The sequence below is a fragment of the Sphaerodactylus townsendi genome, linkage group LG15 (genome assembly GCF_021028975.2).
Source record: "Sphaerodactylus townsendi isolate TG3544 linkage group LG15, MPM_Stown_v2.3, whole genome shotgun sequence".
Classification (NCBI taxonomy): Eukaryota; Metazoa; Chordata; class Lepidosauria; order Squamata; family Sphaerodactylidae; genus Sphaerodactylus; species Sphaerodactylus townsendi.
Genome location: NC_059439.1, coordinates 1,145,413 through 1,200,776, shown reverse-complemented (window position 1 = coordinate 1,200,776; position 55,364 = coordinate 1,145,413). Strand labels below are relative to the sequence as shown.

The window sequence follows — 55,364 nt, the reverse complement described above, 5'->3', positions numbered from 1 at the left end:
ATCGCTCCAGGGACTGCTGGCTGCCACATCTGGAGGGCACCAAGCCCAGCACGGTCTGGATTGCTCTGAGGAATCAGCAGCATCCCCTTCAGTGTGGCATAGTGGTTAAGAGCAGGTGTGCTCTAATCTGGAGAACCGGGTTTGATTCCCCGTTTTGCCACTTGAGCTGTGGTGAGCCAGATTAGCCTGTGCACTCCCGCACACGCCAGCTGGGTGACCTTGGGCTAGTCACAGTTCTTCGGAGCTCTCTCAGTCCCACCTACCTCACAGGGGGTTTGTTCTGGGCGGAAGGCAAAGGAGAGTGTCAGCCCCTTTGAGTCTCCTACAGGAGAGAAATGGGGGATATTAACCCAGAACTCTTCTCTTCTTCTTCCTCCAATCCCGGCTGAGCCTCAGTTGTTACTGCATGGATTTGGCCTGGGTTGAGCCCCGGTGGGGATGGGCATACCTTGGCTGGGCTAACGAAATACCTCGATGTATTGTCGAAGGTTTTCACGGCTTTCACTGGTTCTGGTGGGTTTTCCGGTCTGTGTGGCCGTGGTCTGGTGGATCTTGTTCCTAGCGTTTCGCCTGCATCTGTGGCTGGAATCTTCAGAGGTGTATCACAGAGGGAAGTCTGTTACACACTGTGTGCAGCACACCTCTGAAGATGCCAGCCACAGATGCAGGCGAAACGCTAGGAACAAGATCCACCAGACCACGGCCACACAGACCGGAAAACCCACCCCAACCAGAAATACCTCGAAACAGCCCTGCATGCAACAGTAGTGTAGTTTTCAGTGAGGAGAGCAGTAATACCTGGGCCTGTGAAACTCCGGGAGGGGCTGATCGCAGACCCAAAGAACCAACGAAGGGGGGGCTCTGCAGAGCTCTTTCTGGGCATTTGCAAAGATTTCTGCCTTGTGAAGAGATGGGCGGTGAGAGACTCCTCATAATATGCTGGAAATGATCGCAGGAAACATTTTAAAGCAAAATGGGGGGGGGGGATCAGAGGTGGGATCCAGCAGGTTCTCACCAGTTCCCGAGAGTGGGTTACTAATTATTTGTGTGTGCCGAGAGGGGGCTACTAATTGGGTCCGCTTTTCCATCTCCACGCCCTCGCCTCCCCGAGAGGCATCCTGCCTTTGAACGTGAAGGTTCCATATAGCAATTGCGACTAATGTAACTCCCTGAACTGGGTTAATCCCTTCCAGGTACTGCAATTCATTGATTTCACAGCCTTTCGTGCCTTTTATCTCACCAGTCTCTATCAAAGAACCTGTATGTTTCACCATTGCTGTGTTCAGATTTGTGAGTTGGGGCATCTTCTATAATGGGATGATTTAGAAATGACCTGGTGCAAAAAAATTTTTGGGGATCGTGGTGGGGTGGCTGTCCATGGGGGGGGGGGCAATCCAACTCAGGTTTTGCCCAGGGCTCAGGTTTGCCTAGGTACGCCTCTGCCCCCTTTGCTGAGGGGGGGCTGGCGAGGGAACCTGTTACTAAAATTTTTGGATCCCACCACTGGGGGAGATGTTCTGTGAAGAGCCCTGAGAAGGGAAAATGAGGGGCTGCTGGTCAGGTAAGGGCACCACTGAGACGCAGGTGGGTTCTCAGGAAGCAGCCCAGTCTTTGGCTGTGGGAGTCGACTCCAAGGGCTTATTGTCAAGTCCCTGAACGCAGCTGGTCGTCTCCCGTGCCCCCTCCGGAGCCCCAGTGAATACAAAGAGAAATCCGGTTTTAATTAAAGCTGATTTAAACCCTGTTGATTTTTCAAGCAGAAAGTTCCATCCTTTGCAGCCAGAGAGGCAAAGCTGGGAGTGGGTGGGGTGGGTTCAGATTCTTGAGCCGATCTGCCCTTTGCTTTTTCTTGTTTTGTTTCATAGGCCGCCCTTTCCTGGGTGGGCTCCAGACAGCTTGCACGGCACAGTAGTTAAAAGCAGCGGACTCTGGTCTGAATAGCCGGGTTTGATTCCCCACTCCTCCACGTGAGTGGCAGACTCTTATTTGGTGGACTGAATTTGTTTCCCCCTCCTCCACACGAAGCCTGCCGGGTGACCTTGGGCCAGTCACAGTTCTGTATACAAACAACAACACAAGCAAGAGTTCCGCGTACAAACGTGTGAAATGACAACGCGTCGCACCCAGGCTGAGGCAATGAAAGTAAAGTGCCAACTTAACCATAGGATCTGAATCCTTATATATATTTTAAGTAGTGTCATAAGCAGTAATTCATTGGAACTCACAGAGCCTACATGGGTGATATTGGAACTTTCATTAGTTCATAATACCCATCCCCCATTGTTACCAATGGGAGCTAATAGGAGATGGGGGCTACACCTTTGAGGGTCCATAACTTTGGACCCCCTGAACCAAACTGCACCAAACCTGGGTGGCATCATCAGGAGAGTCTCCTAAAGATACCCTGAAAGTTTGGTGCTTCTAACCTAAAAACTGCACCCCCTGCAGGCCAAAAACTGAAAAATATTTTAAAAAACGAACATTTGGGGGGCCCTGTAAAACTCAGATTTTGCACCGGGCTCCACTTTCCCTAGCTATGCCTCTGGACAAAGTATAGTGAAGGTAGCAAAATGCCAACCGGGCTACATTTGTGACTTGTGCCTCCATAGATCAGGAGGCATCCAGGATCTTGGTAACCAGGACAGGTGTTAATTGCACCCCCATGTCCCCTGGCCCACATCTCTCTGGCCCAGCCACGAGACCTCCATCTTCAGTGGATTCAGTTTCAGCCAGCTCTGCTTTAACCACTTCACTGCAGCTTCCAGACAGCTGGCCAGGACAATTGGGATGGTGTTTTGCCACCGAACATCAACAGGTACAGCTGGGTGCCCTCAGCCTACTGATGGCACCCCAGCCCTGAAACTCCCAGACAACTCGGTGGGGGGGGGGCACATAAAGAAGTCAAACAGCACTGGGGAGAGAATTGCCCCTTGTGGGACCCCACACAGAGAGTGCAGGGTTGTGGCCCCTCCCCCAAGTCTGTCCACAACTCTTTTGTGTGCTGTTGCCAGATAACTTTACAACCTCCTAAGGCAGTGGTGGCGAACCTATGGCATGGGTGCCAGAAGTGGCACTCAGAGCCCTCTCTGTGGGCACATGCAGAGTCACCCCCCTCCCACATCTAGGCTGGCCTGGGCCGCTGGGCTCTATTATTAGCATTAAACCTAAGACCTAGTTTTGGGGAAACAGTGTAGGCAACCCTGCTAAGCGCTATTAAACCCCACTGATTTTCATGCGAAGAGCTGAAGCGCGATCCTTTACCTGGGAGTAAGCTTGGTTGCTGGCAATGGGGCTTGCTTCTGAATAAACCCTCCTAGGGTTGTGATTCACCCGTTGGAAGAGTTGCATGGTTTCTTCAAAACAAAGCCACCAACTACCACCAAGCTTACTCCCGAGTAACACACGCCTCGGAGCCAACCGGTTTTTTTTAAACTAAAACCTCAGTATTCAGGTTAAATTGCAGTGTTGGCACTTTGTGATAAATAAGCGGGGTTTGGGTTGCAATTTGGGCACTCGGTCTCGAAAAGGTTTGCCATCACTGTCCTAAGGGAAGGGAACTTTCTTTTCCTTCCTAGTCCAGTTAAGGGTTGCCAGCCCGTGTGGGGGACACAGATTCATCAAAATGCATCCCAGCATGTAATTTCCAGATAAGTAACCGGACATGATGTCACACACATACTTAAAAATTTCCCTGGCTCCCCATAGTAAAAAACACAGAGTTCCATGGACTCCTGCCTGGCTGTTCGCTTGCGAGCAGCTACAACCTGGGATTTTTAAAGAAGACTTGCTAGTTTAGCAATTAAAAAAAACAGGGGGGGGGGATAACATGGGGCAGACTCGTTTTAGGGGCAGGATCTGTGCGAAGTCCCCTCACCAACCTGTTTCTTTTTTTGTGTCCTTACACCTGTGTTTATTGGCCCTGAGAAGCTTTTAACAATTTCCATACTTTAAATGACCGTGCATCTTTGAAAGTTTACTTACAGAAGGAAAAAAAGCGTCAACTATTAATCAGTGCCCCCCCCCCCAAATGTCCGTATTATATCAATCAATGGGCTTTACTCCAAGGAAGTTTTAAAAGCAAACAACAGCCGGCAATTTTGGTCACTTGGAACCGGTCCTGCTCAGACCACGTCTCCTATGAGCCTTTCGGAACGCCAGCGGATGGAATATTACTCTGCGCTCCTTTATGAACTTAATGGCCCCTTCCGCATTGTAGGAGTCGACCTTAGATTGACTTGAGTCCGACCCGAGTCCTCCGCACAGACGTAGCGTTGGACTCGTGTCTGACTCAACTCACCCCCCTCTCGCCGTTGAATTTCTGAGCTCGACTGGGGGGGGGGGGTCGAGTTGACTGGCGGACTCGGGTTGCGCTCGAGCCGAAGCCGGCGGAGTGCGGAATCTCCGTCGACTCGACTCTGCCATCTAGCCAATCACAGCTCAGTATTTCGCCCATGCGCAGAAGGGGAGACTCGTGGCGGTGGCAAAAAGCTTTGGGCATGCGCAGAACGAAGGACTCAGCAACCAATCGGAAAGCAGCGCAGGGAGGTGGTCCCGCCCTCTGAGCTCGGCTCCAGAGACACGAGTCAGCTGCTGTGCGGAGGAACGGGAGGACTCGAGCTGAGGTACGATTCTGCTGACATGAGTCAAATCTGAGTCGCCTCATGTGTCTGGAAGGGGCCTATGTCACCTCTGCCAACTGGGAGCTCTCCCTTCTGGATGATGCTCCTTCTTGGCCCACGGTAGAATTTGGCAAAATATTACAACTGATCCACCAACTTACATTGCTTTGTTCGACTTGCACGGCACTTTTGAGTCAGTTTTTACAAATATCCTCTGATCCAAGTTACTCCAACTGCAAACATGTCTGCCTATGTTAATTCAGATGCTGTGTGGTACAAGCTGTTATCAAGTAAAATATGACCGACTTGGTTCCTTAGCAAACAAGATACCAGTGTGGATGTGTCCCTTGAAAGATCAACGCTCACCACTCCTGGCTCTTAACTGTCTGCCTGCCTCTAGATTTGCATTGGCTTATTAGTACTTTCTCTTCAGTAAAGAGACTTGCTTATATAGCTCACTGTAATGTTACTTTTTTGGAAGGACTGGGCAGGAAGATGCCTCATGCAACTACTGCCCCTCGAGCATGCATCGTGGAGAGGATTAAAACTAACTCTGGAGGTTTCCAAACTGAGGTGTGGCGCAGGCCCAAAGCCTACCAGTGTGAACGCACCAATGAACCCACAAAGGATATCGATTAGACTCCGAGCACAGGTGTCAAACTCGCAGCCCTCCAGATGTTATGGACTACAGTTCCCATCACCCCCTGCCAGCATCAGGTAGTCCTTAACATCTGGAGGGCCTCAAGTTTGACACCTAGCGGTACTCTTGCCTGCTAGGCTAGCTGAAAGCCAAAAAGATATTAGAAACGATGTGGTGGGCAATACAGACAATGGTAGGCTAACCCTAATGGGAAAGTCTTGCTCTGCCTCTGTTCAGGGGAAGTTTCTCCTGCTAGCCCAGCACAGTTTCATCAGATAGAATCTGCCCCACTGAACTCTAGGGCAGTGATGGCGAACCTTTTCGAGACCGAGTGCCCAAAGTGCAACCCAAAACCCACTTATTTATCGCAAAGTGCCAACACGGCAATTTAACCTGAAAACTTAGGTTTCAGTTTAGAAAAAATGGTTGGCACCGAGGTGTGCGTTACTCGGGAGTAAGCTTGGTGGTAGTTGATGGCTTTGCTTTGAAGCAACCGAGCAAATCTTCCAACGGGTGAATCATGACCCTAGGAGGGCTTACTCAAAAGCAAGCCCCATTGCCAGCAACCGAGCTTACTCCCAGGTAAAGGATTGCGCTTTAGTTCTTCGCATGAAAATCAGTGGGGTTTAACAGTGCTTAACAGGGTTACCTACACTGCTTCCCCAAAACTAGGTCTTAGGTTTAATGCTAATAATTGAGCCCAGGAGCCCAGGTCAGCTTAGATGTGTGGGGGGGGGGGCACTCTGTTTGCATGTGCCCATAGAGAGGGCTCTGAGTGCCACCTCTGGCACCCGTGCCATAGGTTCGCCACCACTGCTCTAGGGCTTGCAGAACTCGGGCTGTCTCTTCCTACACCCTCTAGTGGGCCACAGCTGCATAGCCACCAGTATTCAAGATAAAACAAACATTGCCACCACTGAATAGCATTACTGTACTTAAAAGTTCATTATTTGGATGTATTTATTTATTTAAAACAGTGGTTCCCAATCTGCAGTATGCCTACTCCCAGGAGTGCACGGCAGAGCATTTGGGAGTATGTGTGTGTGTGGGGGTAATAATGTAATAGGTTTGCTAAATTGGGGGATGGGTTTGCTTCCTGCTGCTTTAAATAGCCCCCAGCAGCACAACCTTTTGGGGTGGAAAAGCCAAACCTCTGCTTTGGGGGAAGGGTTGAGTGATTGAACGCAAGGAATTGTCATTTAGAGCGCTGTGTTTTATTTATTATTATTATTATTATTTATTTGATTTAATATGCCACCCTATCCCCGAAGGGCTCAGGGCGGTGTACAGTATAAAACATCATACATAAAATCATAAATATAATTTAAAACAACAGTTATGTCCTAAAACAGCATCCCACGAAACCCTTACGTAACCCTCCCAAGAAAGAATAGGTTTTTTTTAGACAATATTTTTGTCTGTTTGCTAACAGGGGAGTGGTTGCCTCATCTCTCCTTTTGTTAGGACCATCATTTTCATTTTCAATTGATCTCCTTCTTTTGTCAACTCCCAGTTCAAAGTTTTCAGTTTTAGTTTACATATATACCCGATCAAAGCAGAGGTGGGATCCAGCAGGTTCTCACAGGTTCCCGAGAGTAGGTTACTCATTATTTATGTGAGCCGAGAGGGGGTTACTAATGAGTGATTTCGCCACATGATTTTTGCCTTCGTTACGCCCCTCCTCTCAGCAGTAGTGCGCAGAACTTGAAGCAGTCCAGCAGGAGGTGCACCAGCGTGCGTGGCACCCTGCACCTGCGTGCATTCGTTTCCCGCCCAAGGACCGGCGCAGCAGCTGCGTCCTTGCCACAGCCCCGCCCCCGGAATGCCACGCCCCCGGAATGCCCAGCCACGCCCCCGGAATGCCCCGCCCAGCCCCATTGGCGCTACGCCACTGTTTGAATCCCACCACCATGGGAACCTGTTACTAAAAATTTTGGATCCCACCACTGGATCAAAGTATGAAACAGTGCACTTATCCAGAGATAAGGGCGGGCAAAAAGATAGAAGTAAAATCCAGTAGTTGAGGTTATGTTGGGGGAAAAAATAGGCTGTCCATGCTAATCAGGAGAGCAGCTAGTCATTTCCTCTCCAAGACTTTATCTTCATCTTTCCCAACATTAAACTGCGCAATAGAAGATAATCAGTTCGAAGAGAGGAGCAATTCAACACTGCTAAACTTTCCTGTTGTTACCGCACTACCAGGGTAACTTTTAATGATTCAATGTGATTCTAGCTCTCGGTAGCGCGGAGGAACAAGAACGGGACCCAACACAGCGAGTATAATAAACCAGCAAGAATTCTTTATTGAGATGCCGACCTAAGTGTCAGCACCTCCATTCCACAGCAACTGCACTGCCTAGCAGCTTTACAAGGCATTTTGAACACTTTTCTCCCGCCGGGAAAACTGGGAGACCACCGTACAACCCATCACCATTCATTAACAAAAAGAAGAACCAATCCCATTCCAGAGGGCAGTCCCTTCTTGAATTTCGCGGCAGATCCAGAGCGAGGTGCTGACATAGGCGAAAAACACAAAGGATTAGCTGGGTGAAGTGATCAGGAAAACGAAACCTAAGGGTGCAGCACCCTTTATCTGCTGGGTGATGAGATTAAGCCAGGCTGATGTCCGTCTTCCGGGGTTTCCTTTGTTGCAGAACTGGTCTCAGTTTGTGAATGTAAAGGGCAGAGGTGGGATCCAACCAGTTCTCACCCCTTCTCTAGAAGCGGTTACTAATTTTTTCTGAGTGCGAGAAGGGGTTACTAAAGCAACCTCCCTGCCCGATAGGGACTGGACGTGCGTGTGTGCGGCGGCGCCACCGTTTGAACCCCACCACCATCGGAACCTGTTATTAAAATTTTTGGATCCCACCACTGGAAAAGGGGATTACTAAGGTGGGGAAGGCTGGGCTTTCGCCAGCATGTTTGCTTTGAGAAAGGGGAATGTACACAAATGCAGAACAAATCCTATCTTCTACATAATACAAACATTATTTCTATCTATAATTACAGAAAAATAAAATACAGTTTCATTTTATTTGTAAACAAAGATCAGAAATGGATTTCTTTATTTCTGACACCGCTATCACTGTTAGAAACAAGGTAAAGGAAAGTTCTTCAAAATTAAAAAGAAAAATAGAGGGAGTAAAAGACGCGGTCTTGCGCTCTTCACCGGAAGTCGCCTCAGCTGAGCAATTCCCTGGTTTGATGGTTATGTTGCATGTTGGTTCTGTTTGCATTGGGAGGCTTTTAGCCAGCAGTTGATTGGCTATTCTTTGCACTGGAGAACTCATGGATTTTTCCCCATAGAAAACAATGGGGGAACTTTGCTCAGCCACCCACAGAACTGGGCCCCGTTGGTTCTGCAGTCTGGCTGTATTCATTTACATATTTCTGTTGGCAACTCATCAGAAAGGTAGCTTCCTATTTCATGGATGGCAAAGTGCAGTCCTGAAAGATCTGCCGTGGAAAATACAGAAGAATTCTGCTTCTAGGTTGTGAGAAACATTCAAAGCTGCATTCTGGTTCTTTTGTGTTTTACCCTTTTATCCCTCTGTAATTTGACATGAGGTTAGTACTGAAACAAAAAGTTAATACTTTTACTAATTAAGAGGCTCGGTCTGTGTTTCTTGGAAACCACTATGTCTGTGCTCAGCTGGATGAAGGATTGCTTGCTTAATAAATTGCTTAATAAATTTTCAAAGCTTCTGTAATTGCAGAAATGAAAGCTGCCATAATTTTACAGTGCAGTCCTAAGCAGAGTTATACTCTAAACAACGCCAAGACTTTCAATGGTTTGTTAGACCCGAAACGATCTGAGACCCTCATATCTTCAGGACACCTTTGCTGGTATAACCACCCCCCCTGAAAGTTACATTTGTTTACAGATAACTTCCTGGAAATCCTTGGTCCAACACTCATCTGGTTAACCTTGACCAGGGTTAGGGCCTTTTTGGCTGTGACCCCAACCTGGAGGAACTCTTTGTCCAAACAGCCCTGAAGGATCTTGTCTGATGGCCGAGAATACCGATGCTCACAATGTGATACTGGCCCGTGCTCTGAAGCCTGCTCTCCCATCTTTTCCATCATTGTCTCAGTTTACATTGTGTTATTCCTAACTTACCCTGGACTGCTGATGGTGATGTTTTATTTATTGATATCCGAGGGATGAATAGATTTGGATTACGTGTGCCAATATTGTGTTGATTTATTATGCTTGTGTCTCCGTCACTGCTTCCTGAGTTAGCGTTATCTTGAAGTCATTATAGTGTATTGCCATGTGTTTTAAACCTCTCTGCTTCAGTGGGGAGAGGACAGGATAAAAATCAAATCAAGTGAATAAATAATTGACATCAGCCGCCGCCACCCCTTGTGTGGATGAGGTATACTCTCTTTTCCTTCAAAGAAATTCTCACCTCTCTCTCTCTCTGGCCGGGAAATTGCATAATAGCCCAGGGGTGTCTCAATAGGGATCATGCAGGGAACTATCTCATTGTATTAGTGTTGAGTTAGCAAGAGTCTGCAACCTGCGGCTCTGCAGATGTTCATGGACTACAATTCCCATCAGCCCCTGCCAGCACCCTGCATGGGTTTCTGTTGCCCGGAGATCAGCCGTGCTCCAGGAGCTCTCCAGCCCCCGCCTGCAAGTTGGCAAGCCCGGGTGGAAGCGAATGGCTGTGCCCTATTAGGTCCTAAGGGAGCGCCACAAAGGCACGTGGCCGGCGGGGGGGGGGGGGCAACGGAGGGAGGCCAGTCCAGGCGCGCCCCCTCCTCCTCGCAGGGCGCTGCCGGGCTCGAGCGCGCACGCGCGGACGGGGCCAAGCGGAGCCTCCCTGCGCGCTCCGTCACGCGGCTCCCCGCAGCGCGTCTGAAAAGGGGGGGGGGGGGCGGCAGCGCCGGAGCACGTGCCAGCTCGGGAGCCTGACTCACAGGGTCATATGACCGCGGTCACGTGACCAGACGCCGGGGAGGCGGTCCCTTCCCGCTCGGCGGCCGCTGGGCGCCCAGCCGGCCAATCGCCTGGGGGCAGGAAGCGGCGCCGGGCCAATCCTCGCCAGTGGGGCGTGGCCGGCACCTGGGGCTCCGCTACCTGGCGGCTGGGGCTGCGCTGGGATCCTGAGCGCCGCTGCCGAGGTGAGTGGGTGGGTGGGCTGCCCCGGGGGTCCCTCCTAGGGGAGGGGGAGCCGGGTGTGTAGCTGCTGCAGGTAGTCAGTAGGAACGGTCCCCCCCCCCCGGTGGCAGAATGGATCCTCCATGTGCATGAGCAGTCTATCTTAACGGGCAAGCAACAGGACGCAGCTGCTTGGCATAAGCCTCTGGGCATAAGTCCGCTGGGGAGCAAAGGCGAGGCGTTCCTCCCTCCCTCCTTGCGAGTTCAGGCAGGAGGAGGAGCTCGTGCTGGCTGCTGAATCCACTGCTGGGCTTGAGCCCCCTCCTGCCATGTGAAGGGGGGAGTCACGGTCCAGGCAGAAGTTGCCGCTGAGGTCGGTCCAGTGATCAGACCTGCAGAGCTGCCGGGTTCTGGATGAGTCCCCAGGTGGGCTTGGCTGTGTGGAAAGCCCCTGAAACCACCCGTGCTGGTGAGAGAGGGGGGGGGGGGCGAGAGGGCTCTGCTCTCTGCCTTTGGTGGGGGGCTGCCGGGAAGGTCTCTGCGTGCCCCCTTGCCAGCAACCTCAGTGGCCCCGCCTGCCTCTTGTGGCTGCCTGCCAGGGGCTCTCCCCACCCTCTTGGGCTCCTGGACTTCTTTTGCAGCTTCACTTCCTCATGTGCTGAGATTCTTTTGCAGCTTCACTTCCTCATGCGGTGAGACCCAAAGACGTCCTCTCTGCTGCAGCGGCTGGGCCAGCGGCCTCTCTCGTCTGCGTCCCGACTGCCGGTGAGTTCTGTTCTGTCTTTCACTTTCGCTGCTGTGTGCCAGTGCGCGCACTCTTGTGAGCCTCTGAAGCCAGTCTGCTGATGACATTGCTTTCAGTTTTCTGCATGAAAGGCCCTCCACCCCAGGCCCCTCTTCTGGGTGTTTGCACAAAACCTGCAGGCAACTCCCAGCTTCCCTGGAATTTATTTGAAAAGATATTTGGGGGGGGGGGGGGGGGGTGATGTGCCAAACAAGGGAGGGGCATGAAGTGTGCTGGAGGCCAGCAACAGCCAGAGCGGGGGGGTCCCCAATGTTTTTGGGGCCCGTTACATGTTAGGTATTCCAACACAGCATAGTGGGTGTGGCACCAAAATGGCTGCTGCAGTAGGCGGACCCAGCCTCAAAAGCAATTGCTGCCCCTTCAGTTCAGTAACACAATGTGCAGATCTTTGTGCAGCCAATCAAATCTCCAGTCCTCAGTCAGACCCCTGGCGGGAATGAAGCCCCCCTGGCCCCACCCACTTCCTAAAAACACTTGGCCGGCACAAACGCTGTACTGGGGACCTCTTTGCTAGACCCAGGTAGGTCAGCGTGTTCTGTAGGAGTTCCACCATCTTAGCTGCTGTTCTAGACCTCAGCATTGTAACGTGCAGCATATATATGTGGTGAGACTTTTTGGTGTGCAGGGTTATGATGCAGTGTGGGGTTGGCTAATAATTTTTGCTTGTTGGCCTTTTGTGTGAGGAAGAGGGACCCAATCCACAAACATCCTAGCAAAGCGATGGTGAACCTTTTCGAGACCGAGTGCCCAGATTGCAACCCAAAACTCACTTATTTATCGCGAAGTGCCAACACGGCAATTTAACCTGAATACTGAGGTTTTAGTATAGAAAAAACGGTTGGCTCAGAGGTGTGTGTTACTCGAGAGTAAGCTTGGTGGTAGTCGGTGGCTTTGCTTTGAAGCAACCATGCAACTCTTCCAATGGGTGAATCACGACCCTGGGAGGGTTTACTCAGAAGCAAGCCCCATTGCCAGCAACCGAGCTTACTCCCAGGTAAAGGATCTCACTTTAGTTCCTTGCATGAAAATCAGTGGGGTTTAACAGCCCTTAACACGGTTACCTACACTGCTTCCCCCAAACTAGGTCTTAGGTTTAATGCTAATAATTGAGCCCAGCGGCCCAGGCCAGCCTAGATGTGGGGGTGGGGAGGGACTCTGCAAGTGCCCACAGAGAGGGCTCTGGGTGCCATAGGTTCGCCACCACTGTCCTAGCAAGTCCGGCTTCTGTTTCTCCCCACTCTCTTCGCCACCACGTGCCTGCTGATGTGGGAAGAGAGATGCCTCTGTTCCCTGAGGTGGGGGGGGGGGCAGCTTGAGGACAGTGGGGTGAAGGTCAGGTGGCATTCCTTGGGCCCTGAGGGCATTAGCAGGTATTGCTTTCCTGGCCAAGCGCTCTTTGAGGCCTGTTTCCGGCAGCTTTCCTCCCCCTGCCTTGCCTGTTGGGCCTTGTGTGGATTGGATGTCCACTTGGATTTCTTCTTCTTTTTTTGCTCAGGGAAGTCCTGCAGATGTTGCCTTGAGCTTTGTAACTCTTTGCCAGCGGTTTTTTTCCCAGTTCTCCAGCCGCTGTCTGGCTGGGTTCCGGGGAGGGGAAACTGCCCTTCTGAAGCGTCCCTTCAGCAGTGGCGTAGAGGTTAAGAGCAGGTGCACTCTAATTTGGAGGAACCAGGTTTGATTCCCAGCTCTGCTGCTTGAGCTGTGGAGGCTTATCTGAGGAATTCAGATTAGCCTGTGCACTCCCACACACACCAGCTGGGTGACCTTGGGCCAGTCACAGTTCTTTGGAGCTCTCTCAGCCCCACCCACCTCACAGGGTGTTTGTTGTGAGGGGGGAAGGGCAAGGAGATTGTAAGACCCGAGTCTCCTGCAGGAGAGAAAGGGGGGATATAAATCCAAACTCCTCCCCCCCCCCCCCCCCCCCCCCCCCCCCCCCCCCCCCCCCCCCCCCCCCCCCCCCCCCCCCCCCCCCCCCCCCCCCCCCCCCCCCCCCCCCCCCCCCCCCCCCCCCCCCCACCCCCCCTCCCCCCCACCCCCCCCCCCACCCACCCACCCCCCCACCCACCCCCCCCCCCCCCCACCCACCCACCCCCCCCCCCCCCCCCCCCCCCACCCCCCCCCCCCCCCCCCCCCCCCCCCCCCCACCCCCCCCCCCCCCCACCCCCCCCCCCCCCCCCCCCCCCCCCCCCCCACCCCCCCCCCCCCCCACCCCCCCCCCCCCCCACCCCCCCCCCCCCCCACCCCCCCCCCCCCCCACCCCCCCCCCCCCCCACCCCCCCCCCCCCCCACCCCCCCCCCCCCCCACCCCCCCCCCCCCCCACCCCCCCCCCCCCCCACCCCCCCCCCCCCCCACCCCCCCCCCCCCCCACCCCCCCCCCCCCCCACCCCCCCCCCCCCCCACCCCCCCCCCCCCCCACCCCCCCCCCCCCCCACCCCCCCCCCCCCCCACCCCCCCCCCCCCCCACCCCCCCCCCCCCCCACCCCCCCCCCCCCCCACCCCCCCCCCCCCCCACCCCCCCCCCCCCCCACCCCCCCCCCCCCCCACCCCCCCCCCCCCCCACCCCCCCCCCCCCCCACCCCCCCCCCCCCCCACCCCCCCCCCCCCCCACCCCCCCCCCCCCCCACCCCCCCCCCCCCCCACCCCCCCCCCCCCCCACCCCCCCCCCCCCCCACCCCCCCCCCCCCCCACCCCCCCCCCCCCCCACCCCCCCCCCCCCCCACCCCCCCCCCCCCCCACCCCCCCCCCCCCCCACCCCCCCCCCCCCCCACCCCCCCCCCCCCCCACCCCCCCCCCCCCCCACCCCCCCCCCCCCCCACCCCCCCCCCCCCCCACCCCCCCCCCCCCCCACCCCCCCCCCCCCCCACCCCCCCCCCCCCCCACCCCCCCCCCCCCCCACCCCCCCCCCCCCCCACCCCCCCCCCCCCCCACCCCCCCCCCCCCCCACCCCCCCCCCCCCCCACCCCCCCCCCCCCCCACCCCCCCCCCCCCCCACCCCCCCCCCCCCCCACCCCCCCCCCCCCCCACCCCCCCCCCCCCCCACCCCCCCCCCCCCCCACCCCCCCCCCCCCCCACCCCCCCCCCCCCCCACCCCCCCCCCCCCCCACCCCCCCCCCCCCCCACCCCCCCCCCCCCCCACCCCCCCCCCCCCCCACCCCCCCCCCCCCCCACCCCCCCCCCCCCCCACCCCCCCCCCCCCCCACCCCCCCCCCCCCCCACCCCCCCCCCCCCCCACCCCCCCCCCCCCCCACCCCCCCCCCCCCCCACCCCCCCCCCCCCCCACCCCCCCCCCCCCCCACCCCCCCCCCCCCCCACCCCCCCCCCCCCCCACCCCCCCCCCCCCCCACCCCCCCCCCCCCCCACCCCCCCCCCCCCCCACCCCCCCCCCCCCCCACCCCCCCCCCCCCCCACCCCCCCCCCCCCCCACCCCCCCCCCCCCCCACCCCCCCCCCCCCCCACCCCCCCCCCCCCCCACCCCCCCCCCCCCCCACCCCCCCCCCCCCCCACCCCCCCCCCCCCCCACCCCCCCCCCCCCCCACCCCCCCCCCCCCCCACCCCCCCCCCCCCCCACCCCCCCCCCCCCCCACCCCCCCCCCCCCCCACCCCCCCCCCCCCCCACCCCCCCCCCCCCCCACCCCCCCCCCCCCCCACCCCCCCCCCCCCCCACCCCCCCCCCCCCCCACCCCCCCCCCCCCCCACCCCCCCCCCCCCCCACCCCCCCCCCCCCCCACCCCCCCCCCCCCCCACCCCCCCCCCCCCCCACCCCCCCCCCCCCCCACCCCCCCCCCCCCCCACCCCCCCCCCCCCCCACCCCCCCCCCCCCCCACCCCCCCCCCCCCCCACCCCCCCCCCCCCCCACCCCCCCCCCCCCCCACCCCCCCCCCCCCCCACCCCCCCCCCCCCCCACCCCCCCCCCCCCCCACCCCCCCCCCCCCCCACCCCCCCCCCCCCCCACCCCCCCCCCCCCCCACCCCCCCCCCCCCCCACCCCCCCCCCCCCCCACCCCCCCCCCCCCCCACCCCCCCCCCCCCCCACCCCCCCCCCCCCCCACCCCCCCCCCCCCCCACCCCCCCCCCCCCCCACCCCCCCCCCCCCCCACCCCCCCCCCCCCCCACCCCCCCCCCCCCCCACCCCCCCCCCCCCCCACCCCCCCCCCCCCCCACCCCCCCCCCCCCCCACCCCCCCCCCCCCCCACCCCCCCCCCCCCCCACCCCCCCCCCCCCCCACCCCCCCCCCCCCCCACCCCCCCCCCCCCCCACCCCCCCCCCCCCCCACCCCCCCCCCCCCCCACCCCCCCCCCCCCCCACCCCCCCCCCCCCCCACCCCCCCCCCCCCCCACCCCCCCCCCCCCCCACCCCCCCCCCCCCCCACCCCCCCCCCCCCCCACCCCCCCCCCCCCCCACCCCCCCCCCCCCCCACCCCCCCCCCCCCCCACCCCCCCCCCCCCCCACCCCCCCCCCCCCCCACCCCCCCCCCCCCCCACCCCCCCCCCCCCCCACCCCCCCCCCCCCCCACCCCCCCCCCCCCCCACCCCCCCCCCCCCCCACCCCCCCCCCCCCCCACCCCCCCCCCCCCCCACCCCCCCCCCCCCCCACCCCCCCCCCCCCCCACCCCCCCCCCCCCCCACCCCCCCCCCCCCCCACCCCCCCCCCCCCCCACCCCCCCCCCCCCCCACCCCCCCCCCCCCCCACCCCCCCCCCCCCCCACCCCCCCCCCCCCCCACCCCCCCCCCCCCCCACCCCCCCCCCCCCCCACCCCCCCCCCCCCCCACCCCCCCCCCCCCCCACCCCCCCCCCCCCCCACCCCCCCCCCCCCCCACCCCCCCCCCCCCCCACCCCCCCCCCCCCCCACCCCCCCCCCCCCCCACCCCCCCCCCCCCCCACCCCCCCCCCCCCCCACCCCCCCCCCCCCCCACCCCCCCCCCCCCCCACCCCCCCCCCCCCCCACCCCCCCCCCCCCCCACCCCCCCCCCCCCCCACCCCCCCCCCCCCCCACCCCCCCCCCCCCCCACCCCCCCCCCCCCCCACCCCCCCCCCCCCCCACCCCCCCCCCCCCCCACCCCCCCCCCCCCCCACCCCCCCCCCCCCCCACCCCCCCCCCCCCCCACCCCCCCCCCCCCCCACCCCCCCCCCCCCCCACCCCCCCCCCCCCCCACCCCCCCCCCCCCCCACCCCCCCCCCCCCCCACCCCCCCCCCCCCCCACCCCCCCCCCCCCCCACCCCCCCCCCCCCCCACCCCCCCCCCCCCCCACCCCCCCCCCCCCCCACCCCCCCCCCCCCCCACCCCCCCCCCCCCCCACCCCCCCCCCCCCCCACCCCCCCCCCCCCCCACCCCCCCCCCCCCCCACCCCCCCCCCCCCCCACCCCCCCCCCCCCCCACCCCCCCCCCCCCCCACCCCCCCCCCCCCCCACCCCCCCCCCCCCCCACCCCCCCCCCCCCCCACCCCCCCCCCCCCCCACCCCCCCCCCCCCCCACCCCCCCCCCCCCCCACCCCCCCCCCCCCCCACCCCCCCCCCCCCCCACCCCCCCCCCCCCCCACCCCCCCCCCCCCCCACCCCCCCCCCCCCCCACCCCCCCCCCCCCCCACCCCCCCCCCCCCCCACCCCCCCCCCCCCCCACCCCCCCCCCCCCCCACCCCCCCCCCCCCCCACCCCCCCCCCCCCCCACCCCCCCCCCCCCCCACCCCCCCCCCCCCCCACCCCCCCCCCCCCCCACCCCCCCCCCCCCCCACCCCCCCCCCCCCCCACCCCCCCCCCCCCCCACCCCCCCCCCCCCCCACCCCCCCCCCCCCCCACCCCCCCCCCCCCCCACCCCCCCCCCCCCCCACCCCCCCCCCCCCCCACCCCCCCCCCCCCCCACCCCCCCCCCCCCCCACCCCCCCCCCCCCCCACCCCCCCCCCCCCCCACCCCCCCCCCCCCCCACCCCCCCCCCCCCCCACCCCCCCCCCCCCCCACCCCCCCCCCCCCCCACCCCCCCCCCCCCCCACCCCCCCCCCCCCCCACCCCCCCCCCCCCCCACCCCCCCCCCCCCCCACCCCCCCCCCCCCCCACCCCCCCCCCCCCCCACCCCCCCCCCCCCCCACCCCCCCCCCCCCCCACCCCCCCCCCCCCCCACCCCCCCCCCCCCCCACCCCCCCCCCCCCCCACCCCCCCCCCCCCCCACCCCCCCCCCCCCCCACCCCCCCCCCCCCCCACCCCCCCCCCCCCCCACCCCCCCCCCCCCCCACCCCCCCCCCCCCCCACCCCCCCCCCCCCCCACCCCCCCCCCCCCCCACCCCCCCCCCCCCCCACCCCCCCCCCCCCCCACCCCCCCCCCCCCCCACCCCCCCCCCCCCCCACCCCCCCCCCCCCCCACCCCCCCCCCCCCCCACCCCCCCCCCCCCCCACCCCCCCCCCCCCCCACCCCCCCCCCCCCCCACCCCCCCCCCCCCCCACCCCCCCCCCCCCCCACCCCCCCCCCCCCCCACCCCCCCCCCCCCCCACCCCCCCCCCCCCCCACCCCCCCCCCCCCCCACCCCCCCCCCCCCCCACCCCCCCCCCCCCCCACCCCCCCCCCCCCCCACCCCCCCCCCCCCCCACCCCCCCCCCCCCCCACCCCCCCCCCCCCCCACCCCCCCCCCCCCCCACCCCCCCCCCCCCCCACCCCCCCCCCCCCCCACCCCCCCCCCCCCCCACCCCCCCCCCCCCCCACCCCCCCCCCCCCCCACCCCCCCCCCCCCCCACCCCCCCCCCCCCCCACCCCCCCCCCCCCCCACCCCCCCCCCCCCCCACCCCCCCCCCCCCCCACCCCCCCCCCCCCCCACCCCCCCCCCCCCCCACCCCCCCCCCCCCCCACCCCCCCCCCCCCCCACCCCCCCCCCCCCCCACCCCCCCCCCCCCCCACCCCCCCCCCCCCCCACCCCCCCCCCCCCCCACCCCCCCCCCCCCCCACCCCCCCCCCCCCCCACCCCCCCCCCCCCCCACCCCCCCCCCCCCCCACCCCCCCCCCCCCCCACCCCCCCCCCCCCCCACCCCCCCCCCCCCCCACCCCCCCCCCCCCCCACCCCCCCCCCCCCCCACCCCCCCCCCCCCCCACCCCCCCCCCCCCCCACCCCCCCCCCCCCCCACCCCCCCCCCCCCCCACCCCCCCCCCCCCCCACCCCCCCCCCCCCCCACCCCCCCCCCCCCCCACCCCCCCCCCCCCCCACCCCCCCCCCCCCCCACCCCCCCCCCCCCCCACCCCCCCCCCCCCCCACCCCCCCCCCCCCCCACCCCCCCCCCCCCCCACCCCCCCCCCCCCCCACCCCCCCCCCCCCCCACCCCCCCCCCCCCCCACCCCCCCCCCCCCCCACCCCCCCCCCCCCCCACCCCCCCCCCCCCCCACCCCCCCCCCCCCCCACCCCCCCCCCCCCCCACCCCCCCCCCCCCCCACCCCCCCCCCCCCCCACCCCCCCCCCCCCCCACCCCCCCCCCCCCCCACCCCCCCCCCCCCCCACCCCCCCCCCCCCCCACCCCCCCCCCCCCCCACCCCCCCCCCCCCCCACCCCCCCCCCCCCCCACCCCCCCCCCCCCCCACCCCCCCCCCCCCCCACCCCCCCCCCCCCCCACCCCCCCCCCCCCCCACCCCCCCCCCCCCCCACCCCCCCCCCCCCCCACCCCCCCCCCCCCCCACCCCCCCCCCCCCCCACCCCCCCCCCCCCCCACCCCCCCCCCCCCCCACCCCCCCCCCCCCCCACCCCCCCCCCCCCCCACCCCCCCCCCCCCCCACCCCCCCCCCCCCCCACCCCCCCCCCCCCCCACCCCCCCCCCCCCCCACCCCCCCCCCCCCCCACCCCCCCCCCCCCCCACCCCCCCCCCCCCCCACCCCCCCCCCCCCCCACCCCCCCCCCCCCCCACCCCCCCCCCCCCCCACCCCCCCCCCCCCCCACCCCCCCCCCCCCCCACCCCCCCCCCCCCCCACCCCCCCCCCCCCCCACCCCCCCCCCCCCCCACCCCCCCCCCCCCCCACCCCCCCCCCCCCCCACCCCCCCCCCCCCCCACCCCCCCCCCCCCCCACCCCCCCCCCCCCCCACCCCCCCCCCCCCCCACCCCCCCCCCCCCCCACCCCCCCCCCCCCCCACCCCCCCCCCCCCCCACCCCCCCCCCCCCCCACCCCCCCCCCCCCCCACCCCCCCCCCCCCCCACCCCCCCCCCCCCCCACCCCCCCCCCCCCCCACCCCCCCCCCCCCCCACCCCCCCCCCCCCCCACCCCCCCCCCCCCCCACCCCCCCCCCCCCCCACCCCCCCCCCCCCCCACCCCCCCCCCCCCCCACCCCCCCCCCCCCCCACCCCCCCCCCCCCCCACCCCCCCCCCCCCCCACCCCCCCCCCCCCCCACCCCCCCCCCCCCCCACCCCCCCCCCCCCCCACCCCCCCCCCCCCCCACCCCCCCCCCCCCCCACCCCCCCCCCCCCCCACCCCCCCCCCCCCCCACCCCCCCCCCCCCCCACCCCCCCCCCCCCCCACCCCCCCCCCCCCCCACCCCCCCCCCCCCCCACCCCCCCCCCCCCCCACCCCCCCCCCCCCCCACCCCCCCCCCCCCCCACCCCCCCCCCCCCCCACCCCCCCCCCCCCCCACCCCCCCCCCCCCCCACCCCCCCCCCCCCCCACCCCCCCCCCCCCCCACCCCCCCCCCCCCCCACCCCCCCCCCCCCCCACCCCCCCCCCCCCCCACCCCCCCCCCCCCCCACCCCCCCCCCCCCCCACCCCCCCCCCCCCCCACCCCCCCCCCCCCCCACCCCCCCCCCCCCCCACCCCCCCCCCCCCCCACCCCCCCCCCCCCCCACCCCCCCCCCCCCCCACCCCCCCCCCCCCCCACCCCCCCCCCCCCCCACCCCCCCCCCCCCCCACCCCCCCCCCCCCCCACCCCCCCCCCCCCCCACCCCCCCCCCCCCCCACCCCCCCCCCCCCCCACCCCCCCCCCCCCCCACCCCCCCCCCCCCCCACCCCCCCCCCCCCCCACCCCCCCCCCCCCCCACCCCCCCCCCCCCCCACCCCCCCCCCCCCCCACCCCCCCCCCCCCCCACCCCCCCCCCCCCCCACCCCCCCCCCCCCCCACCCCCCCCCCCCCCCACCCCCCCCCCCCCCCACCCCCCCCCCCCCCCACCCCCCCCCCCCCCCACCCCCCCCCCCCCCCACCCCCCCCCCCCCCCACCCCCCCCCCCCCCCACCCCCCCCCCCCCCCACCCCCCCCCCCCCCCACCCCCCCCCCCCCCCACCCCCCCCCCCCCCCACCCCCCCCCCCCCCCACCCCCCCCCCCCCCCACCCCCCCCCCCCCCCACCCCCCCCCCCCCCCACCCCCCCCCCCCCCCACCCCCCCCCCCCCCCACCCCCCCCCCCCCCCACCCCCCCCCCCCCCCACCCCCCCCCCCCCCCACCCCCCCCCCCCCCCACCCCCCCCCCCCCCCACCCCCCCCCCCCCCCACCCCCCCCCCCCCCCACCCCCCCCCCCCCCCACCCCCCCCCCCCCCCACCCCCCCCCCCCCCCACCCCCCCCCCCCCCCACCCCCCCCCCCCCCCACCCCCCCCCCCCCCCACCCCCCCCCCCCCCCACCCCCCCCCCCCCCCACCCCCCCCCCCCCCCACCCCCCCCCCCCCCCACCCCCCCCCCCCCCCACCCCCCCCCCCCCCCACCCCCCCCCCCCCCCACCCCCCCCCCCCCCCACCCCCCCCCCCCCCCACCCCCCCCCCCCCCCACCCCCCCCCCCCCCCACCCCCCCCCCCCCCCACCCCCCCCCCCCCCCACCCCCCCCCCCCCCCACCCCCCCCCCCCCCCACCCCCCCCCCCCCCCACCCCCCCCCCCCCCCACCCCCCCCCCCCCCCACCCCCCCCCCCCCCCACCCCCCCCCCCCCCCACCCCCCCCCCCCCCCACCCCCCCCCCCCCCCACCCCCCCCCCCCCCCACCCCCCCCCCCCCCCACCCCCCCCCCCCCCCACCCCCCCCCCCCCCCACCCCCCCCCCCCCCCACCCCCCCCCCCCCCCACCCCCCCCCCCCCCCACCCCCCCCCCCCCCCACCCCCCCCCCCCCCCACCCCCCCCCCCCCCCACCCCCCCCCCCCCCCACCCCCCCCCCCCCCCACCCCCCCCCCCCCCCACCCCCCCCCCCCCCCACCCCCCCCCCCCCCCACCCCCCCCCCCCCCCACCCCCCCCCCCCCCCACCCCCCCCCCCCCCCACCCCCCCCCCCCCCCACCCCCCCCCCCCCCCACCCCCCCCCCCCCCCACCCCCCCCCCCCCCCACCCCCCCCCCCCCCCACCCCCCCCCCCCCCCACCCCCCCCCCCCCCCACCCCCCCCCCCCCCCACCCCCCCCCCCCCCCACCCCCCCCCCCCCCCACCCCCCCCCCCCCCCACCCCCCCCCCCCCCCACCCCCCCCCCCCCCCACCCCCCCCCCCCCCCACCCCCCCCCCCCCCCACCCCCCCCCCCCCCCACCCCCCCCCCCCCCCACCCCCCCCCCCCCCCACCCCCCCCCCCCCCCACCCCCCCCCCCCCCCACCCCCCCCCCCCCCCACCCCCCCCCCCCCCCACCCCCCCCCCCCCCCACCCCCCCCCCCCCCCACCCCCCCCCCCCCCCACCCCCCCCCCCCCCCACCCCCCCCCCCCCCCACCCCCCCCCCCCCCCACCCCCCCCCCCCCCCACCCCCCCCCCCCCCCACCCCCCCCCCCCCCCACCCCCCCCCCCCCCCACCCCCCCCCCCCCCCACCCCCCCCCCCCCCCACCCCCCCCCCCCCCCACCCCCCCCCCCCCCCACCCCCCCCCCCCCCCACCCCCCCCCCCCCCCACCCCCCCCCCCCCCCACCCCCCCCCCCCCCCACCCCCCCCCCCCCCCACCCCCCCCCCCCCCCACCCCCCCCCCCCCCCACCCCCCCCCCCCCCCACCCCCCCCCCCCCCCACCCCCCCCCCCCCCCACCCCCCCCCCCCCCCACCCCCCCCCCCCCCCACCCCCCCCCCCCCCCACCCCCCCCCCCCCCCACCCCCCCCCCCCCCCACCCCCCCCCCCCCCCACCCCCCCCCCCCCCCACCCCCCCCCCCCCCCACCCCCCCCCCCCCCCACCCCCCCCCCCCCCCACCCCCCCCCCCCCCCACCCCCCCCCCCCCCCACCCCCCCCCCCCCCCACCCCCCCCCCCCCCCACCCCCCCCCCCCCCCACCCCCCCCCCCCCCCACCCCCCCCCCCCCCCACCCCCCCCCCCCCCCACCCCCCCCCCCCCCCACCCCCCCCCCCCCCCACCCCCCCCCCCCCCCACCCCCCCCCCCCCCCACCCCCCCCCCCCCCCACCCCCCCCCCCCCCCACCCCCCCCCCCCCCCACCCCCCCCCCCCCCCACCCCCCCCCCCCCCCACCCCCCCCCCCCCCCACCCCCCCCCCCCCCCACCCCCCCCCCCCCCCACCCCCCCCCCCCCCCACCCCCCCCCCCCCCCACCCCCCCCCCCCCCCACCCCCCCCCCCCCCCACCCCCCCCCCCCCCCACCCCCCCCCCCCCCCACCCCCCCCCCCCCCCACCCCCCCCCCCCCCCACCCCCCCCCCCCCCCACCCCCCCCCCCCCCCACCCCCCCCCCCCCCCACCCCCCCCCCCCCCCACCCCCCCCCCCCCCCACCCCCCCCCCCCCCCACCCCCCCCCCCCCCCACCCCCCCCCCCCCCCACCCCCCCCCCCCCCCACCCCCCCCCCCCCCCACCCCCCCCCCCCCCCACCCCCCCCCCCCCCCACCCCCCCCCCCCCCCACCCCCCCCCCCCCCCACCCCCCCCCCCCCCCACCCCCCCCCCCCCCCACCCCCCCCCCCCCCCACCCCCCCCCCCCCCCACCCCCCCCCCCCCCCACCCCCCCCCCCCCCCACCCCCCCCCCCCCCCACCCCCCCCCCCCCCCACCCCCCCCCCCCCCCACCAGGCTCTCCAGATGTTCAGGAACTACAATTCCCATCAGCCCCTACCAGCATGGCCAATTGGCCATGCTGACAGAGGCTGATGGGAATTGTAGTTCCTGAACATCTGGAGAGCCACAGGTTCCCTACCCCTGGCCTAGTTCTATTGGGACATGCAACTGTTGACTCAGATTCTCCGGCCTTTCCTAGGATCCTGACAGCGAGTTTCTCTTGTGCTGTGGCTGCTGAGTGTGGAAGAGGGGCTGGCAGAGCTCTTACTAAGGAGTAAGCACTTTAAAGAGTAAGCGCTTACTCATGAGTAAGCCCCGCTTACCTGTGAGTCGGGCTCTAACCCCTCTTCCTGGCCCAGCAGCTGCAGCGCGAGAGAAAATCGCACCGGCAACTGCTGGGTCGGGAAGAGGGGCTGGAGCCTGACTCGTGAGTAAGCAGGGCTCCAAGCAGGGGGGCGCCTGGAGGGGGTTTTGCCTCTGGGCACCACATGGCCCCCACATAACCCCATATATGGATCCCCTTGGGGATGGGGCGGTATAGAAATCGAAATAATAAATAAATAAATAAATAAATAAATAAATAAATAAATAAATAAATAAATAAATAAATAAATATAAGCTATGTAAGATAGAAATAGGTGGATAATATTGTAGGGTTTTTTTTTCTTTTTCTTTCCTTGTTTATTATGGAAGACTAAAACTGGTCATGTTTGTTACTTTCTATGTTACTCTTCTACTATAGGAAAATAACATTTATTAATTCAAAAAGAAAAAAAATAACCTCTGCCCACCCTTGGCCCTGCCTCGGATACCCCCCATTCCTGCTCTCTCCTCTTCCTCCTAGGCTGTGTGCTGCGTTGACCACCTCCACTGCTGTCCTCAGGGGACCACGTGCGACTTGGCCCACTCGAAGTGCACCCTGACCCCCCGGTGGTCGTGGCCGGTCACCCGCTTCCTTACAGACCTCCAAAAAGGTGTGGATGTCTTAATGCTCTGCAAAAGGGTGGGGGGAGTGGAATATTCTCGGAAGGAAGAGGGAAAAAAATCACAGCTGTACATTTGTGCATCAAGTGCAGTGGGAATAGTGGAAACGAGTCAGTTTGGAGAGTGGGGGGCTGACAGTCCCAGGGGTGCTGGGTCATGTTGCCCAGCGCCCAGTAGAGGAACGGGTGCTTTTGGCACCGCTGAGAGCTGACACTGGCGTTTTGTTTAGAGCAGGGGTCTTCAAACTATGGCCCTCCAGATGTTCATGGACTACAATTCCCACCAGCCCCTGCCAGCATGGCCAAGTGGCAGGGCTGATGGGAATTGTAGGTCATGAACATCTGGGGGGCCATAGTTTGAAGACTCTTGGTTTAGAGCTTCTGTGATTTAGGTTAAGTGCAGAGAAATGCCGAATGGGCATTGGATGCATGAGGACACAAGCGTTCTTTTTTTGTCTGGGAGCTTGGGGTAGTCCTGCGGCCCTCCTTGGTCCCCAGCTGGCAGGGGCTGCCCTTTTTCCTTGCCCTTGAGCGTGTCAGCTTCACAACAAATCTGGAAGGGTACCTCTTGCGAAATGGCTTTGCGCAATTTTGTACACCTATTTCAGTGTTTCCCAACCTTTTCGACATCGTGGTACCCTTGACCTCGCTCTTCATATCTCAGGGTACCCCTGAGGTTCATTTGATTTTTTTTTTGCATTTTTAGGGTTTTTTTTTCCGTTTTTGGCCTGTAGGTGGGGGGAGTGGCAAGCAGGGGGAGGGGAGGGAAAGCAGCGTTGACAGCTGCGGTGTTTGTTTGCCTAAATTCGACATGGATTGGGGGGATTTAAAGGGAGAGCTCCGTTTAAATCTACCCCCCCCCCCAATCCACACCGAATTGAGGCAAATAAAACAATGCTGTTTTTCAGTGTTGTTTAAAGGGAGCCCATGAAGCTTCCAACCCCCCCCCCTTCAAAATCCATTTGATTCCTGGGGGGGGGGGGGGGGCAGGCGGTAGCATTGTCATGGTACCCCTGGGACGTGCTCATGGTATCCCAGGGTACCACGGAACCCTGGTTGAGAATCACTGATCTATTTATTGCCTAGTGGCCACGCCTCCGATTTTGTGGATGCTTCTTAGCGCACAGGGGATCCACTGCATTTTTGAGCTTTTGCGCTCAAAGGATGGCAAGTTCGACTGCTGCCAATCCCCTTGACTGCTCCTCAGAAAGCAGGAACACAGAGGTGTGACGTGGATACAAAGATCGGACTTTGGACATTCAAAATGCAAGGAAGTTCAATAAAATAAGAGGACACTCAGTCTATACAAACATCATGTTGAGCATGAATGTAAAATAAAGGGGAAAATCCACAATCCTCTAACCCTTAAACTCTTTACTTATCCTAAATGGATTTAAAATTAGGACAGGCTGGTAGCGGCGTAGGAGGTTAAGAGCTCGTGTATCTAATCTGGAGGAACCGGGTTCGATTCCCAGCTCTGCCGCTTGAGTTGTGGAGGCTTATCTGGGGAATTCAGATTAGCTTGTACACTCCCACACACGCCAGCTGGGTGACCTTGGGCTAGTCACAGCTTCTCGGAGCTCTCTCAGCCCCACCTACTTCACAGGGTGTTTGTTGTGAGGGGGGAAGGGCAAGGAGATTGTCAGCCCCTTTGAGTCTCCTGCAGGAGAGAAAGGGGGGATATAAATCCAAACTCTTCTTCTAATTCCTGAAGCTGCAGCATTTTAAAACGCCTCCCGTTATTTTAGTTCTCTGCCCAGGAGCTCTCCCCGTTGTCCCTTAACACACGATTAATATGAAGCTCCTAAGTGAAAATTTAGTCCTTCGTGGCTTGTTCCCATTTGAGGAAGATGAACCAATAAGAGAGCATCTTTCTCATGTCCTCATAATGTACAGTCTTCTCTTGAGAGTTCGTGCCCCTCTGGGATCAGTTCTGATCTTTTTGGCCATAAGGAAAAGGTCTTTTAGCCCCTTGGCTTTCCCAATCATGTTCTTCAGGTGTGACCATCTAGCACACAGATGTCAAACTTGCGGCCCTCCAGATGTTATGGACTACAGTTCCCACCATCCCCTGCCAGCATCACGCTGGCAGGGGATGATGGGAACTGTAGTCCATAACATCTGGAGGGCCGCAAGTTTGACACCTATGAGCTAGCAGAAATGGCTGGATGGTTGAAATTGCTGGAAGCTGCCCAGTTCCATATCTGCCCACCAGAGTCGTTTGCATCTGTAATCAGGTGTTTTCTACTGGGGATTTGATGACTTATCTCCTCCTCCATCCCAATACCTGCCTTTCTTTGTCAGCGTCAAACTTGTAACCAAGCTCCAGTGCATAGACAGAGTGAATACTTTAATGACTGCGATATAAACAATGATCTCTAAAATGGAGTGCATTTTCTCCACAGGATGTAAAATGCATTTTCCTGCAACACCAAAAATTCTTCCAGAGTTTAAGGTTGTAAAAATGTGCTGGGAAACATTTCGAACGATGCCTCTGAGCCGTCCGTTTCCAGGGTTAGCAGCAGCAGAGGAGTTGGTTTTTATACCCGCTTTTTCTCTACCATAAGAAGTCTCAAAGCGGCTGACGCTCGCATCCCCTCCTCTCCCCTGCTCCCACCAATGGTGAGGTCGGTGGGGCTCAGAGAGTTTTAAGAGAACTGGGATCAGCCCAAGGTCACCAGCAGGCTTCAAGTGGGAAACTGGGGAAATAAACTCGGTTCTCCACTGCTCGTGTAATGGAGAGGGAAATTGAATCAAGTTCTCCTGATCAGAGGCCTGCTGGTCCACCGTGTTCCTTACCCCTCCTCCCTGCGGAAACAAGAAGAATTACGCACCAAATTCTGCAGTCCCTGTTATTATTAGGAAAGAAAATGCCGTTGTCAGTGTTGGCGAGCGTGTGTAGGAGAAGCGGGAAATGCTAAATACCTCCTGAAGCTCTTCGGAGGAATGAAGGGCAGGATAAATGTAATAATATTCTGGTGAAGTTTACAAAATGTATTCAGCCTGCGGGAGCAGCAGTGGCGTAGTGGTTAAGAGCAGGTGCATTCTAATCTGGAGGAGCCGGGTTTGATTCCCACTCTGCCGCCTGAGCTGTGGAGGCTTGTCTGGGGAATTCAGATTAGCCTGTACACTCCCGCACACGCCAGCTGGGTGACCTTGGGCTAGTCACAGCTTCTCGGAGCTCTCTCAGCCCCACCTACCTCACAGGGTGTTTGTTGTGAGGGGGGGAAGGGCAAGGAGATTGTCAGCCCCTTTGAGTCTCCTGCAGGAGAGAAAGGGGGGATATAAATCCAAACTCTTCTTCTTTAGTTGGGGCAGAATTTGGCCAGTGTTGAGATGCACAACAGCTCTGATTAAGATCACTTGTGCACTGGGGTCACTTGTAGCTTCCCAAGTTGCTCCCCCCCCCTCCCGAAATCTAGACCAATCCTGGATAGGCAGCGAGGCATTTATTTCCCCTTTTGACAGCCTCCTTACATGCCTCAGTGGTGCTGAACTGGGAGCCTGCTTCTGTGGATTGGGAGGGCGGGAATGAGGGGAGGGGGACGGCTCCTCCTGTCTTGATGTCGTCCCTTTCTCACTGCAGCTCCCGAGGTACAGTGTGATGCGCTTCACAAATGCCCCACCGGCCACACCTGCTGCCGGAAGTCGTCCAGCGACTGGGGGTGCTGCCCCCTGGAGGAGGTGAGAAGACTTTCCCCTCCCTTTCCTCCCCTTCCTTGCATGCCACCCCTGCCTCCCTTCCCCTCCCTCCCCTTGCATGCCACCCCTCCTGCCCCTCCCTCCGTTAGGGTGGGTGGGCCATGTCTAGACGCTGGGGCCCCTCCCCTCCCTTGCATGCCACCCCTCCTTCCCCTCCCCCACCCGCAGCTAGGGTGGGTGGGCCATGTCCAGATGGTGGGGCCCCTCCCCCTCCTCCCTTGCATGCCACTGGCTAGAATGGAAATGCCAGCGGCTGTCACGTGATCAGCGAGGGCTTTGCTTGCTCAGCGCGTACGAAGTCCAGAGCTCTGTCTGTGGCCCAGGGTGGGGAAGACTTTGGCCTGGGAGTTTGGGCAGCGGTTTAAAGGGTCTGCCCGGGCACGAGGCCTTTTCCTGTGGGCCGTCCAAGCCTGCAGTTCCAGGGGGTTTCTAACAGTTGTTTCCCTCCCCCTCTCTAGGCAGTGTGCTGCTCAGATCACATCCACTGCTGCCCAAAGGGTTTCACCTGTGATCTGGCAGAGGGGACCTGTCTGAAGGGCACGGACAGCATTCCCTGGCTGGCAAAATCCTCTGCGAGCATCACCGCTGTCGTAGCAGCCTCTGCGGGCTCGGTGGTGCCGTGCGATCCCCACACTGCCTGCCCAGATGGGCAGACCTGTTGTCGCCTGCCGACGGGGGCCTGGGGCTGCTGCCCACTGCCACAGGTGAGTGGGGAGGACCCCCCTCCCCCGCCAATTTGTGGTGGGTCTCTCTTTGGGAATTGAGGGTTTGGATCTGGGAGGGAGGTGGGCTCAAATCCAAGACGAGCTGCTCTGGAGACGCCCCGAGAGACTTTGCTGTTGGTCTCAGTTTCCCGTTGACAGAATGGGGTGATCGGCCGTCACTCCATCAATAGGTCCTCCGCTCTTGCCTTTCTGTGTAATTACGGCAGATCCCGTATCTGCTTCTGCCTTCTCCAGCATTGTCCTAAAGCCCCGTGTCAAGGGAAAGTGGGGGCCATGGGTTTTTTTGTCAAGGGTGGGTGGGGTGCCCCCCCCCCAAGGAGCTCTCCAGCTTCCACCCCACCCCCCCTCCTCTTTCTGCTTCCAACATCTCCAGAGCAGTCAAGGCCCTTCTCAGGTGCCACTACCCTAGTCGCGGGGTGGTGGTGGTGGTGGTGGTTCTCCTTCCACTTGGAGCACCCCCTCCAATACCACTGGGGGGTGCTGCCAGGTGTAAATCCAGGCTCTGCAAGTATTGATTGATTGATTGATTATATTTCTATACTGCCCTCCCCCGAAGGGCTCAGGGTGGTGAACAAAAACAGAAATAGAGCACATAGATCAAAGCTAAAATCCATTAATATTACTTAATATTTGGCTCTATATAAAATAACCCCATCCCATTAAAATGCAGCAGACTAAAATCAACATAATCAACATAAACATTAGTAGGACGCCATCGGTACATTTGATACTAGGATGCTGCATTTTAACGGGGTTGATTTTAACATATAGAGCCATATTTAAGGATTATTTAAACCTTGATATGGATTTTATTTGTGCTCTATCTGTTTCGTTCACCGCCCTGAGCCCTCCGGGGAGGGTGGTTTATTGTTGTTGTTGTTGTTGTTGATGATGATGATGATGATGATAATAATAATAATAGATGACACCTACTATCAAGTCCCTTAAACAAAAGAGGGAAGGGGGATGGCAGGATCCACTGTTGTTCTAAGGGGGGGGGCATCAGCAGCCAGCCTCCCCAAAGGCCCGGTGGAACAGCTCGGTCTTGCAGGCCCTGCGGAACCCAGGCCACATGATGCAAGCAAAACCAGGCAGTAATCAAACCAGTAGAGAAAAACAGGCAGGAGATTTCACAACAAGTTGCACAGAACCGGCAATCGAGGAATCAATGAAGGTCTCAACGTTTCCGTCAGAACTTGGCCTTCTGAGGGCAATCTCACCCTGCTTAAGCGTGACAAGCAGGTCAAGGTAAAACCAGAAGAGCTGAAGTGTGAATCCACACATCTCAGGGTATCACCAGGACCCTCCCTGCTCAGATACTAAGTCCATAGCCCTCACTGGTCTAAGATCAAGAAGTCAACCCTGCAAGGTAGGATGCTGAGAAGAGCTAGACAAAGTGCAGAGAAGGGCAACGAGGATGATTGAGGGACTGGAGCACCTTCCTTATGAGGAGAGGCTGCAGCGTTTGGGACTCTTTAGTTTGGAGAGGAGATGTCTGAGGGGGGATATGATTGAAGTCTATAAAATGATGCATGGGGTAGAAAATGTGGACAGAGAGAAATTTTTCTCTCTTTCTCACAATACTAGATTCAGGGGGCATTCATTGAAAATGCTGGGGGGAAGAATTAGGACTAATAAAAGGAAACACTTCTTCACGCAACGTGTGATTGGTGTTTGGAATATGCTGCCACAGGAGGTGGTGATGGCCACTCACCTGGATAGCTTTAAAAGGGGCTTGGACAGATTTATGGAGGAGAAGTCGATTTATGGCTACCAATCTTGATCCCCTTTGATTGCAAATGCCTTAACAGACCAGGTGATCGGGAGCAATAGCCGCAGAAGGCCACTGCTTTCACATCCTGCCTGTGAGCTCCCCAAGGCACCTGGTAGGCCACTGCGAGTAGCAGAATGCTGGACTAGATGGACTCTGGTCTGATCCAGCTGGCTTGTTCTTATGTTCTTATGATACTAAGCCCATAGCCCTCACTGGTCTAAGATCAAGAAGTCAACCCTGCAAGGTAGGATGCTTACAAGGGGAGTTCTAGAAAACCACTATTCTGTAGCTGCAGCCAATTTGGGCTACAGGACTGGATTCAGATTGAAGTCCCAAAACCCAAGAACTCCACAAAATATAGTTAAAGCTATTAAAAGATTGTGTGGGAATGTACAAAAAGAGAGCAGCGAACAGTAAGGATGAAATGATGAAAGCTAAACATATAAGCATTGGTTCTAAATCCAGAACTTACCTGGCTAGACTACATCTAATGCCGTTTCAAAGTTGACACCCAAACCAGTTCTCCAGACAACTTGGCCCATCCGGAATCAAGAGGTGTCCCGAAGTCAGATGCGGTCCGAAAAACGAAAATTAGACTGAAGGATCTACAAGTCGTGTTGGCCTGATTCTGGCTGAGCAATCAAACGTATGGCCCATCAGTTGTGTTGCTAATCAGATGACTCAACCAATCAGGTGGATGCCCCAGGGAAACGGAATATTCTGCCACTGTATAGGATCCAATTAAGCAAGCACCTTCCCCCAGCCCATAAGTCTTTGTACAAACAAGGTGGAAAGAGTTCTGGATTCCTGGGCCTTGAAATGGTTCGGCCTACTGGTCTGTCTGGCACCCGTGACAACCTGCCGCCTCTTGTCCTTTGGCGCTGCCGTTCCTTTAGTCCTCAGAGAGAGAATTGATTCCGTGGCTTTTACTTAGACCTCAGCATGAACCTTTTGTTTAAATTAACAGGAGGCTGCAAAAGGGGACCAGTCTTTTGACAGGACTCTCCCCTGCTGATAGCAGCCGCTGGGCCACGCAGCTCTGGGGAAAATTATTATTATTATTATTATTATTATTATTATTATTATTATTATTATTATTATTATTATTATTATTATTATTATTATTATTATTATTTGATAAACCGCCCTACCCTCGAAGGGCTCAGGGCGGTGTACAACAAGACAACAACAAACATAATAAAACAAATCGAATAACCCCAGTTAAAAATACAAAACCTTAAAACTATAGCAGCAGCATCCTACAATAAATAGTTAATAATTAATAATAAGGGGCGTCTGGCATCCCACCCCAGTGGTCAAAACCTGGGAGTGGTCAAATTCTGGAAGGGGGCTGGCAGATGGTCAGGTGCACAGCCAGTGAACAGGGCAATGAGAGGGGCGGAATCAGCGGCCGCCCCCCCCCCCAAAAAAGCCTGGTGGAACAGCTCAGTTTTGCTGGCCCTGCGGAACTCTCCAAGGTCCCGCAGGGCCCTAACTGCTGGAGGAAGAGCGTTCCACCAGGCAGGGGCCAGGGCAGTAAACGCCCTGGCCCGCCGCATCATAGAGGGGCAGGGGACCTCCTCCCTCCTTGGGAGAACCTTATGTTAACTGCCCCAAGGTCATTGCTCTTCTGCAGCTGTTGGTCTGCCTTTTCCCTACAATCCCACCAGGCCCTGTCTTGAGGCTTGGAGGGTGCCTGGGAAATGAGGGGGGGGGCATGGCACAACCTCAGGCCTGTCTATGCGATGAGTGCTGTCTTGAGGCCTGCAGGCTTTCCCACTCCTCAGCCTTTGGCTCATAACCCCCTGGCTTCAGATGTGCTTTTCAGTGTGGTATCTGGAATGATGCTCAGTTTGCGGCTAGTTCAGTAAAGCTGGTGGGGATCATGAACTTTTGCACCCCAGTAAAATGTTCTTAAGGAAATAACGTTGGTAGCTCAGTGCCGGCAACTCCAGAGATACTTGGGAAGGGCTGGAAAAACAGTACTGTATGATGCCGTAACATCACGTCCGTCTTGAGCAGCTGGAAGTGACATCACCTTGTTGTACGACACTGTAGAATTGCCCTGAAATTCTATGCTAAAAATCATACAGATGGGGGACATTCCTAGAGCGTTGTGTGACTTGGTGTCCTCGTTTGCAGATATCACCAACAGCACCAACAACACAAGCCTTTATTGGCATATAAAACAGGACAAAATTTTAAAACAAACCAAGATTAAGAAATGCCGTTAAAACTACTAATTTCCAGTATGAAATTTGCAACAGTTTCACAAAAGAGCACATCAGAGCTGTTCAGGAGATTGGGTATCTTATAACACTCATGCCACTGAGAACATTGCAAGAAAATGGAATTCATGTTTTTCATGCGTATCTTATTGTATTTAGGGCATAGAAACAGAGAATGGTCAAGTGTTTCAACCGTAGTCATATCACATGAACAAACTCTTTTAGAACGTTCCATATTCTTAAATCTTCCCTCCAGCAGAGCTGATGGCAGCACATTACATCTTGCAGTAGCCAAGGCTCTCCTCTGGGTGGGATTAATCAGCAGACGAAGATATGCTGCCATAATTGCACGCTCGCATGGGATTAATAACGTAGTCGGAGAACAGGTTGTCTTGGCAGCAAGAGTCAAATTATGAAAATCAAGATCCAAGAGCCTATTCTTGACTAGTCTGAAGGCTTCCACCTTTGTGAGCATAAGGAGTGATTCCAAGGGGAAACCAATAGCTTCAACCTTTCTAAAGATCAAAGTATACCATTGTGAAATATAGTGATCTGATAACAGAGAGGGAATGTAGCTATTGGATCCCACTAGAAAATGTATATGCAGCCAATATTTTATGCAGATATGTTGACGGATCCCTCTCCGTTTTTCCCCCTGGCACCCTGTCCAGAAGTAGCCCCCCACGGTGGGAGGCAGCCCCCCTTGTGAAGCAGTCTTAGTAGCTGGACCTTGGCTGAGATACATTTGGGGCCTGCCCAGCAGTCCAGTAGCTCCAGCAAGCCCGGTGACTTCCCCTGTCGCCCCCCAGGCGGTGTGCTGTCCGGATCATCTCCATTGCTGCCCCACCGGCTTCCGTTGTGGCCAAGCGGGCTCCTGCACGCAGGACGGCCGGAGCATCCCTTGGCTGGAGAAAAGGCCCGCCATTGTCCGCAGTGACTCTTCGAGCAGGGATGTCAGGTGTGACGACCAGGTCAGCTGTCCCGATGGACACACTTGCTGCCGGCTCGCCTCGGGTGCCTGGGGGTGCTGCCCTTTACCCCAGGTAAGTGAAAATGAAGAAAACTTGTACCAACAGGCTACAGTGAAGACTTCAAAAAATTAGTTATCCCACTGGAGTAGCAATTTACTTTTAAGTAACCAAAATAAATTTATAATTTTACAAACAGTAACCAAATGTTTTGGAAAAATTGTTTTCATTCTCCCATTGGAGTAATATATATAAACCTAAGTTAGAACGGCACGGCAATGTAATCTCAATGTAAATAGAACAGCTAGCCAGATTCTAGATAATTAACCAACTGGCCTCGTTAAACTTCACGGCTGTTCTGAAAAGAAACCAAATAAAGGCTTGTCACAAAGAATTACAATTTACATGTGAAACTGATTTCCAAAACATAAAAATACTTACAAAGGCAGGTCAGGGTTTTTCAAAATACAATAATGGTTACAATCTACCAAAAATAATAAGCAAACAGTTGTAATTATAGCTTTAACCAGTAACAATTTGATTATTTTATAAAGGAGAAAAAAATGCCAAAATACCAGTGAGGACAACGGTCTGCAATTGGTTTGTTCTTATGCCTCTCGAAATGTCCTTAACCCCAAGACAGAAGCAGCCTAATTTATACAGAAAGTCAAGGGAGACAGGTGCAGTTAATTAAGGAATCACAGGAAAGGTCTGAAGTCAGTGTTTGAATTAAGTCCAGCAGGCTGCATAGTATCCAATCTGAAAATAAAAAAGCTTTCAAGCCGACGTAAGCAATTCGGGGCGGGGGGAGTCTTGTGAAAATTTGCGATTGAAGCCGAGGCTGAAATACTCAAATGTGGCCCAAAATAATAGCCGGGGGGGGGGGGGGGGGCCCCGAGTTCAGTTTGAGGAGCCAAAGAGATTTAAGAGCAAGATTCAAGAGCAGTTGAGCCCCTTCCTGCAGATCCCAGGTGGGCATCTTTTACTTCCGGTGTCAGAGCAGTGGCTGGGACTGGTGATAAAGGGAGGGTGGTAAACAGCAAAGGGGGCGGGGGTGGTGATTGGAACAGCCCCCAGATGTGTTTCTGGCAAGTCCAGTTCGATCCTCAGTCCCATGACTGGAGGCATGGTTTTCCCATAGCACTGAACACATGAAGCTACTCCATCTTGGGTTACTCAGGTAAAATCTGATTTAGTCTAGACTGGCGGTGATTCTTCAGGGGTTTGGAGGTCCTTTCCTTCTCCCACTCCGTGATCTTTTTAATGGGAGTTTTGGGGAACTTTGGTCTCCCTTGCCTCTGACACACCTGCACTTCCTCTGAGCCAGCACGTAGTGGTTAAGAGCGGGTGCACTCTTATCTGGAGAACTGGGTTTGATTCCCCACTTTGTCACTTGAGCTGTGGAGGCTTATCTGGTGAACTAGATTAGCCTGGGCACTCCAACACATGCCAGCTGGGTGACCTTGGGCTAGTCACAGTTCTTCGGAGCTCTCAGCCCCGCCCACCTCACAGGGTGTTTGTTGTGAGAAGGGCAAGGAGATTGGAAGCCCCTTTGAGTCTCCTTCAGGAGAGAAGGGGGGGATATAAATCCAAACTCCTTCTCCATCTCTCCCTCCTCTCCATTCTGTTTATTTACATTCATTTGACCAGCAGATTTTTAAAAAGAGAGAAAAGTGAAAGGTAATCAATACATAATCAGCAGGATTACATGTTTGCTCCGTCAGCCAAAGATCTCCACACACCCCTGGCTGCATAACAGCACCCAGCCACTTGTAACAAATAATATCCTTATTCTCAAATACCATCAGTCAGCTTTATTGCGGTCAAAGACTAGAAATTGTTAAATACATAGTTAAGCCACAATATACAATTTCCAGATAAAATTTGGGAACGTTATTCAAACTACGAACATTTTACAAATGCAGGATGGCCTCAGATAAGGAACTGGCCTTTAGTTTATCCAAACGTCTAAAACAGTGGTGGCGAACCTATGGCACGGGTGCCAGAGGTGGCACTCAGAGCCCTTTCTGTGGGCACACACAAACAGATCCCCCCCCCCCCCGGCTGGCCTGGGCTGCTGGGCTCGATTGTTAGCATTAAACCTAAGACCTAGTTTTGGGGAAGCAGTGTAGGTAACCCTGTTAAGCGCTGTTAAACCCCACTGGTTTTCATGCAAAGAACTAAAGTGTGATTCTTTACCTGGGAGTAAGCTCGGTTGCTGGCAATGGGGCTTGCTTCTGAGTAAACCCTCTTACGGTCGTGATTCACGCATTTGAAGCTTTGCATGGTTGCTTCACCAAGCTTACTCCCAAGTAACGCATGCCTCAGAGCCAACCGTTTTTTCTAAACTAAAACCTCAGTATTCAGGTTAAATTGCCGTGTTGGCACTTTGCGATAAATAAGTGGGTTTGGGGTTGCAATTTGGGCACTCGGTCTCGAAAAGGTTTGCCATCACTGGTCTAAAAGCTCTGGTCAGCAAAGCAACAACCAAACATTTTCTAAGATCCAGATAAAATTCACAGCGCAATAAAACGGGAGTCATCGTTTCAGTTGCTCCTGAATTACAACGACAAAATTGAGTCTATAAACGCCAAAATCTCCCTCTAAGCAGAGCTGATGGGAAGCCATTAAAGCGTGCTCTTGAGAAGGCCCACTGGCGTTTAGAGAAGTTGCCGCAGACTTTACACGCTAGTAAAATGCCCTGTAGAAAGACTGACAAGCGGAGTTTAGCAGAGAGCCTTGGAGGTCCGCCCTCTTTGCTGTCAAGCGGCCTCTGCAAGCCCAGTGACTTCACCTGTTGCCCCCCAGGCGGTGTGCTGTCCGGATCATCTCCATTGCTGCCCCACCGGCTTCCGTTGTGGCCAAGGTGGCACCTGTACGAAGGACCACGAGAGCATCCCTTGGCTGGAGAAAAGACCTGCCATTGTCCGCAGTGACTCTTCCAGCAGGGATGTCCGGTGTGATGACCAGGTCAGCTGTCCTGATGGGGACACTTGCTGCCGGCTGGCCTCGGGTGATTGGGGCTGCTGCCCTTTCCCCCAGGTAAGCACTTCCAGAGGCGAAGCTACGAGGGGGCCAGGGGGTGCGCGTTGCACCGGACACGTGCCGGGGGTGGGGGTGGGCAAATTCAGGTTTGTGGTTTTTGTATTTTTAGTGTATTTTTACAGGAACTTTTCGGGAGACTCTCCTGATGATACCAACCAGGTTAGGTAAGGTTTGGTTCAGGGGGTCTAAAGTTATGGACCCCCAAAGGGGGTGTCCCCATTCCCCATTGTTTCCAATGGGAGCTAATAGGAGATGGGGGCTACACCTTTGAGGGTCTATAACTTTGGACCCCCTGAGCCAAACTTCACCAAACCTGGTAGGTATCATCAGGAGAGTCTCCCGAAAAGTTCCTGAAATTTTGGTGCTGCTAGCCTAAAAACTACGCCCCCTGCAGGCCAAAAACAAAAAACAGTAAAAAATACAAAGAACACAAACGAACACAGGGGGACGCAAAACTCAGATTTTGCACTGGGCTCCATTTTTCCCTAGCTATGCCTCTGAGCACTTCTGGAGGGGGGCGGGTGGGAAGTCTTGTGAGGTTTTGTGACTGAAGCCAAAACGAAAATACTCAGCACATTGCACAGGAGTTATACGCTGCTTATTTTCATTCTTTGTAACTTCAGTCCAAGGAGACAGACCCCTGCCGTTACAGGGGATTGAATGGGGTCTCTTCAGAAGTTCTGAGAGTTCCTGTTTTGTCCAGCTAGTTTGGGATGGCTGCTGTCTGTGACCTGGCCCTTCTGTGTGATCCCAGGTGTGTGGCACCTGGCCCAGATTCACTCACACCTGAAAATAGATTCTGTGTGTACTTTAGCCACCCACTAGCTTTATCTTTGCTTGACAAAAGTCCTGAAGATTCCCAGTTCAAAGGAAGCCTCGGAAACAAGCAGGTGCAAATCACCTTTGGGGGACTCACTGTAAGGAGGTGCCCCTTTCCTTTTTAAAATAACACAAATTCTGTGTTGGAGTTCACCGGACCTTGAGGAGACGAACAGCCCTGTAAAATGCTCTTGAGAAAGACTTGGCATCTGGAGCTTGGCGGAGAGCCCTGTAGGGCAGGGAAGGTGCCCCGTTCGCCAGTGACTGCCCCTTCCCTTGTTGTTGACCCCCCCCCCCCCTCCAGGCGGAGTGCTGTCCGGATCATGTCCACTGCTGCCCCACCGGCTTCCGTTGTGGCTCAGCTGGCACTTGCGAGATGAACCAAAACATCGTCATCCCGTGGCTGGAGAAAAGGCCTGCGGTTTTGAGCGTCGCCTCTTCGAGGAGGGATGTCCGGTGTGACGACAAAATGCAGTGCTCTGACGGGCAGACCTGCTGCCGGACCAAGGCAGGGGGGTGGGCGTGCTGCCCCCTCCCTCAGGTGGGTTGAGTTGGCATACTCCAGAACACTTTGCTCCCCCCCCCCCCCGCCCTCGCCACCTCAGTGGCCCAGAAGCGCTTCTTTCTCCTGCCTCGTTCCACCTGGCGCCTCCGGTCTGGAGGGCAAATCTGTACATCCCTGCTGGGAGGTTGGCCAGACTTGGGAACAGGCATCTTTGTTCTGCATTTGGGCCGGTCGTGTAAAGCGAGTTCAGTGGACGTCTTGATTGGCGCGTCAACTGGCAGGAGGGGATTTTTCCGAAATATTAATTTTGACGAGCGCATGAAATGCGACCGGGTTTTGGCGATGGGCACGTTTCATGGTATCGTGGCCGATTCATTGCCTGCCTTTAACCAAATGGTTCCACTTCGGTGTGATAGAAGGGTGGGATGGGAATCAAACCAGTCGAACAAAAATATTGTATTTGATCCATCAGGGACAGTGACTTGGCGTAAGTGGCCGGTGGGGAGAGCGCCCAGCTAGAATCTGGGACCACCTGGGTTCGATTCCCTGGCTTGTCACCGACGCTCACTGGGTGACCTTGGGATAACCTTACCTGTCTTATTGGAAGGTGGTTGTGAGGATAAAATGGTGGCACGAGTGATTTTGGATCCCCATTGAGCAGAAAAAAGGGTTGTACATAGGTAAGGAAGAAGAAAGTTGGATTTATATCCCCCCTTTCTCTCCTGCAGGAGACTCAAAGGGGCTGACAATCTCCTTGCCCTTCCTCCCACCCAGCAAACACCCTGTGAGGTGGGTGGGGCTGAGAGAGCTCCGAGAAGCTGAGACTAGCCCAAGGTCACCCAGCTGGCGTGTGTGGGAGTGCCCAGGCGAATCTGAATTCCCCAGAGAAGCCTCCACAGCTCAGGCGGCAGAGCGGGGAATCAAACCCGGTTCCTCCAGATTAGAAGGCACCCGCTCTTAACCACTATGCCCCTGCTGCTCCAGTGTCTTGTTTTGACAGGGATTTGGGATCTCTCCCCCCTTTTTATCTTTTTTATTCCATTGTCATGGGCCTTCCTGCCTTTTTTGTGTGCGCCCTCTTGGCCAATAACTCCCCAAAAGTGAGAAATACTCTCTAGGCATCCCCCAGAGATGCTGGCGCACTCCTCGCTAAACTCGCCAAGATGTACACTGAGCAGAGCGGCATCCTGCATCCTTGCATGGGCCTGGCGGGCCATAGCTGAGGAACTGGGGTGTTTGCGCATGTGGAGGGGTGTGCAACGTGGAGCAACGCTTTATTCTTCACCTGGTGGCGTAGGAGGTAAAGAGCCCGTGTATCTAATCTGGAGGAACCGGGTTTGATTCCCAGCTCTGCCGCCTGAGCTGTGGAGGCTTATCTGGGGAATTCAGACTAGCCTGTGCGCTCCCCCACACGCCAGCTGGGTGACCTTGGGCTAGTCACAGCTTCTCAGAGCTCTTTCAGCCCCACCCACCTCACAGGCAAGGAGATTGTCAGCCCCTTTGAGTCTCCTGCAGGAGAGAAAGGGGGGATATAAATCCAAACTCTTCTTCTGGTTTGCTGTCAGCGTTTATGACCTACCCCCCTTCTGTCAACGCAGGCGGGGCAGAGCACATGCGCAGTCCTCCTCAGGAGAGGCCGGGAAGGTTTCACGCTTGAGGAGAGCCACAGGGCTTCCTTGCTGAACTGGGCTCATACTCTGCACGCTTGGAGTTCTTGGGGGCTTTCCTGCTCCCATCCCGGTTGATCCACATAAGTTGGGAGGGGGCTGCGTCAGCGTGAGGCTCTGCCAGTGACCCGGCCTTGTCTTCTCTCCACAGGCCATCTGTTGCTCTGACCATTTGCACTGCTGCCCCAGTGGCCACACCTGTGATGTGCAGAATGGCACCTGCGTCCCAAGGAGCGCCCCGGCCTTACGGCTCCCGATGACTGCGGCCCGGGCTAACTTGGTGAAATGTTCTGAGCGAAAATACTGTCTCGACGGGCAGACCTGCTGCCCATCGATTTCAGTGCATTTTTTCTGCTGCAATTTCTCACAGGTGAGCCGGGGTGGGGGGTGGGGGTTTGGCTGAGGCCGTGGGGTGGAAGGCAAGGCTGGAATTCTGCCTGGGGTTCTGTGGGTGGGTGGGTGGGGGGCAGGTGGCCTAACTGGATAGCCCGGGCTTGGCTGGACTCTGGCCAGTGTTTGGATGGGAGACCTGCCGGGAATATCAGGGGCAGGCAAACCACCTCTGACCCTCTCTTGCCTTGAAAACGCCAGCAGGCGGCCCCATAAGTCAGCTGTGACTTTACGGAAAAAAGAGGGGCAGCTGGTGTGGGGGGGGGGGGAGCACGGGACAGAGAGCCAGTGAGCTGCTGTGGAGCCCAGTCTTGCCCAGTCCGTGCAGCTCCCATTCTCCCCCGTCATGCTGCGTCTCTCTTCTTTGCGTGGGGTCTGTTGCGCTGCCCACGCGCGCTGCCCCGGTGGCTACCCTTGGGACCTGGCCCATGGCGGTTGCTGGTGGTCCTGGCACTTCCTGCCTTGGGGACCCGCCGCAGAACCACGTCGTCCCTGGCAACGACACTGCCCGCTGGATAGAAGGGCAGACATTGGATAGAAGGGCAGACCCTGCCCACTGGATAGAAGGGCAGCCGGTTGCCAAACATGAGTGAAGGCTCTGGATCAGATGTGGCCCTGAGGGCGAAAGCCAGACGATGCCCGCCGGGGAAGAGGCTGGCAGGTGCCCCGAGTGTCTGTAGATTAGGCAGAATTAGGGGGCTGGGGTGGGCCAGTAGGAGGAGGAATGGGGGTGATAGAGGCTGGCTGTTGACAGGCTGATGCGGGGGCTGCCCATCAATTGAGCATCAGGGAAGTGGGGCACAAAATAATTAAAGCTTGGTGCACATTTAGCCCCTAGAAAAGCTGCCACTGCGTTTCTCTATTGCTCTTTTGGCTGGCCGTGGGCAAGAGCCCCGCTTCCTGACTGCTGCAGGCCTGCCCGGTCCTCTTTGGAGACTTCAGTGGGCATTGGGTTTGCACAGGTTCGAGCCCGCGGCTGTCACCCTCCTTGCCTTCAATGCTTCTCATAAGAATGCTCCAGCTCCAATCCCTGCTCCTGTTCTGGCCATTTGCTCCCGTGTCTGCCGAGCTCAGACCTGCCAATCCTGACTAGGAGCCGTGTTTTTGGGATCCCTCTTGCCAGAGAGGCCAGGGAACTATGCACAAATAAGGCCTTTCCCAAATGGCTGCCTCCTGAGGAAATGTAGATGCTGAATGGGGGTGATACTGAGACTACTTGAAGAAGAAGAGGAGGAGGAGGAGGAGGAGGAGGAGTTTGGATTTATATCCCCCCTTTCTCTGCTGCAGGAGATTCAAAGGGGCTTACAATCTCCTTGCCCTTCCCCCCTCACAACAAACACCCTGTGAGGTAGGTGGGGCTGAGAGAGCTCCCAGAAGCTGTGACTAGCCCAAGGTCACCCAGCTGGCGTGTATGGGAGTGCACAGGCTAATCTGAATTCCCCAGATAAGCCTCCACAGCTCAGGCGGCAGATCGGGGAATCAACCCCAGTTACTCCAGATAAGATACATGAGTTCTTAACCTCCTACGCCACTGCTGCTCCACTTCTTCACCCATTTCGATAGCCCTCTTTGGCACTGAGCCAGCCTGCCAGGGGCTTGGCCAACGTCGCTGTCTTTTTTTCTGGTGGCCCCTGCAGGGTGTTTGCTGTGAGGACCGCCAACACTGCTGCGCTCCGGGCTACACTTGCAACCTGAAAGCCCAGAGGTGTGATCCGCCCCCCTTGTTTGCTGCCGAGGGGGTGCAGCTCTCTGCCTCGCTGAATCCTTCGGGCGCGGTCACCTCCAGCCGCGACGTGCCCTGCGACGCTCAGCACTACTGCCACGATGGCCAGACTTGCTGCCTGACCAGCTCAGGCGGATGGGCGTGTTGCCCTTATGACAAGGTCAGTGTTTTGGCTGGGGTGGATCGTTGGTGGGAGATGATTGGGCAGGAGTTCAAGTTGGAATAAAGTGAGGCCATCCTGTTCGAAAAACAGGACATGTTTGGACGTGAGGCCACAAAGGGAGCTCTTAACAAAGGAGGGCTGGAAATCCAGAAGAAGGCTTTTAACAGGTTAAGGTGGACAGTCCTGTTGACAGCGTCCTAAGGCCAAAGAATTTCCCTCGTGGGTTCTAGCTCCGTGGTGTGCAGGTGGAAGTTCACGAGCCGGGAGATCTTGGGCCACAACCGAGGCGTTTTGCCCCTTTGTGAGTTGGGTCCCGGCCCCTTTGCACTGAGGAACTTCCACAAGAGTCCTGATGTTGCAAACAAGAGTCGTGGCTGCAGCAGGAGTTCCGGGAGGCCCTGACCTGACTTCTCTGAGCCAGGGAGAGGCTCACACCAAGCCCGTTGTGTCACCCCGTGCAAAGGTCTACCGCTGCCTGCCAAGCCAGCACCAGTGTGTGCCAAGTCCAAGGGGGCTTTATCTCAGACCCAGCTGATGACTGTGGAGATGATGCCGGCCATTTTCCTGGCCGCTTTTAAGATGGGAGAAAGCCAAGGGTCTGTGGGGCTTCAGTGCCCTTCTTAAGCAGTTACTGCGGGGGGGGGGGGTGTCTTCAAAACTGGCCCTGGCAAAGGGGTCCCAGTTCAGGTAGACCCCTTCCTGAGGCTACCTGGTGCCCCATCAGCTCCCTCCTGCAGTGTTGCACCGAGCCGAATTGGGTGTGGGAAGCTAGAACTGGACTGGCTCAAATGCCTGCTTGGGCGTGTTACATCACAGTGGTTTCTTCAGGATTATCATGCCTGTGTGGACGGAGAATTTGAGAGGCTTAATTCTGCATTTTGTGTGTCTCTGCACTGTTGGCACGTTTCACTCCAAACCAAACTTATTCCCTATATCAGTGATGGCGAACCTTTTCGAGACCGAGTGCCCAAATTGCAACCCAAAACCCACTTATTTATTGCAAAGTGGCCAACATGGCAATTTAACCTGAATACTGAGGTTTTCGTTTATAAAAAAAATGGTTGGCTCTGAGGCGTGTGTTACTCTGGAGTAAGCTTGGTGGTAGTCGGTGGCTTTGCTTTGAAGCAACCGTGCAACTCTTCCAATGGGTGAATCACGACCCTAAGAGGGTTTACTCAGAAGCAAGCACCATTGCCAGCAGCCAAGCTTACTCCCAGGTAAAGGATCGTGCTTTAGTTCTTTGCCTAAAAATCAGTGGGGTTTAACAGCACTTAACAGGGTTACCTACGCTGCTTCCCCAAAACTAGGTCTTAGGTTTAATGCTAATAATCGAGCCCAGTGGCACAGGCCAGCCTAGATGTGGGGGGTGGGGGCGGCTCTGATTGTGCGTGCCCACAGAGAGGGCTCTGAGTGCCACCGTGCCATAGGTTCGCCACCACTGCCCTATATGTTGCCAGCTGATGGGTTTTAAGGATGTTTGTCTGTCCCTCTCTGTGACCTTTCTTCTTGTAGTGGTGGGAGTAGTATTTCAGGGCAGCCACTTTTAAGGATACAGTTGCATCAAAATGGCAAAATTGGCATTTGGAAAATGTCCAGGTGGCTGAAAACAGGGTGTTTCTCTCCCCCCCCCCCAGCAAAGAGGCACCGTCTCCCCCTTGGCTTTTGGGTTCCCGTCCCCCTGGCTCTGTCCTGCAGGCCGTAATCTGTGCCCTCCTCTCTCTCCCTCCCAGGGATCCTGTTGCTCCGACCGCCGTCACTGCTGCCCCTCTGGCTTCCGCTGCTCCCGCACGGGGTTGGACTGCCAGCGGAAAGGACCCCTCCGTTGGGACGCCTCCTCACGGTCCACACAAGCGCTCCCGTTGCTTTGAAGTGCCTTTTGGGGTATGCTTACCCCAAGATTGTGGCAGCAGTTTGCCGTGCGCCTCCAGGGAGACGCACGGGGCGTGGGAGCAAATGCTGCGGAGATCTTACCCAGGGGTCAGGGGATTCCTGCTGTCCTGCACTGGCCTGTTTGGGGGGGGGGGGTCGGCGGCCACCTTTCCCCCATAGGCATTATCTGTGGTCACATGCCTGCTGCCGTGCCCAGCTCTTAATTTTCTGCCCTGCCGAGTTTATCGCCAGAATCAAGACTGTCGAATCAGGACCCTGGGAATGTTGACGTGCTCCTGCCAGGCCCTTCGGTGGCCCCGGCCGTCTGCTTTGCTGCTCTGGGCCCCGGGTTGTTTTTAAACTTTTTTAATGCACTCTTTAAAAAAAAAACCAAATCAGTTTGGCACTGGGCTGGCGCCCGGGTGCCCGTGGGCGCGTTTCCTCCTGCTGAACTTGCTGTGTGTTCATGTTCCCAGTGGAAAAATCCACGACGTGATTGATTTAAATAATAAAAAGTGTCAGGCGTGACAGCGAAGGAGTGTTTTTGATTGATAAATTTTCTTCATTTTTACACGTCCTGAATGACACATGTAGAAAAAGAAAAAAAAATCTCAGTCTGGGCCCCCCCTTCCCCCTCACAATAATAATACTCAAGAAAAAAGACATACATACGTCCCTACACATATAGGTAGCTTTAAAAGGGCCTTGGACAGATTTATGGAGGAGCAGTCAATCTCTGGCTACCCATCTTGATCCTCCTTGATCTGAGGTTGCAAATGCCTGAGCAGACCAGGTGCTCAGGAGCAGCAGCAGCAGCAGAAGGCCATTGCTTTCACATCCTGCACGTGAGCTCCCAAAGGCACCTGGTGGGCCACTGCGAGTTGCAGAGAGCTGGACTAGATGGACTCTGGTTTGATCCAGCTGGCTTGTTCTTATGTTCTTATATATGGTGACGTCTGGCTAGCTGACTAGGTGTCCGAACTTGAATCTAGTTCCGTGCTTATACTTAATATTTGCATTTTTTTCACGTTTTGTCCTTCTTGTAAAACTACTTTAGTCCAATAAGCTGTTTTCATTTAAATATCACAATCTGCCGTTATTTCTCTATCTATGTAGGTTTTCAATAAGTAGTCCAGAAAGGATTTCCAGTCTTTATGAAGGCTGTCCATGTCCTTGTAAAGAGATTCCACCTAAGCATCAGGAAAAACTTACTGACAATAAGGGCTGTGCGACAGTGGAATGCACCTGCCTTCCGTCCAAAGGCTATGCATGCATTGATCTTATAATGTCACCCAGCAGGCTTCATGTTGAGGAGTGGGGAATTAAACCCAGTTGTCCAGATTAGTGTACCTGTGTACCATCTTATTTATATTATTTTGCACTCGTCGCCCATCTTTATAGGAGCTGCTGTTCCACACCCGTGCCACTGAATTACCTGACCATCCATGTCTCCGGGTGGAATCTCCTTCACTCACATACAGATGCAAATACTTCCCCAAGCAAAGAAACAAAACTTCTCCCCCACAGCTGTTTGGCTGCCATTGAGGCAGGCAGTGAGTTGCCAGACAAATGCCTTTGACAGATTGTCCTTTGGGGGACTGTGGCTCTCGGACTCGGTGTTTGTGCTGTGACATCGGGGGCATCCCTCGTTGTGGTTGCTTTGAGGTCCAAGAGGGTTGCATCTGGTCCTCCTACTCAGCAGCTGGCTTGAGGGCTGACCCCGGCTTGTGCGGAGCACACCCTTGCGTTCTAGTTCCGGAGCAAGATGTCTTCAAGCCATTTCTCAAGGGCCGGAGCCTGTTCCGCAGTCCGCAGCTATTCCTTTTCAGTATTTTCTCACAGCGAAAGAATAAGAATGTAGTTCAAATGCTGAGTTGTGAAGGGGGTGGGGGGGTGGAACGATATTGGTCGGGCATCCAGGGCTTAATTGCACACCCTGATGCCAAGTTTATTAGAACTGGGTTCAACTGTCCTAAACCACAAACGATTCAAAGCAATAGAGCCAAGTGGCGTTCACAAAGCGGTCATGCGCTCAGCAGCCCCACTGGTGTTTACACTCTGAGATTCTCAGAGCAGTGGCGTAGGAGTAGCATAGTGGCTAAGAGCAGGTGCACTCTGATCTGGAGGAACCGGGTTTGATTCCCAGCTCTGCCACCTGAGCTGTGGAGGCTTATCTGGGGAATTCAGATTAGCCTGTACACTCCCACACACACCAGCTGGGTGACCTTGGGCTAGTCACAGCTCTTTGGAGCTCTCTCAGCCCCACCCACCTCACAGGGTGTTTGTTGTGAGGGGAGAAGGGCAAGGAGATTGTAAGCCCCTTTGAGTCTCCTTCAGGAGAGAACGGGGGGATATAAATCCAAACTCTTCTTCTTGCACCTCCTGTTGGAAAAGCCACTGGAGGCCTGCACGGCTATCCCCTTTCCTACACCCCCTCCCTTTGTCCAGTCCAACAAGTCAGTTGGGCAAACCCTGGGATGAAGTCCTGGCACAAGTTGGCAAACCCTAAGGAGGATTGCAACTGGGTGTGGTCGTTCCCAACCCAGCACATCTTGCACCTTTTGAGGGTGCGTGCCAAGGCCGCAGCGTCCCTTATGGGAGTTCACGCTCACCCTCTTTCCCCCATCTGCTGCCATCTTCACTGCATTTTGCCCTTGTTATGCCAGCAGAGGGCACCAGGCGGCACCATAACACTCTTGCCTGCCCTGTTTTTAAAAGGGCAAGTCAGGTTTCAAGGGTTTTTCACCTGCTTTTGTTTGGCTGAGAGGGGGAGAAGTCTGACCAGACTGCAATTCCACTTCTAACCAGGTGGTGGCAACAGAGAGCAAACCCTGTAGGTGCAAGAGAACTCTAGCCCTAATCCAGCCCGATCTCGTCTGTTCTTGGAAGCTAAGCAGGGATGGGTTCCAGTTAGTACTTGGATGAGAAACCACCAAGGAAGGCCAGGGCCTCCATGTGCAGACTAGGCACTAGCAAACCACCTCTATTGGTGTCTTGTCGAAGGCTTTCGCGGCTGGATTTAACTGGTCGTGGTGGGTTTTCCGGGCTGTGTGGCCGTGGTCTGGTGGATCCTGTTTCTAACGTTTCGCCTGCATCCGTGGCTGGCATCTTCAGAGATGTGCTGGACACGGTGTGAAACAGACTTCCCCCTGTGATACACCTCTGAAGATGCCAGCCACAGATGCATGTGAAACGTTAGGAACAAGATCCACCAGACCACGGCCACACAGCCCTGAAAGCCCACCACAACCACCTCTATTTGTCTTTTTGACCTGACTTGGATGGCTGAGGCTAGTGGCTGATCTCATGAGATCCAGTGAATCTAAGCAGAGTTGGTCCTTGTTAGATCTGGGCTGGAAGACCATCCAGTAATCCCAGGGGAAACCACCTCTGCTCAACCCTGACCTGGATGGCCCAGGTTAGCCTGATCTCGTCAGATCTTGGAAGCTACGCAGGGTCAGGCCTGGTTAGTATTTGGAAGTCCAGGGTTGGCAACACCAAACTACTTCTGTGTGTCTCTTGCCTTGAAAACCTGCTATGCGCTTACTGCAGCGACATCTTGACAGCGTTTTCCATCACCATCAACATAGAAGAGAGACACATGGAGTCAGCTGCATTAACCCTTCATTCTCTGGGGTGACAAGTTGTTTTCTGCGCGTGTTCCCTGACTTTTCTTCCCAGACTTCCTTAACACACTCAAATCTGTTGAAATAAATGTCAAATGCGAGTCAGTGTCAAATGCGAGTCAGCCCTGCTGTGGACAGGAAAATTCAAAACTTGGAAGTTCAAGCAGGATTTGACAGGGAGGGTCGTGTGACCCACCCTCAAAAGTAACCGAGGAAGAAGAAGAAGAAGAAGAAGAGGAGGAGGAGGAAGAGGAAGAAGAGGAGGAGGAGTTTGGATTTATATCCCCCTTTCTCTCCTGCAGGAGACTCAAAGGGGCTGACAATCTCCTTGCTCTTCCCCCCTCACAACAAACACCCTGTGAGGTAGGTGGGGCTGAGAGAGCTCCGAGAAGCTGTGACTAGCCCAAGGTCACCCAGCTGGCGTGCGTGGGAGTGCACAGGCTAATCTGAATTCCCCAGATAAGCCTCCACAGCTCAGGCGGCAGAGCTGGGAATCAAACCCGGTTCCTCCAGATTAGATACACAAGCTCTTAACCTCCTACGCCATTGCTGCTCCTGGAAGAAGAAATGACAACAGTTTAAGAAACGGTGCTCTCGACCAATTATTCATCCACCCGTACGTCTGAATCATCCGTGACACACTTGGCATGTGCACATACAAATTAAACATCACTCTGAAACTTTCAGAGCCTAGGGGGCATGAGGCATATTTGTGATCTCATGAATTCTGAAGAATAGGTGTCTGCCATAACTGCTGGTTTCCGGACATGTCCCAAAAGTGCCGCTGTTCTCTGTATTACAAACGGCCGTGACCTTCTGAACCATTTCCGCCAACCTCTCTTTAGCCAGAGCGGACGGGCTTTCCTGGAACTCCCCTGAGGTGTCCGTCGAGCTTCCTTATTAACGCAATCACTGTCACCCGTGTCCCCTTCAGCTCCTGCTTCTCACGCTGAGCCCGGGCTTTGGAATTGCACAAGACACTCTTGGAGACGAGACGAGAACGGAAAAGCTCAGAGGAGCCTCCCGGCCCACAGCTGCAGAACTAAAAGGAACGGAAAAGCACGTGCCTGCAGTGAGATGGGTGCAGAGCTTCGAAGGCCAGAAGGAGCAAGACCGTGCCAAGGGTGGCAGGAGGAGGGGTGGCGCATTCAGGCTCCAGAATTCTCCTGGGCACAGTTCTGGCCTTCCAGAAGAGTTACGGCTCCACACCTACTTCCCTTCTCTCCCACAGGCAGGCTTGGGGTTGGTTGGCACTTAAAGGGCGGCTGACGCCCAATGAAACGTGGCTGTGGGTCGACCAACCTCCAGGGGGTAGTTGGACCTCTCCTGGGATTACAGCTGATCTCGACAGACAAGAGATCAGTTCACCTGGGGCAAAGGGCAACCTCGGAAGTTGGGCTCTATGGCGTTATATCCCATTCAAGCCCCTCCCCTTCCTGAAACTCACCCTCCTCAGGATCTACACCCCACCCCCACCCCCCAATCTCCAGGTAGTTTGCAAAAAAAAAAAAGATAGAAAAAATGCAGAGAAGGGCAACAAGGATGATTGAAGGATTGGAGGATGCTTTTCCTCCAAAGATGATTGAAGGATTGGAGCACCTTCCTTATGAGGAGAGGCTGCAGCGTTTGGGACTCTTTAGTTTGGAGAGGAGACGTCTGGGGGGTGATATGATTGAAGTCTATAAAATGATGCATGGGGTAGAAAATGTGGACAGAGAGACATTTTTCTCTCTTTCTCACAATACTAGAACCGGGGGGCATCCATTGAAAATGCTGGGGGGAAGAATTAGGACTAATAAAAGGAAACACTTCTTCACGCAACGTGTGATTGGTGTTTGGAATATGCTGCCACAGGAGGGGGTGGTGATGGCCACTAACCTGGATAGCTTTAAAAGGGGCTTGGACAGATTTATGGAGGAGAAGTCGATCTCTGGCTACCAATCTTGATCCTCCTTGATCTGAGATTGCAAATGCCTTAGCAGACCAGGTGCTCAGGAGCAGCAGCAGCAGCAGAAGGCCATTGCTTTCACCTCCTGCACGTGAGCTCCCAAAGGCACCTGGTGGGCCACTGCGAGTAGCAGAGTGCTTGACTAGATGGACTCTGGTCTGATCCAGCTGGCTCGTTCTTATGTTCTTAAGCTGGACCTGAAAACTCTACCTGGCTAGCAGGCTCAAAAGGATTGAATCTGTTTTTGATTCTTTGAACTGACTGATGATAGGATGCTGTTCCATCCACCCTGTCTCTCCCACAAATAGGTCTAGATTCAGAGTTTTAAAAGGGTAGCACAAGCCAAAGGACTCTTGACCCATGGCTCTGCCTGGAGCGCATAGCGGGAGCACAAGCACTACATGCACCAAGGGGAGGAAGGCGCTCCAGCCACTGGAGAGAGAGCTCCAGCGGCCACTTAACTGGAAACCAGGGGCGGCACTGACACAGGACAATACTTGCTGATCTGAGCGCAACACAACTCTTCCCCGAGGCTCTTATTTGGCTCCTCTGTGTCGACTGTGGGATGGGAGGTTTAGGAGCAGCCGTGACTGGGAGAAATCCTGGAACAGAATATGGTGAGGCATCTGCTATTTCACTGCCTCTCTAGCCTCTGTAGCTTCTCAAGAGTTGATGCTATTTCCCCCATGTTTACATTAATACTGTGCAAGGTACCAGACGAGGGACTGTACTGACTCACAATGCATAATCCACCATGAGTCCCTGTGAGAACGGTGCACCGTTAATAACATAAATAAAATAAATCGTGGGATTGAAGAAGCCGCAGATGTCTAATGTATTGTCGAAGGCTTTCACGGCCGGAATCACTGGGGTGCTGTGTGGTTTCCGGGCTGCATGGCCGTGTTCTAGCAGCATTCTCTCCTGACGTTCACCTGCATCTGTGGCTGGCATCTTCAGAGGATCTGAATGCAGGTGAAACGTCAGGTGAGAATGCTGCTAGAACACGGCCAGACAGCCCGGAAACCACACAGCACCCACAGACATTTGTTGCTGTATCCACTCTTTTGCGCAGTGAGAAATTCCAAAGACAGTGCTTCACTTCGGGGTGGGCAAAGAGGGCGGGGGGATTCATTCCCAAATCTTTCTATTTCCAGAGCGTGTGTCTGATCTCTTCTAAATCTGTTATCAGGATGCCCAAATCCAGTAGGGGCCATGCTGGCAGATGCTGATGGGATTTGTAGTCCGTGAACATCTGGAGAGCCGCAGGTTGCAGACCCCTGCAGTAGACAGAAAACACCAATGGTAAAAAGAATGTTCCAGAGTGCATGCCAAAAGCATCGAGTCTGTTCACAGACCTGTCTCACAGGAGTGTAAATCAGGCCAGATAAGACGCATTAAGACAATTTCACATAGAAGAGGAGGAGGAAGAAGAAGAGGAGGAGTTTGGATTTATATCCCCCCTTTCTCTCCTGTAGGGAGACTCAAAGGGGCTGACAATCTCCTTGCCCTTCCCCCCTCACAACAAACACCTTGTGAGGTAGGTGGGGCTGAGAGAGCTCCGAAGAACCGTGACTAGCCCAAGGTCACCCAGCTGGCGTGTGTGGGAGTGTACAGGCTAATCTGAATTCCCCAGATAAGCCTCCGCAGCTCAGGCGGCAGAGCTGGGAATCAAACCCGGTTCCTCCAGATTATATACACGAGCTCTTAACCTCCTACGCCACTGCTGCTCCATAGTAATATAAAGGAACAATATTTAAAACAGGTTTCTGAAGAACTGCTTGTCTGTGATGACAAAACATTGTATGTGTGAGAAATATGGCCTCTTCTAGATGTGAAACGCTCCATAAAATCACCACAGCTGCCAGTGAGCAAAATGGTTTCGCATTTCCATATGGGTGGGTTTTGCATTTTCAGCCAAACCCAACACTCTAGCCCAGCACCATATGCTAGAGTCCCCTGAGAAGCAAATCACTTGAGATGCTGCTTTCCCCAAAAGGAGGGTGCCTGCTGCACCCCTAAACAATTCACGACCTGTCACCTTCCCAGCAAACTCCACTAGGAGTAGGTTTAGTTCTGCCACCCCAACCAATTGGTTGTGATTGGATCATTCTAGAATTTTTATTGCACGGAGGGAAAACCTTTTGTATGCCTGCAATTAGTGATTGATCTCGGCCTGCCTCAGGAAGCAAGCCCAGAGAAGCAACTCATGCAGGGGTGCGACAGGCTCTCTTCCTGTGAGTTTTTTTGCTACGAAAAGTGACTCCTGTGTCTCATTAGTTTCTACCTTGAATGCCACATTAAGGTATGATGTGGGAATCCTGATTTTTGGAAACCAAAGAGCAACATTACAGGCTGGAACTCTGAACACGGAAATGAAAAGGAAGAAGAATATCTTATTGCTATTTTTCTTCTCATAAGAACATAAGAACTAGCCTGTTGGATCAGACCAGAGTCCATCTAGTCCAGCATTCTGCTACTCGCAGTGGCCCACCAGGTGCCTTTGGGAGCTCACATGCAGGATGTGAAAGCAATGGCCTTCTGCTGCTGCTGCTGCTCCTGAGCACCTGGTCTGCTAAGGCATTTGCAATCTGAGATCAAGGAGGATCAAGATTGGTAGCCATAAATCAACTTCTCCTCCATAAATCTGTCCAAGCTCCTTTTAAAGCTATCCAGGTTAGTGGCCGTCACCACCTCCTGTGGCAGCATATTCCAAACACTGACCACACGTTGCGTGAAGAAGTGTTTCCTTTTATTAGTCCTAATTCTTCCCCCCAGCATTTTCAACGAATACCCCCTGGTTCTAGTATTGTGAGAAAGAGAGAAAAATTTCTCTCTGTCCACATTTTCTACCCCATGCATCATTTCATAGACTTCAATCATATCCCCCCTCAGTCGTCTCCTCTCCAAACTAGAGTGCCAAACGCTGCAGCCTCTCCTCATAGGGAAGGTGCTCCAGTCCCTCAATCATCCTTGTTGCCCTTCTCTGCACTTTTTCTATCTCCTCAATATCCTTTTTGAGATGCAGCGACCAGAACTGGACACAGTACTCCAAGTGTGGTCGCACCACTGCTTTATATAACGGCATGACAATCTTTGCAGTTTTATTATCAATTCCTTTCCTAATGATCCCCAGCATAGAGTTTGCCTTTTTCACAGACTGACTGTGTTTCCTTTTATTAGTCCTAATTCTTCCCCCCAGCATTTTCAATGAATGTCCCCTGGTTCTAGTATTGTGAGAAAGAGAGAAAAATTTCTCTCTGTCCACATTTTCTACTCCAGGCATAATTTTACAGACTTCAATCATATCGCCCCTCAGACGTCTCCTCTCCAAACTAAAGAGTCCCAAACGCTGTAGCCTCTCCTCATAAGGAAGGATTTGGGTGAAAAAATTCTCAAATTTGGGTGAAAAAATCAGCTATTTTATCCAGGTCTTTGCTACCTTGTAGTCTCAGGAGATCAGCCACTACCTGGAGGGTGGGGACCTTATTTTCTAGGCTTCAAGAAGGTAGTCCCAAAATGTTCGTTTCAGGAGACTGGATTTGGAATTCTGGAGTACGATTCATTTCACTGAAAATTATATAGGTCCTGGTTTTATGTTTCCATTTTATTTACCAGAGCAGCCCTGAGACACTTTTTTTAAAATCATAGCAAGCTGTTGGACGCCCTGGAATAAACAAAATAAAGCAGGAATTTCAGCTTCGGCAGCCTGACTTCTATAACTTAGAAGAAATCATAAAACCATCCTGAGCAACAGAGCCTCATCCCATTGCAGAGGGCGGGGGTCCGGGCTGGGTGACGGATGGGATCAGGCCAGAATCCGTCATAAATATTTGTCCGAACAAGACGATGCACTACATCTAGCTCTCACTGCGCCGTTCGCATTCCATGCCAAGAAGGCAGCAAGCTCCGAGTTCTTTGTTGTCTCATTATAAATCTAAGTGAAATGCCAAAGTTTGACTCTGTCCTCCAGCAACACAAGACAGGCCAATTCCACGGCCACCCCTCAAAGTTCACATTGTTCTAAAACAGCAGAAAAGTGATTTTTGAGAGGGGAGACGATGCATTCGTTTCTATTTATGCATCAGCAAAGAAAACATTAAAACAAAACGGCAGTCAGTCGGGACATTTTCTGAGAGTTCGTTTTGTTCTCATGCTAAAATAATCATGGCAAAATCCTGCAAATCCCCCCCCCCCACTTGTCTAAAACGACAGAAACGAAATGAAAGAAAAACAAAGAGTCAACCAGCCAAACAAACAAATACCAGGACCCGGGGGAGGAAAAGAGCCAGGCGCGTTTTCAAATTGGAACCCTCTTTTTTTCCCCACAACCCACACAACACTGACCGCTTTCCACGGTTCTCCGAGGGCTTTGCTCCAGTCTTCCTTAACATGACACACTGGGATCTTTTTTGAAAGCAGGCAGTCCGAGCGTCTCGAACGGGAAGGGCATTTTGAAAGGTTTCTACCCCCCCATTGGCACGTTTTCATTCTGTTAGCCTTTCACTGCGTCCATCAGCAACTGCTACTGTGTTAAGACGCAGTAACACTGTAATAATCTATTTCCATGATCTATGGCAGTGGTGGCGAACCTTTGGCACTCCAGATGTTATGGACTACAATTCCCATCAGCCCCTGCCAGGATATTGTTGGCGATGCTGGCAGAATGACCAACATCTGGAAGTACCAAAATTCCTCCTGAATCTATGTAAACCTAAATCCTCAGGTGTCAATTAAACAAAACCTCCAGCCTTTTCAGTTGCAAACCTACAAGAGGGTTTGTCTCGAGGCTGCATGGAAAGGAATGGGGAACTGTGGCAAGGTGGCCACAGGAGGGTGGGAATTCACTTCACCATAGGTGCAGGTGTTGTGTGGGTACTGCAAAGGCCTCTGCTTTCATAGCGACGACAAAACCAGCCTGGAGAATGAGGCAGCCACAGGAAAGCACCCGGCAGGACCAGGTCAAATCATACCGAATGAGGGTGTGTTTTTCAAGAAAACTCTAAAGATAAGAACTATCTCTGATAAGTGTTCAAACCAGAAGAAAAACATTTAACCAACATTCCCGAAGTCACCTCTTATGCTTGTTTTTAATATAAAAAAGTGTAACTGGAGAGTTCCAATGTACAAATACAAAAATTGTGCATAATAAAATGTACCACAACTCTGTACATACAGTGTAAACCATTTTTAAAAAATAAACCCGGGGTCTTCTCTGGAAGAAACAAGTATAAATGTCCTAGAAACGTCAGGACGGGAGCGGAGCTGCTCTTCTCACCCAGCACCCTGGATTGGCAGCCAAAGTTATCCCTGAAGTTAAACAAAACCAAATATTTATTTAACCGAAGTCCTTACAGGACAAGTCTGTGAGTAACCATAAACTACGGGGGTAAAAGACCGAATCATTCCGTCGAAGAGTCCCGGTAAATCAAATCGAGGCGGTTTTTCCCCTCCCTGACCGGCTACTCCCACTGCTCTTGTTGAGGCGCTGGCTTTGGGCCTCTTCTCCTTGGAGTGGGAGGGGGTTGTTTTGGTTATGTGTAGAGCCTGGATAAGCGAGGTCCAGAAGCGTTCCTGAGCTGACTTTATTTCTAAACTGGAGGTTTCTCCAGATTGGGAATAGTTTTCTTCATTGCTACCATACTGCCGTTCTTGTGCAATGTTGGCCTTGTTCTGTTTGTAGGCCATTTTGGCATTCGACAGCTCTGTGTACTGGATCTGGTCTGGTTTCACTGCAATGTTGTAGCCCGGAGGGGCAGAGGGTGTATTCCAAGTAAACGGGTAACTGTAGGTTCCCGAGTAACTTTAACTCCCTTCCGTTTATTGTTCCAGCGTGTCTGGATGGTCCCCAAAACCCAAGTGAAGCCCATTTCCCAGGCGTTCCAGAAGGAAACATAAACAGCTCCGCGCCGTTACATGATGAGCAAGGAAGATGGTTTTCGATGAAGCAGCTTGAAGTAGAGCAGTCTATCTTGTGCGGACACGGCTGCCTCGTACAAATGAACTTGGGGCTGACTTCAAACCCGAAGAGGAAGTACTGCCCCACGAGGAAGCCGATTTCAAACATAGTCCTGCTCAGGAGTTGCAATATGTAAATCTTCATGAGCCCGTCTTCCCGAATCTGCCGCCTGCCGTGCGTTAGCGAGCTTTTAACCCGGTAGGGTTTCCTTA

General features: G+C 58.4%; 2 protein-coding genes across 2 annotated transcripts in view; one reads left to right on the top strand and one right to left on the bottom strand.

Annotated features, from left to right (window-relative positions):
• Positions 1 to 8,821: 8,821 nt before the first annotated feature.
• GRN (granulin precursor) lies at positions 8,822 to 44,157 on the top strand. Its single transcript, XM_048517570.1, has 11 exons — positions 8,822 to 8,826; positions 9,795 to 9,798; positions 23,906 to 24,035; positions 27,631 to 27,728; positions 28,205 to 28,450; positions 33,283 to 33,516; positions 36,250 to 36,483; positions 37,610 to 37,846; positions 39,629 to 39,847; positions 41,505 to 41,750; positions 43,484 to 44,157. Exons 1-11 carry the CDS (start codon positions 8,822 to 8,824, stop codon positions 43,619 to 43,621), a joined length of 1,791 nt encoding a protein of 596 aa, XP_048373527.1. The 3' UTR covers positions 43,622 to 44,157.
• A 10,098-nt stretch (positions 44,158 to 54,255) lies between these two features.
• Positions 54,256 to 55,364, bottom strand: part of GJC1 (gap junction protein gamma 1) — a 32,670-nt gene continuing 31,561 nt past the window's right edge. The window contains 3 exon segments of the mRNA XM_048516390.1: positions 54,256 to 54,759; positions 54,762 to 55,154; positions 55,156 to 55,364. The exon segment at positions 55,156 to 55,364 is cut by the window's right edge and continues 165 nt beyond it. Of these exon segments, the coding sequence (XP_048372347.1) occupies positions 54,622 to 54,759; positions 54,762 to 55,154; positions 55,156 to 55,364 (740 nt within the window). The 3' untranslated portion in view covers positions 54,256 to 54,621.

What these genes read in the sequence shown, in the direction of transcription:
- GRN (XM_048517570.1), top strand. An exon ending in GGTGCTGCCCTTTACCCCAG is followed by an intron (nt 33,517 to 36,249) that starts GTAAGTGAAAAT and finishes GTTGCCCCCCAG; the next exon opens with GCGGTGTGCTGTCCGGATCA. An exon ending in GCTGCTGCCCTTTCCCCCAG is followed by an intron (nt 36,484 to 37,609) that starts GTAAGCACTTCC and finishes CCCCCCCTCCAG; the next exon opens with GCGGAGTGCTGTCCGGATCA.